The 72089-nt window shown below is 37.2% G+C and overlaps 2 protein-coding genes and 1 pseudogene across 5 annotated transcripts; 2 read left to right on the top strand and 1 right to left on the bottom strand.

Annotated features, from left to right (window-relative positions):
- Positions 1–28671: 28671 nt before the first annotated feature.
- LOC136203901 (protein FAR1-RELATED SEQUENCE 11-like) lies at positions 28672–31189 on the bottom strand (annotated as a pseudogene).
- Positions 31190–53180: 21991 nt separating this feature from the next.
- LOC136202114 (uncharacterized) lies at positions 53181–55742 on the top strand. Of its 4 annotated transcripts, none has more exons than XM_065992594.1 (6): positions 53181–53309; positions 53593–53731; positions 54584–54736; positions 54867–55042; positions 55182–55296; positions 55508–55742. In XM_065992594.1, the coding sequence occupies exons 2-5, from the start codon at positions 53597–53599 to the stop codon at positions 55273–55275; spliced, it is 558 nt and encodes a 185-aa protein (XP_065848666.1). In that variant the 5' UTR covers positions 53181–53309; positions 53593–53596; the 3' UTR covers positions 55276–55296; positions 55508–55742. The 4 variants fall into 4 exon arrangements, with proteins under 4 accessions (XP_065848666.1, XP_065848665.1, XP_065848664.1 ...); XM_065992593.1 differs by having other exon boundaries at positions 53200–53309; positions 53486–53731; XM_065992592.1 differs by having other exon boundaries at positions 53208–53353; positions 53486–53731.
- Positions 55743–57055: 1313 nt separating this feature from the next.
- On the top strand, positions 57056–57936 carry LOC136203212 (uncharacterized). The gene has a single exon (XM_065994309.1). The coding sequence runs from the start codon at positions 57150–57152 to the stop codon at positions 57774–57776; it is 627 nt and encodes a 208-aa protein (XP_065850381.1). The 5' UTR covers positions 57056–57149; the 3' UTR covers positions 57777–57936.
- Positions 57937–72089: the final 14153 nt, after the last annotated feature.

The raw sequence follows: 72089 nt of genomic DNA, 5'->3' as shown, positions 1-72089 counted from the left end.
ATTTTGATCTTGCCCCAATTTCTTAAATCAGAATAAAAGGAAAAAGAAACCAATAAATTGAGTTAGTATATGTTTTTAGATGGCTTCTTCTTGTTACTACTAATGTTAGTCAAGTTGAAAGCAAATATATAAAAAAGAGTGAGTCATTTTTGTTTATGATTATAATGTATCATCGAGGCTGATCAGATATGGTTATAGATATAGTCTATGTGTATTGTACTAAATAATTAAATTAGATTAAAAAGAAAAAAAAGACAGTGAAAGGATATTATTGTGCTTTATTTTAAGTTTATAGATGGAATTTCGAGTTTCATATAAAGTATCTTTCAATTGTTAAATCTTGATGAGGTTTGCGTTTTATCTTTGATTTTAAGAATAATTAGTTTGGGGTTTAAACCTGTAACTGGAAAATTTGGTAATTGCTACATGGGAATGGGGCGGAGGATACCTTGTGTGATTAATCTATATATATCAAATTAGGGTTTTTTAGTTTTGGGGAGATAAGGGTTTGGAATTAGGATGCAGTCTAAGAGCTTGATCATGTGGAACATTCCTTCAGTTTTCGACATGATCTCCACCATCTTTCATAAATGTGTTAATCTATGGTTGTTGCTTAGAAAGTTGTTATTTTAAGGTGATCTTGTCAGTTTTTTTGTTCTCCAGCACCTTTACTTGTTAGTTTTGATTTAGAGATATGAGTTTCTGTTCTAAGATGATGTTTATGTTTGTTTCTTAATAATTAAGGAGAGGAAAAATGACTTTTTAGACTGAGAGTTCAGAAAATGGTGATTTGGAAAATTAAAAACGTAATTTCATAGAAAATGTGATTCTAAACAGTTTTATTTCTTCCTTTATTTCTTGACGGTTCCATTTTAAGGTTGTTAAAGTGCAAAATTGAATAAATTTTTATGTAAGTTTTGAAATTGATCGACCATAGTATTAATAAAGGCAAAATTGAGTTGTGTAAGTGTAATTTACTCTTCATTGCTTACAAAGTTGACCTTGTCAATTTTCCATTCTCCAACAATTTTAGGTGTTTCTAATGGAGAAATTCTACTATAATACGGATCTATCAGACTTTATTTATAGAAGCACGATAATTGTGCACTTTCTTTCCTTACACCAATCATTTTCCAATGATATAGTATGATTCTATTTTTTCATTGGTTGTGTCCATTGCACCCGGTCCATCGTAGAAGTTCTCATTTCTGGTATAAGATGTTGAATGTTTTCTTAATAATTTAGAAGAGAGCATGTGACATGTCAAAGCCTGAAAATCCCTGTACCAAAAAACGCAAGAATCTATTAGCTCGGGGTAATGTGTGTGACGATCAGAATCGCGCTTTGCCCTCCAAAAATGATGCAAGTTGCACACCTAAGAAGCAATCAATCTCCAATTAAAGTGCATTTAAATCACAGGTGTCCTATAAACTACTTGAAATATAATACAGATGTTCTTCAAATTAAGCACAAGTTTATTTTGGGCTTTTCATTGAGTCCATCATATTTCCCTTATTTTGGTAAGTTTATATATATATATATATATATATGTTATTGCTTATTTTTTGGTGCTGATTTATAATGAGAAGTTAATATTTATGTATTAAAAAAAAAGTTTAATGTCCTATATGGTCATTCCATTTTTTTCTTGACTAAAGTTGTATTTTGATGCAAATAAAGTTAATTTAGATACCATCTTGACATTGCTTAATTTAAAGAAAAAAAATATAGTTGTTTTCTCCAATTAAAAATATAATATAATTATAATTATTTTGGGCTAGTTTCTACTTTTCTGAGGTTAATATCCTCATATCTTTTCTAAGTATGAGTGATTATGTTGTTCTAGCAATAATAATACGTTATGGATTCTAAATAAGATGGAATAACGATACAAATTATATATTCTGAATGTAAATTAATTATTTTTTTTCTCCTCAGTCAGGAGTAGAGGGTCTACAGACTCTCGGATCCCTTGTACCTCCACTCCTATCTAATATCTAAAATGAGATTTTTCTTTTGTCACATTTAAGTATCTAGTATCTAAAATGAGTGTTTTCTTTTATCACATTTAAGGGATTCTTTTGTTAATTTTAGCAGAAAACTCAATGTTATTATTTCTTTTTTTTTTTTTGGTGTAAATGGAAGTATTTTTTTTTTTTTTGTTGAACTATCACTACAACAAAAACTGCCTATAGAGGCAGTTTTTTTCGCTTGTATGGGTGGTGTTAACCGCCCCTACAAGGTCTAGGGGCTGTTTTACAAACCGTTCCAAATCTGTCGTCAAAGGGGATCGGAGCTACGAATTGGCGACGAAAATCATCATCGACGGGGTAGAGTAAAAATTAGCGACGAATTTATAGAGGCGGTTTAAACCGCCCCTATATCTAATTTTAGAATCTCTCTTTTAATTTTAGGGGCGGTTAAAACCGCCCCTACATAAATGCCCCTATATAATTTATGCATTATTTAGTATATATATTACTTTTTATATTCCAATTTCCTACCTACAATGATTATTTATTAATTAATCAAATTTAAATGTGCAAATCAATTCAAAAAGAACATATAATATAAAAAAAATCAACTTTCGATATATTACTAAATTTAATACATAATTCAATACATGATTCTAAAATTAAAAAAAAAAAGAAACTAAATTTAATGGAGTATGTCATTTCAATATCACTACCTCGATATTGCAACACTAATGTCATTTCAATATCAAAATAAAAACATAACACTAGATTCCCTCTTGTTTCTAAGTTGTCGATGCCCCATCTTTCCTCATTGGAAACCTCAACACTAATGGCATTGCCTCTGAGTGCCAATGCTACAACATAACAACCTCTAGCAGCCAATATTATGCTTCCTTTTGAATACTTGAAGCAAAATGCACTTGATGTATTATAGACATCATTCTAAGTACTGCCGTTGGTCTATGATCGCAAGTCATGTAAGCACACAAAAGAAAATCACAAGCAATACACTTGTCACGTATAGATACAAGCGATACACATATCAAGACTCAAAACTTAAAACTTATCCTCGGGACTCAAAACTTATCGCAATCCAAAGGCTATTAAGCAAGCTGCAGCTACAGCCAAAAAGATCATATGTTCTATAATTGACAAGTTGCGGCAGAGGAAATGAGTAAAAGAAGTCCAATGTGAAACACCATGCATATAAAGATTTCCCAGTCAATATGAGCTTTGAGGAGCAGCAGCATAAGCCGCAACTAAATTTAAATACAAGGATAAACTACGGTCCTTTTCTTCTGACTCTCCTTTAGGATTAAAGGACAATATCCTGATAATTCCGTTAATTAGATTCCATTCCAACACAATTTCCATCACCTGATTAATTAAGTTAGAGGCTACATACCATTGACATCCACCAACACTAAATACTTCACTATAATGACGTTTATTGTCCAATGTTGAAGACTTGTCAACCTTCCGAGTAAAGGCTCCATTTGAAGGATTCTTTAGAAAGCTCATTACCTTTGACTTTATTTTTAATAACATGAACCTCCGCACTAAAAACGCAGCAATCATCAACCACATATCCATTGGTTTGATCATTGAATTCGGCAAGGGGAAGCAGTTAATCAAAACCATGTTTAGTCCTTAAAACATAGAAATGCTTAGTTTTCCCATCTTCATAACATTAATTAAGTAATTAATTAAATAAATAAAGCCAAGATAAAAAGAAGGTAACCATTAAGATTACATTTAATTAAAACCAACCTTGGATTGTTACTTATCTCGAATATGGTCGTAAACGAAAAAACTGAAAAGCACGTTGACATGGCAGCCAGTGGAAATTGCTTTTGCATCTGATGATGCCAAATAAAGAGAAATGTGTCCTTCCCCATTTGCTTTCAAATTTCCATTAGGATGCAGAACCAGTTTCCTAACAGAAGGTTGAAAAATCTCAGTAAATAACTCACGAGAACGATTGATATGTAACAACAAAGGATTATTGGTTTATTTGATATGAGTATAGTTGGGAAAACAAATTTCTATAAACAGAAAACAAATTTACTACTCAGATTAAAATGTGTAGAGGATAGATATGATTTCAGTACGTGTTTTGATCATTCTTGCAGCAGTAGTTGATTTCTTTGATTCCATTTACTATTACTACTTTTTGTCAACACATTATGAGAGACTTTGTGTTTGTTCCTGGGGATTTAATTCCGTTTATTGGATGGTTGGATGTCAAAAGAGTGGTGAAGATAATGAAGCGAGTAACAGATGGGATTCAATAGTAGAGAGTTGGATAGAAGAGCATAAGCTGAAGAAAAATGAAAAGGGTATATATTAAATATTCATTTGAACTATTTGAAAAGGGTATATATTAAATATTTTAATAGTGTTTTACATACAAAATCTTTCAAATTTAACAATTTGACATTGTGGTGGGATGAAATTAAAATACTAACCATATATCCAAATTAGTTTTTGTGTAATAAAAATATAGGCCCGTTTAGTAAAAAGGATTTTGAGGTAAAACTGAGGTTTGAGCCAGTTTAAAGATTGTGATATTTGATGAAAAAAGATTTGAAAGAACTTATTGGGTTTAAAAAAAACTAATTTTGAAAACAATCATTCTATAAGCTTTTTCAATTAGCTTATTGGTGCATCTTTTTTGGATGACATTTTTATCCCTAATTACTACTCTTTAACTCCAACTAAATACTTTACCATATCCTTATTTATCATTTACAGAAACAGGTGTTAGCAATCGGCTAATTTTACCAAATAAGTTTACACAATCTGCTAGTCAAATCCGCTAGTCAAATCAGCTAACCAAAACGGTAATCAACTAATAGCTAATGTAATCCACTATCAGCTAACAGTTTTTTGTCAAACGGGGATATAGTACTGAGTTTTGCTCTATTAATTTGCAATATAAATACTGGTTTCTTTGGGTAAATTTCATCAATGGTGTACAACATTTGCCTCATTTAACACTTTGGTGTACAACCTTCATTTTGTCACACTAATATATACGACCTTACAGATGACCTTCCACTATGGTGTACAGCAGGTAAAAATGACCGGTCAATGCTTGGTCAACCTGTCATGTCAACTTTTTTTATCCAACTAATTTAAAAAAGTGGGATCACTATTTATAAAATTACTAAAACATCCTTAAATGATTTCCCTCCTATAACCATTAAAGTGCATTCTCTCCCCTCTCTCCTTCCTTTCATATCTAATCCCAAACTATTTTCTCTCCCATTAAAATACACTTCTCTCCTCAATTTTTCTTCTCTTCTATGGTTGCTGTAACAATTTTTTTTTAATAAATTCTAATCTACAGGTATGAAAGCTGTTTCTTTCTACCAATCCCGCCAAAGAAACCTTTCTCCATAGTTTCCTACTGCTCTAAACTAATTTTTAATTTTTTTCTTTAAATTGTTTTTTTATTGAATGCCTCAAAAGCTGCAACCAAGAAAAAGAACCTAACAACAAGATCAATTTTCAATTGATCAGAATTATAAAAGAAAACCTCTAGAAAAAACTACAACCAAGAAAAAAAGACCAAACAGTCAAGCTTAAGCTTTGTAACTCTTTCTTCAAATACCACCAAAAATTTCACCGTTGCCGGAAACCATTATTCACCAATCCTATCGCATATTATCTTCGCATTGTCATCATGTTTTAATAGGTGATTTACTTACACTAGCTTAATTTATTAATTTGCTAATTATCCAGGTGTTACAAGCAGGCACAGGGTGATTTACTAACCATCTTCCCAATTCCACAAAAATCCCAAATTCAATTTGTGTTCAGTCCTCAGTTTCAATGGTTTCTCTTCCTCCAATTCTTCACTCATTTTCTCACTGTAAACTAAACCCACATTCAAAAGCCTTTTAAATTGAATCATGTAATCATCAGACAACCTATCATTTAACACATGTTCAACTTGCATTATAAAAATTGGTAATAATTATTAAATTATCCATTTTGTTTTAGTTTCAGATCTTGTTATAATTTTGCGTTTGAAGTTGTGCCATTGACAATTTTCATAGCTGCTGTGAGGAGGAGGCATGAAGAATCTGTTGCGTTTTTAGGCACCTTTGTTGTAAGGAGTACGCATGAAGAATCTGTTGCTGTAAGAAGGACCATCATCCACCATGGGCCAATAAAATGAGCATTAGAAAATTAAAAGGAGAGAGAGAGTTAGAGAGAGAGGTTGGAGGAGGAAGAAAGTAGGATTTTTTAATTAGCGGAAAAGAAAAGGGTATAAAAGTAATTGTACATGTGGTTGGTCAATTTTTGACTTTTTAACCGGTCAAACCCCTAATGTGACGCGTTGACCGGTCATTTTTACCTGTTGTACACCATCGTGTAAGGTCACCAGTAAGGTCGTATATATTAGTGTGATAAAATGAAGGTTGTACACCAAAGTGTGAAATGGGGCAAAAGTTGTACACCATTGATGAAATTTACCCTGGTTTCTTTTCGTAAATAATAATTTTTTAGATAATACTGTTTGTAATTCATGACATGTCCATTGAAAAACTGTTCTTTACTAGTGGAAACTATCTTAATTTTTTTTCGAACTTTTAAAACACATGTAATTATTTGTAAATATGACAAATTATCATTTTTTTTAAATTGTCTTAAAATATAGGATAGGATGCAAAATACCTTTAACGTTCACCATCAGAAGTAAATTTATCTCTAGCGTTTAAAATTGTGCAATTTTATCCCTAAAATTAATAGTTAAAAGAAATTTTACCCCTAACATTAGCAAGTTGTGTCAATTTTAGATATTATTCATCAAAACGTCTTCTTGGTTAGGAATTTTATCATTTACATTTTACATATGAGTATAGCAGATCATAACATATGATTAAACATGAAATATATTTAAAATATATATTGTCTATTGTACGATTTGAATAAAAAAATTCAAAATATTTCACCGAATTTATAAATATTATTTTCCAATTCTATTATTAAATCACAGACAAGATGAATTTTTTAAATGAACTGATATAAAATTTGTACATATGAAGGAACAAAATATTTATATTTTATAATAATGTTTGAAATTGAGCCAACTTGCCAACATTGTGGGTAAAATTGATTTTGGCTACCAATGTTCAAGGTAAAATTGCACAATTTTAAACGTGAAGAATAAAATTGCTTCTAAGTGTAAATGCTAGGGTATTTTTACACCTTATTTCTAAAATATATGTAATATAAAGGATCAAATACATGATTATTATAATTAAGTACAAAATTACAACTAAGTCATATCACCAAACTTAATTCTTAATATTTCATTATTCTTTATATATTATAATTTTACACCATAATTTAAAAAATCTAGACTCCAATTCATAAATCATAAACCCTAAAAAATATATTCTAGACTTCTAATTTATAAATTTTAATCCTTAAAATATATTAAAAGTACTGATTTTACTAGTTTCATATAATCCAAAATTATAATTTGACATAGTTGTAAATAGTTTTAAAAAATGAATTTCTAATTTTCCCTAACATAAACCACATAAATTATTTATTGATTTTTATATGGGTTAAATGTATAGGGTTTGATAGATGTGAAACATAGCTCGCTAAATTAAATAAAATTTTGGTTTTATTTTATAGGCACCGCAAAGTGGGAACATAAAATATATACAACCACAAATTTCAATCATGAAAATGTTTTTTTTAACAGAATGAAACTTTATTACGAATCTGATGCTAAGGTTTTACAAGCAAATGAGGGCGGGGAATCAAACCATACCCCCCGATCAGACAGGGACACATCAGCTTGGGCGAACATATGAGCTAATTGATTAGCTGATCTATGAACAAAAACAGCGGAACTATTAACTAAATCCTACAACATCATTTGACAGTCACCAACAAGCAAGTCAAGGCTCGAATTGCATCTAATTTCTCTCCCTAAGGCATACACTAGAATTTGTGAATCTGATTCCAGAATGACATTTTCCCATCCATTTCTTTTAATCCATCTTAAAGCCTCATAGAAAGAGAGTACCTCAATCACGAGTGGATCCAGAGCACAGTGGAGGATACCATTGGCAGTTGCTACGAACCTACCAGTCGAGTCTCGAAGCACAAAGCCGAACCCACCCATTCCAATTCCCTGGAAAGCTCCATCCACGTTAACCTTCAATGTACCTACAGGTGGAGGAACCCATCCAGGACGGGAACGGGGACTGCTGTTTCTGTCACTATGCAATGCCTGATTCGCAACCCGTTATTGCTGCAAGAAGGCCTCTACTCTATGATATGTAATTCCCGTAGGCACAGACACCCTATTCCAAACCATCTCATTACGATTTAGCCAGATGCCCCAACTGACCACAACCAGAATTTCGACATCAGGCCTGTTGAACCTCCTCCGAATTGAAACCCAGAAGTCTGTTGAAGTCAAACACCTTCCACTACAATCACCTGTTATGGAGTAATTCCAAACAAGATGACTTGTTGGACATCCAATCAGTGCGTGAAAGTTGATTCCTTAGCAAGTGAGCACATCAGCTAAGACGCATTCACCGGAACATGTCTATGAATTAGAGTGGCTTTCGTTGGCAAACTCTCAGATAACGCCCTCCAAAGAAATATCTTAATCTTTGGCGGAATTCGAAGGCGCCACAAATCAGACCAATCAAAACCTGCACATGCAGTATTATTAGTAACGACAAAAGCCACATCCCATAATCGACAATAAGCCGCTTTAACCGAGAATCTACCCCCGACTATCCCAGTGCCAGCTCCACGAATCAGCCACCTCACGGGTACTGATGCGCACGGCGCCTAGTGTAGAGCTTTTCCAATAACGACTAAATGTGTATTGCGGTGAATGTGCTATGAATATGGATATGATCTTTTAAATGTTCTAACTCCACTAGACACTACGACTACTTAGGGGCAAGTGTACCCCGTGGTATCAAGTAATAATCCGGTTAAGACCGGGTATCGAATCCACGGGATTTATAATTACAAGTATTAGACGACTCGGTTTCGTATGTTATTTAAGCGGTGATTACTTTGGGGTAAAGTAAGACACAACTACACACTATCCCTAACTATTGGCGACACAGATTTATGTAGCTAAAACCCTATGAAGTAGGATGAATAACGATAAGTTATAACCACGATAAATAACGACTCTAAATGTATATGGATAATAATTTACTCTTGTAAAGACGACTAAGTGTAGTAGGACCGACCCGTGAAGCACTTAGACTACGTGATTCCTAGTCAAGGCGTGTCTAATGCGGGGGAATTAGAAACTAGGACCCGTAAGTTCCGTGGCTTGTCAATTCCTACGGTTTCCGATTTGTCACTTCCGGTAAGGCAACACCTATATAACTCCCTAAGGATAGCCCGAATGGCGGCGGAAATCGCGTTCTCCTACACAATAATCAATTACAAATATCAAAACAAGTAATAAACATTAACACGTAAAGGGAAATAGAGATTATGAATCATAAATTATAAATATGGAAAGTGAATAGATGAAATACAACCAAGCCTAGTACATAGGAAGAGTACAAGCTAATTAGCGGGTAAAAAGGGAGAATTCGCCCTTGGAACTATTTAACCGGACTAACCGGACTCAAAGCCGTCTCCTATGTCGTGGAGGTGGAACTCTCGAGCTTGGTGATGAATGGTGGAGCAGGACTTCGATGGAATGCCGGAGCAACCGAACAAGCTCTCGAGGTGGAGAGTTTAGCTACAAAAACTGAATCTATACTACAACAATAATCAAAACAAGTATAGTTTGCTCTCTAGTGTATAATTGGGTGTGTCTCAATGGAGTTCAAGAGCTTTCTATTTATAAACATCAAGCAAGGGCAATGTTGTAACTTCACAAAGCACAAGTATGGAGCAACATTATTTGGTGCAGAAATCCCATGATACGCCCCGCGTAAGGTGGTCTACGCCCCGCGTAAATGCCCATTCCGTCAGAAATCTCCTGCATGTGGACCAATTCCATGTCTTGTTGTCTCAAGCACGCCCTACGTAGCTAAAGTACGCCCCGCGTGTTTGAGTCTCTGAAGTTTTATTGCTTGAATTGGAGCTTTTACGCCGTGCGTAGCTGAAGTACGCCCCGCGTAAAAGAGTCTCTGAGCTTTTATCATTGAAGAATTTGCCTGGTACGCCTCACTTGTAGGATAATACGCCCCGTGTACGAAGAGTTGACTCAAGGAGACATTGCAGTCTGACTTTCAAGATTAGGCCAATTATTTCCGACATATGTCATACGCCCCGCGTATGCTGAGTCAATTCCTCATGGCGTCTGCGGATAAGGCAATTATTGCTGACACCATGTTTCATGCCCCGCGTAAAGGCTGATACGCCCCGCGTATTTGAGTAGATTTTTGCTCATTGCTCGTACCTGAAATACTAATCTTGCGAGCCGAGTTAGTTTGACGCTTTTATTTCCTAAACTAATCAAAAACATGGAAAATTAATTGAAAGTACGGAATTTATTTTTATTTCTTTATTTTATCAAAACACTTTATTTTTGTAATTAAACTTATTTATTTTATCCAAAATCAACCCGTAAATCACGCTAAAAGATATGGGTAAAATACCCCTATCAAACCTCCTCGGACGTTAAAGTTTTACTTGTCCTCAAGTAAAAGAAATCGAAAGACAAGGGATTGAGAAAATTAAGAAACAAACCGAAGGTTGGTTTTGCCAAGTGCGTGATTTCAAAGTTATGATTTTATGCAAAGGTTTCGGTAAGTACCTACGCAAACAATTGAGTACGAAACTGGTTTGAAACCTCCATGATCAAGATTAATAGGTAATATTAACGGGGATTGATTATCTTTTGAGAACCCGATAGTACCTCACCAAGGGATTTCGCTCTTACGCTCAATTTTAGGTGGGTCGGTGTTTTAGCACTCTTCTTTGCACTTACTCGAGATCATGTTGAATTTGCATTTTCATCTGGGTTTTTCCTCCTAAAATATGGTTAGGCAACATTAAAAATGAACCCGGAGGGGGGTTGTAATATGGGTGGCTTCTTTAGTGGTTAGTTTAAAGAAACTCGAGTTCAAAAATACCATTTTGTGTTTGCACCGTGTTTTTGTTTATTTCAGCCTTGGCGAATTTTACAAAACATACTTCAAAATTGCTCGGGTGGGGCTTGAGAATGCCTTTTTATTTTTATCGTATCCTTTGTTTTGATAGAGGCACAAAAACAATATTTTGAAGGCTTATGGTGCTCGTTTGTTAAGGCCGTGACTTTTTTCGAGTGATTTGGGTACGAATTGATTTTGTCGGTATTCGAACAAGAGGAAAAAGGGTTAAATGTTAAAAGGGTATTAACAAAAAAGTTGGTTAATAGGCTCGAAGGGGTTTCCTAATGTTTGATGAAAACGAGAAAAATAAATTAAGAAAAATTAGCCTAAGTGGGTTCGGTTTATCATCTATTGCCTTTTTACCAAAAATAAGTGTACTTAACCCGGTATTGGATGCAAATTCTATGAGTCGAGTGAAGTCAAAGCTCTCGAAAAATTGTGAAAGAATTGGAGTTCTCGTACGAACTCCTTTAGGCTCAAAAATACCTCACAAAGATTCGGGTTTAAATTGTGTACTATCAAGTCTTCGCTAATATCCCATTTTTATTGCCTTTTCAAAGTTCATTATGGAGATAACATTTGGGTTAAGACTCAATGCCTTAGTTTAGTACTAACCTAAGCTTTGCACAAATTCCCTAATTTCAAAACCAAGACTAAAATTCCTTAATTAGCTCATCCCCTTGTGTCGACTTCTTTTATTTTTGATGACAAATAACGGAACTTTAATTAATTTCCGAAGGAGGGATAGCGTGTCGGGATAAATTTAAAAGAGTCAATAAAGTAGTTTAATTATTTTGTTGGTTATTTATTATTATTATTATTATTATTGTTTTTGTTAGTGCAAAACAAACTGAAAGTGCGGGGTTGCACGGCCCTCCGCGTTATTTAAAATGACGCTTGTTCCAAGGGCGTCGTAAAAAGAAATCAAAACAAAAATAAAAATAAAGGTAAGGAAGGAAAAGAAGACCCTTAGTGGTCAGGGGCCCTACGCGAGGCGTACCCAGGGGGCGTCCCGCGTAGGGTGGCGTTTTTATCTCTTTTTTGAGTCAGAGACTCAAATACGCGGGGCGCAGGAACATGACGCCCCGCGTGTTTGAGTCTCTGAACTTTTTTAAGTAGGAAAATACAGGGGACGCGGGGCATACCGTGGGGTACGCCCTGCGTGGTGTTATTTTAAACAACAAAAACAAACACAACGAAAGCACAAAACACAACCGGGACTTAACGATATATATTAGAATGAAAACATCGTACACTAAAAACATAGAAAATAACACAGAAAATAACAAAAACAACATCAAAAGGAACTACATAAAGAAAACATAAAAAAAAAAAAAAACGGAAACTATGGTTGTGATGGAGGCGGATTGCCATGGATGTTAAAGTAGGAGGCGAAAGAGTTGGTGAGGGCATCGAATCGAGCATCGAGATGAACCCGATCCTCCCGTTGTTGTGCTTCAATGGAGTCGAAGCGGGTGTTGAGGGTGGCGAATTGGGAGTCATAATGAACCCGGTCCCGGCGTTGGTTATCCTCCAAGATATCCAACCGAGCATAAAGAGCGTTGAAGTCGTGGAGGGGTGGAGGACTGAAATTGAGACCCATGCTTGAATCCGAGTCCCTTTATGCATTGGAATGAGCCGCCCCCGAAGTCTCGCCCGGGCCGGAAGTTGGACGCTTTAAGGATTTAAAGGCGTTTTTGTCATACGACCGAGGCACAAGGCGCGGGAGGCGCTCAATGGCGTCGAAGCCGAGAGTGGAGAGGGCGAAGATGGTGATGAGGTGGCCGAACCCGAGCTTGGCTCATTTCCGGATGGGTGTGGCGCGGAGGTGGACGGCCACGTGGTAGGCGAGGTCATAGGTGAGCCCTTTGGCACAACAGTAGAGGGCCAACAGTTCATGTTTGTTGACCTTGGTAGACTCGGATTTCCCCGTGAAGTAGAAGGAGATGAAGCGGTGAAGGAGCTGGAGAATAAGGTCACGAATACAAGCCGGGTGGAGGTTGGATACGTGATAGTCATCGGACCCGGTAATGGAGGCCCAAAATTCAGGAGCGGAGACACCGTCGGGCCAATGGGCGACGCTAGGCTCCACTTGGTGAGTGAAGTGGTTGCGAAGCCATTGGGTGTCAATGGTGAAGGGACGGTTTTGGAGGCGGAAATTGAAAAGCGAGGCTCCGGGTACATTATTGGAGGTGAGGGTGGTGAAGAATTTAATGACCAAGGAGGGGTACACATGGTATTCTGTACTGTAAATTTCGTACCACCCGAGGGCACGGAGACGAGCTTCGAAAGGCGTGCCGAGATCATGTTGATCGAGCACGCTACGTGGGATGTACGAAAGTTCTTGGACCGTGGCCGCACAAAGTTCTTCATACCGGGTGGCCTCCTCCTCGGTGAGAAGGTGAAAAGGAGCCCGGTATAGGCGGGTGAGAGGGGGTGTGCTTTCCCGCTCGGGTGGTTGTTGTGATTGGTTTTAGGTGCGGCCGGTGCGGGCACGAGTGGCTCGTGGGGGACGCATATCGACGGTGTTCTTTCTCCTAACCATGGTGGAATGTGAGATAGAAAGAGTAGAAGATGAGTGTTGTGAAGAGTTGGGGTAATGAGTGAGGAAGAAAAAGGAGGAAAGGAAGGGTGTATATATAGGAGGGAAGTGGGGATCCAAGCAAAACTCGGATCCCCAGGAGGGATACGCGCGGCGTGAAGCGGCCACGCCACGCGTATCCCACCTCTTGAGCGTAAATTACGCAATAGGGGCACGATACGCGGGGCGTACATGAGGGTACGCCACACATAGTGCACCTCCTGCCCTTTTGGATGGAAGAAGAAGGCAGGTACGCGGGGCGTACAGGGGAGTACGCCGCGCGTAAAGACGAACTTGGAACAATCTTTTTCGGTTTTTTAGATGTATTTTGAATTTTTTTGGAGTTTTGATTTATGATGTTATTAATGAGGTGTTAATGTTTTTATGGTTTTTATATTTAATTAATGTTTTTGTGTGTTTTAATTTTGAAATTAAGAGGGTAGTTAATGCACAATTTATTATGGAGGGAGGTTAAGGATTTGAATTTGAAAAGGTAGAAGTTGATTGGAGAGGAGAAGAGGTGGAGTGGAGAAATGGGAAAGATTTTTGGGGAAGAGAAATGATGGGAAGTTATAAAGAAAAAGCTGCCATGGGGAGTTGTAATTCACAACTCCCCGAGGATACGCGCGGCGTACCCTAGGGTACGCCCCGCGTGTTCCCCACGTGGCGCTTATTCAGGAGCTTCGAAAAAGATAAAGGGTACGCGGGGCGTGGTTGGAGGGACGCCCCGCGTACCATGTCTGTTTATTTAAGAATTAGGATTAGACACGCAGATACGTGGGACGTATAGGTGCGTACGCCCCGCGTATCACAAAATTTTTGGATTAAAGAGGGATTTGTTTTTCTTTTGGTTTTATAAAAATAATAGAAACTAAGCTAAATATAAAATTGAAAGTAAAAATTAAAACACAAGCGAAAATAAAATGTAAAACAATAACTCAAAAACGGAAAAATTAAAGAGAAGATAAAAGAACAAAAATTTATAATACATATAAACAAAAAGGTTCGAGTAATTCAAACCGATACTACGTTTATAGTCGAAGTAGCTCGACTTTCTCACGCTGCGGATTAGGGCAAGATGTCCGGGTTGGAACTTGACGGGTCCGAACTTCTATTGTTAAGGAGCGTTATCACCTGTCCGGATTCCCTATTCTTACCCTGCGGGTTCTGTTCGGTGTTCTCCGGGAGGGTTCCTAGTGGCCTTTCTTGTTGTTGACGGTTTAGGTGGGCTACTTGGCGGCTAAGATCCCTGCAAAACACTTCGCTATCGGAAAGATGGGTTAATATGTCCTTCAACAAAGACGTGACCGATTGGTCGTGTACATTGTTGAAAGGTGGAGCGTTCCGATTATCGGGCACGGCTTGTGATTGCCCGAGCCCGTTTTCCCGAAATTCTTGCTCAAAGTCGAATGGGGGCCTCAACACATTATTATTATTGCCATATGACAAGTTCGGGTGTTGGTACCGAGGCCTCCATCCGTCGTTATTATTATTGTGGTGGTGATAGGAGTTCGGATTAGGATTATACCTTGGATTTCCTCCTACGTAACTTACACTCTCGATGTCGCAGGCGAAAGGGCTACCGGCTTGGCAGTTGAGTCCGTCGTGGTCTCCACCACAGTGATTGCACATCAGGACCTGTGCACTTTTGTTGAGGCTTAGCTGGGCAATTAATGAGTCAAGTTTCTTATGCATCTCTGCCATGGAGCTTTTAGGGGCCTCTTTCTCCACAGCAAACATTTGGTGTCGCGACGGGCCGGCAAGCCGATCCTCTTGCCATTGCACGCTTTTCCTCGCGAGCTCATGAATGAGCTCATAGGCCTCACTAGCTGACTTCCGAAATAGATCCCCACCTGCAGCGGAATCAACAGTCGCACGGTTAGTGGGGGTTAACCCGTAGTAAAAAGTGCTTACCAAGTCGTGCTTCGGGATGTCATGGTGGGGGCAGTTTCGGAGCAACTTCCGGAACCTAGCCCAAGCTGCATAAAGGGCCTCGCATTCCAACTGCCTGAAGGACGTGATATCGGTCCGTAACTTGACTGTTTTGGATGGCGGAAAATAGTAGGAAAGGAACTCCTTTTCGAGCTCTTCCCATGACGTGATGGATCCCGCCTCCAATGAATGTAGCCATTCCAACGCCTGTCCTGTTAATGAAAAAGGAAACAATTTTAGTCTCACAGCCTCAATGGGGACACCATTTTGCCGAGAGGTGTCGACACACATAAGAAATTTATCCAAATGTTCGTTGGGGTTCTCATGGAGTTCCTCTCCAAATTGACCACATTGTTGTATCAGTTGGATCATGTCGGTTTTGATCTCGTATGTGTTGGCCGGGATCGTGGGAGCGACAATGCCATTACGATTTTGGGGACGATGCGGAGTAAGGATCTCCATCATCGAACGCGTATCATTGCCCCCGCGGATGTTGTTCACGTGCGGCCTTTGGTTTCCGTTGGGTTGGTTGACCTCGGCGTTGGGGTTTGCCATTCTTTCTCTACGTAACCTACAAAGAGTACGTTCAATTTCGAGATCAATAGGTACGAGAGAATCGCTTTTAGATCGGGTGTGCATAAAGTAAAACAATTATAAAAGAATTATCAACAAGAAAGAATAATGTTAGTAAAAGTATATATAAACAATTTATACAAAAAGAATGCTTAAACTAACAATGAAACGTTTTTGTCTAATATTGTAGGAGATTATAAATCCCCGGCAACGGCGCCAAAAACTTGATGCGCGCGGCGCCTAGTGTAGAGCTTTTCCAATAACGACTAAATGTGCATTGCGGTGAATGTGCTATGAATATGGATATGATCTTTTAAATGTTCTAACTCCACTAGACACCACGACTACTTAGGGGCAAGTGTACCCCGTCGTATCAAGTAATAATCCGGTTAAGACCGGGTATCGAATCCACGGGATTTATAATTACAAGTATTAGACGACTCGGTTTCGTATGTTATTTAAGCGGTGATTACTTTGGGGTAAAGTAAGACACAACTACACACTATCCCTAACTATTGGCGACACAGATTTATGTAGCTAAAACCCTATGAAGTAGGATGAATAACGATAAGTTATAACCACGATAAATAACGACTCTAAATGTATACGGATAATAATTTACTCTTATAAAGACGACTAAGTGTAGTAGGACCGACCCGTGAAACACTTAGACTACGTGATTCCTAGTCAAGGCGTGTCTAATGCGGGGGAATTAGAAACTAGGGCCCGTAAGTTCCATGGCTTGTCAATTCCTACGGTTTCCGGTTTGTCACTTCCGGTAAGGCAACACCTATATAACTCCCTAAGGATAGCCCGAATGGCGGCGGAAATCGCGTTCTCCTACACAATAATCAATTACAAATATCAAAACAAGTAATAAACATTAACACGTAAAGGGAAATAGAGATTATGAATCATAAATTATAAATATGGAAAGTGAATAGATGAAATACAACCAAGCCTAGTACATAGGAAGAGTACAAGCTAATTAGCGGGTAAAAAGGGAGAATCCGCCCTTGGAACTAGCTAACCGGACTCAAAGCCGTCTCCTAGGTCGTGGAGGTGGAACTCTCGAGCTTGGTGACGAATGGTGGAGCGGGACTTCGATGGAATGCCGGAGCAACCGAACAAGCTCTCGAGGTGGAGAGTTTAGCTACAAAAACTGAATCTATACTACAACAATAATCAAAACAAGTATAGTTTGCTCTCTAGTGTATAATTGGGTGTGTCTCAATGGAGTTCAAGAGCTTCCTATTTATAAACATCAAGCAAGGGCAATGTTGTAACTTCACAAAGCACAAGTATGGAGCAACATTATTTGGTGCAGAAATCCCATGATACGCCCCACGTAAGGTGGTCTACGCCCCGCGTAAATGCCCATTCCGTCAGAAATCTCCTGCATGTGGACCAATTCCATGTCTTGTTGTCTCAAGCACGCCCTGCGTAGCTAAAGTACGCCCCGCGTGTTTGAGTCTCTGAAGTTTTATTGCTTGAATTGGAGGTTTTACGCCGTGCGTAGCTGAAGTACGCCCCGCGTAAAAGAGTCTCTGAGCTTTTATCATTGAAGAATTTGCCTCGTACGCCTCGCGTGTAGGATAATACGCCCCGCGTACGAAGAGTTGACTCAAGGAGACATTGCAATCTGACTTTCAGGATTAGGCCAATTATTTCCGACATGTGTCATACGCCCCACGTAGGGTGGCATACGCCCCGCGTATGCTGAGTCAATTCCACATGGCGTCTGCGGATAAGGCAATTATTGCTGGCACCATGTTTCACGCCCCGCGTAAAGGCTGATACGCCCCGCGTATTTGAGTAGATTTTTGCTCCTTGCTCGTACCTGAAATACAAATCTTGCGAGCCGAGTTAGCTTGAGGTTTTTATTTCCTAAACTAATCAAAAACATGGAAAATTAACTGAAAGTACGGAATTTATTTTTATTTCTTTATTTTATCAAAACACTTTATTTTTGTAATTAAACTTATTTATTTTATCCAAAATCAACCCGTAAATCACGCTAAAAGATAGGGGTAAAATACCCCTATCAGGTACCCATAGGAATTTTACAGATCAAGTTGATGTCCATGTCAATGAAAAGTCTCCTAAGAGTATCCATATCCCAGCAGCCCCTGCTTGGTTCCCGCAAGCAGCGCACTTTATCACAGCTCCAATCATTAAGGCGTGGGCTTTCTGTATAAGGGAATGTATCATCCGGTAACCAGGGATCGTCCTAGATATTAACAGCATCCCCTGAACCAACCACTCTCCTAGCTCCCAAAACAATCAGCTGGTGAGAAGACAGAATACTCCTCCATATGAAGCTTGGATTATGAGCTAGATTAGCATTCAAAAAGTCTGAATTAGGATAGTATCTTGATTTATAAACTCTGGCTACTAGGGAGCCCGGCTCAGTGAGCAAACGCCACCCTTGTTTTGCTAACAAGGCCACATTAAACTTATGTAAATCCCGGAAGCCCAACCCTCTTGTTGATTTTGGCTTGCATAATTTATCCCATGATTTCCAGTGAAGTCCATTTCTGTCACTCTCAAAGGACCCCCCCCCCCACCAAAAGGAGTTCATCATCTTTTCCAGTTCCGAGCACAACCTTTTAAAAAGCAAAAAAAAAAGACTCATGGCATAAAAGGGAAGTGAGTGAATAGTGGATTTAATGAGCACCTCTTTACCTGCTTTTGACAAGCATTTCGACTTCCAGCTATGCAGCTGTGTCCTCACCCGATCCACAATGTACGTGAACACCTGCTTTTTATTTCTGCCAATCACAGAGGGAAGACTAAGTATTTTCCTGGTACCGATAACTGGGAGATATTAAACAAAGAACTCATTGTCGTACATAGGAGCGAATCACAATTCTTACTGAAAGAAATCAAGGACTTGGAGATTTTAACATGTTGACTCGAGGCTCTCTTATATTGTAGCAAGCATTGTTTCACCACATTGCCTTCCTCGATCGAGGCTTGAAAAAATAGATAGCAGCCGTCTGCAAAGAATAGGTGGGAGATAGGGGGCGGTTCTTGCAATCTTATAGCCATGGATCAGCCCCTGAGACTCTAAAGCAGATAGGGAAGCTGAAAGTCCCTCAGCATAAATGAGGAAGAGATAAGGCGAGAGAGGGTCCCCTGCCTAAGGCCTCTACTGAGAAAAATAAGGCCAATCATATGATCATCATTCGTAATATGATAGGAAGTTTTGGTGACACACTTCATAATTAGCGCAATCCATCTTTCTGCAAAACCCATCTTACGCATCATAACTCTCAGAAACTCCTATTCCACCCTATCATAAGCCTTTGCCATATCCAGTTTTAAGGACACAAACCCTTTTGCTCCTTTGTTTTTCCTGTTCAGATAGTGATTGACCTCAAAGGCTAGCATAGCATTGTCCGAAATCAAACGTCCAAGAATGAAAGCACTCTGAGTAGGTGATATGAGAAGACTGAGGACAATTTTCAGCCGGTCGGTTAGCAATAGCTTTCGATAATATTTTGTAAATTACATTGCAAAGATCTATAGGTCTGAAATCCGAGACAACCTCGGGCTGATGCTTCTTCGGGATAAGCACTAGATTAGTACTATGAATTTCTTCAGGGAAAGATCCTTTATTGAGCCACCAGATACAAGTGGACAACACATCAAGTCCAACAAGGTCCCAGTAATGTTGGTAAAAGATGGGATTAAAACCATTAGGCCCCAGGCTTTTGTTCAGGTGCATTGAGAAGACTACACGCTTGATTTCTTCAGCCGTGAAAGGCTTCAAGAGCTCCTCATTAATGTCAGATGTTATTGAGGCTTGAACATTATGAAGGATATAAGTTGGGTCACAATTCGAGGAAGAGAAAAGATTATTATAGTAATCTGATAGAACCGGTCCCAAGCCGCAGTTCCATTCTACCCATGATCCTGAATCATCTTTTAGTCGAATAATTGCGTTTTTCTTCTTCCGATTAGTTGCCGCGATATGAAAGAATTTGGTATTTAAGTCTCCGGCCTACAACCAGTCCTTTTTACTCCTCTATTTCCAATAAGTCTCCTGACGGAGCAATGTCGATTTAAGTCTGTTCCTGGCAGCCGCAAACACCAGTAACGACTGCTGATCAGTGCGACATTTCAACCTTCGCAGCTCCCTCTGACCACAACGTCGCTTCCCATGCATCCTTCACTATACTCGAGCAGCCAGCACTACCAACCCAATAAATTTCAAACCTGAACTGACGGGCTTGAGGTTGAACAAGTGTTGGCCGAGGAGTGAGGAAAAGCGTTGAATGATCACTACACGGTATATCACAAAAAATCACAAAAAATAGTAAACTGATAACCCAACATCCGCACCTCAGATAAATCACAAAAAATAGTAGCATCATAAAAACCGCGAATGAGGGAAGCTGGATGACAATTGCCCCCCCCCCCCCCCCTTTCTCTAAATGAGCTAGTAAATCATTAAAGTCCCCAATGACTAGCCACGGGAAAATAGAAGAATGCTTTAGGGATTTAAGTAACTGACATGAGTCTGCCCGATGCGAACGCTCGGGGAAGCCATAGAAACCGGTTAATCGATACTCCAGCAAATCAAAAATAGTAACGCGAACATCAATAAAGTTCAAAGAGTAATTGAGCAAGTTAATAGACCCCGGGGTTTTCCACCACATAGCTAAACCCCCACCAGCATTAATTGCATCCGCACAAAATAAGTCATCATAACAAAGTTTTTTTTTATTGCTTCAATTTTTAAACAATTACACTTGACTTCCATTAAGAAAATAAAGTCTGGTTTTAGCCTACCTACTAGCTCAACCAGCTGACGAACTGTACGGGCGTTTCCCAAACCTCGACAGTTCCAGGATAAGACGCTCATTGACCCGAGCGGGTCTGAATGTCAGAACCCGATGAATGAATAGTTGACACTTCGGCCTGCCTCTCTGAAGCCCAGTCCATTTGTCCTGCTTTCACTGATTCGATCGCTGATCCTGTCTGATCAACCATCGGTCGCTTAGGATCACTAATCTCCATTCCCTCTACTCCGCTAACCAGTTCTGCTTCTCTTGGAGGTGTGGCATTCTTTGTTCCGGGCTCCTCACATGACACCATCGAGGGTTGAGGCTTTCCTATAATTTTTTGTAACTGAAAATTCGCTTTTGCAAACGAGCCATCGAGTGACACCTTAGAAGGTCACATGTTAGGCCCAGTAGGCACTAGAGGGCTGCTGAGGAGGAATCGGGATTGTGGTTGACTTTGGACTCTTCTGTTCGGGGCTCTAAGCCACGTACCATACATCTTCTTAACCTTTGATGGCACCTCCGACTCAAGCAAACCCGGGCAAAAACAATCAGCATGCCCAATGCATCCACAGTAAAAGCAAAAGGTCGGCAATCGCTCATATTTGAACTGTATCCAGAAGAATTCTCAACCAGCTTTGCTCAACTTCATTTTGAGTAGTTGCAGAATATTCATCAGGACTCGTATCCATGACGGGGGCCGGATGTTCTCAATTATATCTTCTTCCTGTACCACGAGACCAACCGCATTCTCTGACTCAAGGGTGATGTTCGCGCATCTATCGGTGATGTCCTCCATATTCTGATTAGTAAGTCGCTGATAGTAACAAGGTAAGGGAATGAGGCAAAAAGGGAATGGTAGCAGGATGAGGAATCCAGAGAGCTGATGACGACATGATCAAAGAGCGACGAGATTAGGTCAAAGGCGGCGCAAGCTCGACAAAAGCGAGAGATTCTTAGATTCTTCCAAAAAAAACTTTCGACAAACATCAATCATGAAAAGGTTTTATTTCACAAGGTAACAAATATTTTGTTTGATTATTATATTAAAAATAACTAATAAAACTGACATATTTACCGAATAATACTGGATAATTTATAATAATTTTAAATTATCATAAAAGGAATAAATTGTTTGATAAACACTTAAAATTAATACATTAAGTACCTATTTATTTTTTCATAAAAAAAGTACCTATTGATTTTTATCTTATTTAATAACATCATTTAAAAATTTTTAAAATCACTTATATATAAGTTAAATTATTTAATTTAAAATTTTAAGCTGGATATTATCAATAATAATATTTTTAAATTTTTTATATAAATATTTTTGTATAACCTAAATATATTTATATACAATTTTTCATTATTATTTTTAAAGTTTTTTATATATATAAACTAAAAGAATACTCTTTTAATTCAATACGTACATCATTTAACAAGTTTAACATTAATAATATACATCACTTAAAAATTAATACTTATTTTTTCAATACTTGATTTTCAATTTTATCGAAAAACACCATTCACATTTTCAAAATTTTCATATGTAGTATTTGAATAGTTTCGTTATTTGAATAGTGTAAATTAATGAACTTCAAGAATTGCAGAAAACAAACTAATTTGCGACTCGAAAATTTTCATTGCAGTAGTGAAGTTTGAATAACATTCATTTATTATTTTCAAACAATCAATGATAATTTTGGAGTTTGTATCAAATGAAATATTTACTCGTGAACGATTCTTTTTTGTATATGTCAGTTCTATATGATCACAACATATAGCGTTACAAAGTAATTTATGTAAAAAAATTATTTCGAATCTATTTGATTTCAGCTGCGTACCTATATTATATTTAGTCGTGATTCAAGCAAATCGTTCTTCTAACATATGTCAGTTTTACAATCGGAACATATATCGCTATAAACTAATTTGGCCAAATTTTTTTATTTCGAATCTATATTTGACTTCGGCTACGGCTATATACTTATATATTTAGTCGTGATTTCAGTTCTTCTTCTGACATATGTGAATTTTACTATCCGAACATATACTTCTACAAACTAATTTAGGCAAAATATTTGATTATGGCTTAAGACCTATTATAATATTATTTTTGGTTGTTTGTTAAAGAGATAAGATTGATATCTGTCATGAAAAACATTCAGTTAGCTAATAATTACAAAGGCTCTATGTGCCAGATTTCTTATTAGCCATTTTGTAAGAGTTTTCATATCTGCCAGATTTGTTATACTCAGACTTTGAATGACCAACTTTTGTTGCCTTATAAAAAGAGTTGACTGGTTTCTTATTTCCAAAAACAAATCCATTTCTCAAATTTAAAACTGTGTCCCCAACAAATTTCCAATAACACAACCAAAGATTAATCAGACACTTTGTTTTCCAATTTGCTTTTACTGCCTATAAATTGGCCTGGAAACTCAGACTCAGAGGGTTAGAGCCCATCTAGGCTACTGAGAAAAAATTGTTGCTATATACTTTTCAAATATTGGTAAGAAATAAGGTTTATACATTTTTACAACCAAGTTTTCTGCCATAAAATGTTGTTCTTAAGTGATGTTGAATGAATTTATTTGCAGGGTTTGCGAGATGATTACCTTGGAGGAAATGAAGGCGTTTCATAGGATGGATAGAGAGCTTTATAGCTTCTTGGTGCTGAATCTACAGAGAGATCCGGTGGAATCAATGCAGGTATTAGCATTATGGTTGTGGTTGGAAAGGGTAGGTTTCCGCAGAGTTGTCGTGAAAATCTTATCCTTACCATTGACTCTCATAAACCAAATCTCCGACGAGGCAATCCTATGTCTCCGGTGCATTAACATTGAAGAATTCATGTACCAGCACATGGACATCCCTTTGATTCAGAGTTTGATGGATACACCAATCTCTCTTCAGTTTTTCATTGATAATAGAGGGCATGCAATTCATGGCGTCGCGAAAGTTACTCGCGACGTGTGTATTCGAGCATTTGCTGATATATTGCAACAAGCCCTACATAACCAGGCATCACCTAACTATGAAAACGCGAGACAGAATCATGAGAATGTTGTAATGTCCGTTAATAGAGATGGTGGTGCTCTTCTTCCTCCAGAAGATAGAACCATGTTTGTTACCTTCTCTAAAGGGTATCCCGTGAGTGAACGGGAACTAAGAGAGTTCTTTACAAGGAGTTTTGGAGAAAATTGCATTGAGTCTTTTCATATGCAGGAAGTGCAGATGCGTGAGCAAGCATTATTTGCGAGGATTGTGTTTAAATCCGTAGCTATTATTCAAATGATTCTTAGTGGGAAGGATAAGGTCAAGTTCAACATCAATGGGAAGCATGTTTGGGCTAGAAAATTTGTGTCAAAACGTCCAAACTTGGCTACTCCTCCCAACTTGGCTACTCCTCCAAACTTCGTCCCAATGCCCAATTTCCCAGCATCCTTATTTTGATCTTGCCCCAATTTCTTAGATCAGAATAAAAGGAAAAAGAAACCAATAAATTGAGTTAGTATATGTTTTTAGATGGCTTCTTCTTGTTACTACTAATGTTAGTCAAGTTGAAAGCAAATAAATATATAAGAAAGACTGTCGTTTTTGTCTATGATTACAATGTATGGAGGCTGATCTGATATGGTTATAGATATAGTCTATATGTATTGTACTAAATGATTAAATTAGATTAGAAGGAAAAAAGACAATGAAAGGGTATTATTCTGCTTTTATTTTAAGTTTATCGATGTAAGTTTCATATCAAGTATCTTTCAACTGTTAAATCTTGATAGGATTTGCAGTTTATCTTTGATTTTAAGTATAATTAGTTTGAGGTTTATCAATTCTTGAATGATTCCTTGTCTGATTAATTTATATCAAATTAGGGTTTTTCAGTTTTTGGGGGAAAAGAGGGTTTGGAAATGGGATGCAGTCTAAAAGAGGAAGACGAGATATGTTTACTAATACCAATGAATAATTCATATGGCTTCAGAGTGCTCTCTATCTGCTGTTGCGACAAAACACGAAAGACAATCAGCAACCGTATTACCTTCTTTAAAGATGTGAGAAACCCTGACCATGTTTTCCTCCATAATCTTTAGATGATCAAGCCAATCTTTCAAAATCTCCCAAGAGAATCACATTCCACCCACAACGAGAACCAATTATGATCTGCCGCGCTTTAATAGCATAAGCAGCTGCTCTCAGCTGACCCAACGGAAAAGCAAAGCAAGCCTTAGGGCAACAGCACCTTCGCCGAACAAAGAAAGACTTGGGATAGAGGCTACGGACCCGTTTGTTTTACATACTGTTTGTTGTTGCTGTTTGTTGTTTGCTGTTGCTACTTGCTGTCACGGTTTGCTGTTTGCTGTTAGAAAAAACTGCTTTTCCAAAAAGCAGAGATTCTCTGCTTTTGTAAAAGGCTGCTTTTCATGTGTAAAAGGCAAACAGGAGCTCACTAACCAAACACCTAGGGGGTGTTTGTTTACCTACTTTTCACCTCCTGTTTGCCTTTTCATTTTAAAAGGTAGAGTTTTAGGTGTTTGGTTAGGCTTCTCCTGTTTGCCTTTTACAGTTGAAAATCAGCATTAAGTGTTTTTTAGATGTAAAAGGCAAACAGGAGCTCACTAACCAAACACTTAAAACTCTTACTTTTGAAGTGAAAAGACAAACATGAGCACGAAAAGGAACAACCAAACACCACCTACATCAGTGTTTATTTTGATTGAAGAGTTTGACAAACATCAAATTCCTTCACCCCTTTCCAAATTATTCAGTGTATTAGAGATTGAAGGGATTTCTCCCTTAAAAATCAGATTATTCCTCAAGTTCCATAAGACCCAAATAGCAATTCAAAAAACCTTATATTTGAGTGATGAACATCATGTTACTAGCACTCTCCACAGAGGCAGTACGGTCCAGCCAAACCTGGAAAACATTTTTGGAATAATACAATACCAACTGCATCTATCTTCCTTATCTCTCCATTTAACCAATACAAATGCATATTCCTCATCTCTCCATTTAAGCACAAAAAATTAGATTTCTTTATCTAAGTATATCCACAAACTTTGACTGCTTTTTTTCGGGATAAGATGCAAAAATACCTCTAACATTTACCACCAAGATAGGAGCAATTTTACTAACGTCTAAAATGGTGCAATTTTACTCCTAACATTGGCAGATAAGAGCAATTTTACCCCTAACGTTATTAAATTGTGTTAATTTGAGAAATAATTTATCAAACTGTCTCGATCATTAATCTTGTCATCTAATCACCTGTGAGCCATTTTATCACTCACTAACAGATCATAAACATGGATTCGGATCCTCTCCAGTATTGTTGAAACATGAGAGGATCTATTACTGTGATATCAGCCTTTTAATAAATTTTAATGGTTGGGATTTAAAATAATTAATTAATCTTACATTTTTAAATTAAAAATCAATTTACAGCTTTCAGTTATTTTCAGCCCCTTCTGAAACAATTTTTATCCTTGGAGAATCAATGGAGAACAATGAACGGTGAATGGTATATGTTACACAATAAATGACAATAATCAATCCATATTCTTTTATTATCTGCAAATCGAATTATTAAATGGTGGTTATTATAATCCAATTTTTTTTTTACATACTGAAGCTTCTAGAATTACAATTCCCCAAAATTGCAGATGGCAATGGTTGTTAATACAGTGTTTGGAAGGAAAGGGAAGAAGAACATATTTTCTGTGTGATTCACTACCGGTGAATTTTGTCATATGTTCCTACATATTCATTAAAGAGAAAAATAGGAGAAATAACAAAAGAGAATGATGGTGAAACTGAGGAGAGAGAAGGGGGAAAATCAGTACAAAATTACACAAAAATAATGTTTTTTTAATCCTAGCCATTGGTACTAAATGAAGGGCATGGATTAAAGAACAGGATATCTTCTGTTTTGATACAACTGTAGACAATCTGAATTTCATAAACATAAGATTAGACGTGAAAAAAAAATTTAAAAATTGAAAAATATATTGTCTTTTGTACGAGTTGGACAAAAAAATTATTCAAAATATTTTATCAGATTTATAAATATTAATCTCAAATTTTATTATTAAATCAAAGAAAATATGAAATATATTTTTTAAAAACAAATTGATATGTAATTGGTGCATAATAAGGAATAAAATATTTGTGTTTCATAATAATGTCTGATATTGACCCAACTTGATAACATTACGGGTAAAATTGCTCTTCAATCACTACAAGAAAAAGGGTATTAGTAAGCAAAAATTAATAAGGGTATTAAATACCCTTTTTAAAAGTATATTATCTATCAATCAAATAAGAGTAAATCCTATAATTATGTTATTGATAAACAAAAAAAAAAAAGTTTATGTTAATTTTTACTAAAACTTCCTCTTATTAATTTATTATAAATTAAAAAAAATTATTTTTATTTTCATAGGAAATTAAAAAACCGCTTGCTAATTGTAATACAAAAAAACAAACGCTTATTAAATTCTAATGGTAAGAAGTAAACCCCTTAACAAAAGAAATTTCATTTGCCGCCCATATTTCCCCCCTCAATTTTCGTTGCCCCCCCAAAACGCCTCTCTCTCTTTTTCTTTCGAGAAACCCAAAATTTCTTCCCTCTCCCACTAAAATGCATCGATTGTATGCAAAAACCTCCCTATTGAATTGTAGGATCCATTTACCTCTGTAGAAACCCTTTCAATTTATCTTTGCAGAAACCCTAGAAGAAGAAATTCTTGTCCTATATTGAATGCCCAATTCCTTCCGCGACTGGTTGGGTGGCCGAATACACTAACTTGATAGGCGTTGTCAAGCTTTCAGCTCCAAATTCGAAATTGTAACTGGTTCAACAGTTAATTTTCACTCACGAATCTAGCTCCTCTTCTCACACACTTCTTAAGTTATTTCGCTTTGACTCGGCTTTTTAGAAAGTGGTAAGCATCAGTTATGTCGCTTTAACATTGATCTTTGCTCGCTTGGTCACCTCAGTTAATATTCAGTTGTCCCTCGGTTGCTTTTGTTGCCTCGGTTATTTTTGGTTGGTGAGAAATTTTAAACCTCCAACAGTAAACCACTTGTCCACTGTGCATAACCAACATTTTTTATTTTCCTGAAATCCAAAAATATATAACATTTATAAATATTATTATTATTAATAAAGTTTCATTTTTAAGCGTTGGATAATCGTTTATCCATTTATATTTCAGCTTTTGAATTTGTTTGTCATAATTCATTATTTAGAAATCAACTATATTATAAACGTTTAATTATAATATAAATCATAACCAAAAGTTAATATTAACTTTAACGGTTCGGCTAACCTATGCCATAAGGCATAGGATAAGCCATAATTAATACATCTCTTTTTCAAAAGAGGTTTAGTTTTCTAGGTAATCATATACCATTAATAAAACATACCATTAATAAAAAAAAAACATAATTAATATTTTCACATAAAAATAATAAAATATAATTAATATTTTCACATAAAAATAATATCAAAACCCTAAATCCTTTAACTAAATTAGTACCAATATCTAACTAACTCACTCATTAGAACTGTAAAAAAAACTCATGCATTAGAAAAAAAAATATAGTTCTTGTGGTCCACTTGGACATTGCTATTCATCATCTAATACAAAAGTTTATATCAAATTACAAGCATCAATACCCAAATTCATCTAAAACTTCAAAGTGTAAACAGGATTCAAATCCTTATTTTCTTGACTTGACTTCCTCTTTTTTCCAATATTTGAAGAAACAACATTTGGATCAGAATTTTCCTTATCCCGGCAAGTAGTAATGTTGTGTCCAGTTCTCTTGCAAAACTTACAAGTTTTAACTTGTTTAGGTGCCAACTCATTGCTACTTTTATCCCGTTTATTCTTGGGACGTCCTTTGGGCATAGAAGATGGAGGACACCTAACAGTATCTTCCACACCAACTGATAATATTTCAATTTCGGACATTGCTCCTCCAAGAAGTGAAGAACTTCCAATTTCATGATATTCATCGCGATACCAATGTAATGGCAAATATGTTAATGGAATTTGGAAACAATCTTTGTGGAGGAATAATGTTAACACATGACGACAAATAATTCCCCAAAACTCAAAATTTCTACAACTACATTCTGCCACAATTCCATCCCACAAAACTTTATGCTCCTGTGAATGTGGATAGTCATAATATTGTACTATAAACACTCTTTGACTTTCAGCACATACCTTGTATTGAGTTTCCATTTCAAACTCTCCTTGAAACTTTTTAAAAGCAAAGTTTGTGAAAACTCCATACACTTGTTCCTCCAAAGGCGACAAAGTTCTAAGAGAAGACCCCATGTATGTGTCCAACATCACATTATGTGATTGATTTTGTCTGATGGCTTCTATAGCAAGGTCAACCTAGTATTTACCATGAAAAAAAAGTACATCAGATTCTAGTATTAATATATACATAGTAGCACATAGAAATAAATAAATAAAAGTTTAGAATATTAAGCAAGTAAGGAAGGAAACTTACCTGTTTAACGAGTTGAGTTAAGCATAAGCGAGAAGAAGTGAAACGCTTCACAAAACTATTAATACTCTCTGATCTTCCTGTAGTTCGCATACCACCAAAAAAATAGCCACGGAGATAACATGGCACCCAAAATTTTCTAATTTCATATAAGCCCATCATATGTTTGTTTTCTTGTAAATTAAACTTTGAGATCACAAGAGGCCATTCATACTCAAAATCTTCAATATTATCAACTTTGTATAGCCTGTAAAATTCAGCACACCAAGCCATATATTTGATTCTAAGAATTAAAGTAAACCAACCACTAAATTTGGTAGTTATGTGCCATATACAAAAGGCATGTTTCACAAGTGGCATTTCAATTGCAATAGCCTTTGTCATCCATGGATCTTGATCAGTGATAATCGTCTTTGGTGATTTCTTCATAAGTGCAACAAAAGGCTGTCAACATAATTATTTACATGTCATATATCACCTTTATATTTTCATGTATCAAAAAAAAATTTGTAAACAAGATATACGTAGGAAGAGAAACAAGAGAAATTTTTTAATTAAAAAAATTAAAATATTTACCTTCATTAGCCATCGAAATGTAGCCACTGTTTCATTACGAAGGAGAGCACAACCAAACAATATGGTCCTTCCATGATTATCGATACCAACAAAAATACCGAAAGGCATGCTATAGTAATTCACCTTGTAAGTGGTGTCGAAGGCAACAGCATCCCCATACTTTTGATACCAATTAAAACAATGAGAAGGTGCCCAAAAAAATGCTCTATCCTATTATGTTCATCGACTGTATACTCATATTGAAACTTTGAGTCCTCATTCTTTGCAAGCTTACAATACTCAAGAAGATCCACAACATCATTATCTCCAAGAGTTTTGCGTATCTTTTGAAAAAAGTTATATATGTCTTTTTGAAGAAATGGAAGATCCCCATGATGTAAATTTTTTTCAAGCTCCATTACCCTCATTATTTGCCTAACAGAGAGGCCAGCTTCTTTATACAAAAGAATCTGTTGCTCAGCTTCTTTAGATATAGTGCGATATGACGGAAGAAAGCGAACTTGGTCATGCAGTAGCAATCTATGATTGTGTTGTGTGACAAACTGAGTAACATGCCATTGTTCAAGAAAAATCTCAAAAGGTTTCTTCAATATAATGCGCATTAGTGCCTTGCATCCACACCTTGAAGACTCTCTATTTCATTGATCGTTTAATGGGTTAACAGATTTTTTGTCTGGAAATCCTTCACGATGACAAAAGAAGTCTCTTCTAATCATAATCCCATCTCTTTTTGTAAACCTACCTTTCCGAATTGAAAAACCATTAGTTTTGGCGTAATTTTCATAAAAAGCATAAGCCTCTTGTTCACTCTCAAAGCACTGCCCAACAAATGGTTCAAATAAGTTCTTCACACTACTCTGACTTTCATAATTTGTAACTACATCTTCTGTCGGAAGCTCATTGAGGTCAAAACTTAACCTATAATAAAAAAAAATAGTAATTTTACTAATAAAAATAATATATACTCATCAAAGTATAGGCATGAGAAAATTATAAAAATAGTTCATAAAAAAATATAAAAATAACTAAATATGTTACGTACCTTTTACTAATATTACTGGAAGAAACAAATGGTTCAGATAAAATGTCCAAGTCTATATCCATCTAATGCTAATTGTAAAGTGGGAATTAGAGTAATTTTGGATAAACAATTTATAAACTGATGAAAAGAGGAGAAGAAGAAACATGAGTTAAGAAGTCGAAGGGTTAAAACTCAATATTTATAACCAAAAAAATCAATGATGCAAAAACAGGTTCACCACCAAAAAGGATTAAAACTCAATATTAAAACTCAATTTTGGAGGTTCATCGCCAAAAACAAAAACAGGTTGAGTAATAATTACTATCTTTTTCAAAGCAAATAATTAATATATCCGGTATCTCACTTTTTCCTTTTCAATGCCATAATTATTAATATCTTTAGATAAACATGTGCCTTATGGCACAGGTTAGATTAAGCGTAACTTTAATACATGATATTACATCATAATTCATAAAAAAAAAAATTGAAAAGATCATAATTCACAAGTATAGATTATTGGCACTTCCAAATATAATTTGCAACAAATAAATCAACATTGAGATATTAATCCAATTGGTTGACACTTGAACTTTAATTAATAAATCATAACTCAAATTCAAGCAAATTCAATTTTATTCAACATACGAGGAATATATCTTGAATAAAATTCATAATAGGTTAAATTTATACTTTAATTATATTAAGTCACATTTTGAATATAATTCGGTATTTTTACCGAATTATACCCAAATATGACAAATTACCTTTGATAGCATTATTTTTCCCTAATAAATTATTTCTAAGATAATACCGTATATTTTGAATAATTTATGAATTGTTCAAATTTCGAGTAAAATTTATTAAAAACCTAAGAAAATATTCCGGACAAAATGGGTATCTACAAAGCAACTTATAAAGTTAATTTGGAGTAAACAGTGACTCTGATAAAAAAAAAAAAAAAAAAAAAACAACTATAAGTAACATCTAATAAAATTATACTTTTAGCATAAACAAAAGAATTAGGAAATGCGGTGAAAACAAATTGTCCGTTCTTTTTTTATTAATAATAATAATAATACGATTCCATTTATTTGAATAAAAAAAAAGAAATTACACGGAAATACAAAATTTATTTATACAAACTGACAATTCTCTGTTGAAGAGACTTTAAGAAATTATGAATACTACTTATAAAGTTATACACTTTATTTTTACCAACTTGGCCTCAGGCCTTTACTCTAGAACGGCTCTTGCATCTAGTAATTTGATTGCACCCTCTTTTGTATTTATTTGCTTGTCGGTTCTTTTCATAATATCCATTGTTTCTTGGTCCGCAATAGGGTCTTCCAACTATTGCTTCATATTTTATGGTCTTCTTCCTTTCTTCACTAAATCTAAATAATATTCATTTCTCCTATCATCATCCTTTTTCTCTAATAAGCTTCATCCAACAGTACTACTCATGTTTTCGACATTATCAATGAAAACGGTCACATTTCTTGATTTTGTTGTCATTACCATGTATGTGCCTATTAGTAGAACTGTGCGCACGAGAAAAATGACGTCATTTTTAAGAATAAAGACATCGAACGCCCTACAAATGTTTCAAAGTTGGTTAACAAAATTGAATAAAGTTCAGGGTAATTTATATAGATTTCAAGAATTAATTGCTTTATTACATATAATTCATACCTATCAACAAAATTGTAAATTTGTCAAAAATTTAAAATCTAAACTATGTATTCATAAACCGACACATCCTTGTACATTTTTTTTAAATTAAACAATGAATTTGGTAATCGTAAATTGACAAAAGAATAAATAGTTATATGAGAATATGATATTTTAAAATTAAGGAAATGTACTCTACTAATAAACAAAAAAAAAGATGTTTAAATGTAATAAAAAATTGATTTCCCGTGTAATTTCCTCTAAAATTCACAATAATTCTAAAAAAACAAATAAAGTTCATTTGGGCCCTAAACTATATAGTCAAAACTAATTAGCCCTTATTCTCCTTAAATTATCAAATGGGTCCCTAACCTTTACAAAATTATTTCGAAGTAAATTTGAGAATGAATTTTAATCTCAATCAATTAAACAATTCCAATATATATTTAAGGGCAAAAAAGAAAAACGGTAGAGCCAATAGTGGAAAGTAGGAAATTCATCCTGATGCAATACATAGGAATCAAATTAGATATTTTGTAGGTAAAATATGAGAAATGAATGACATTATAAAAAATTTAGGCTTTCATTGTGTTTGAGGATAATGCTTGAGGATTTTAAAAACTTTAATTATGGTAATTTAAGTAAATTATATTGGTTATCCATCTAATTTGGCGAGAAACTTAAATTTATTTAGAGTTATTACTGGAAGATGTGATGATGAGTATAAGAATGATATATATGGTTTTTCTTATTGTAAGGATTTGATTATAGAAGTATGAGGTAGTATTGACATATTTAGATTTTACGAAAATAAATAAGTTCAAGTGATATTCATAGGGGAAATATGTTATATTTATAAAGGTTATATTTGATTAATGATGATGACTTGGAGTTCATAATATTAATCATGATTGGACTGAAAAATTATAAAAGTATTATTATGATGAAATATGATTATATGTTGGTGATGTCTATTGATTCAAATGATTTGAAAGATGTGAGAATAATAGAATATCATACATATTAGTGGTTCAAAAGTGATTTTCTTTCCTAATAGAAATCTATAGAACTTAGAGATGGGTAAAATATATTTAATATATATGCAATAGATGAAATCAATTGTGATTTAAATTTATTAAAGTGAGATTTGGTTTAGTGCTAGGAAGATATGAATATAAAGTGTATCATATTATATAAAATTGAACAAATGATATTTGAAGTTTCAGTGTAGATTTATTAGTGATGGAATTAACTAGGTTGAAGTTTAGAGTTACTATATATAAATGATTGTTACATAGATGTCGATATTGATAAATGATGAAGTTAATGGAATGAAATATTAGAATTTGTGATCTCATGATGAGTATGACGGATCTTGATAATTTGAAATAACTTCGTGATCTGGAAAAGGTTGCGTGATCTTTACCCTATTTCTATCATAAGAGAATCAATCTCCTACCCTGGCTAAGTAGCAGTCTCATAGCCTTTTGATGGAGGTTAGATCTAAAATTGCTTAATCCATGTAAGGTTCGACAAACTAAGTGGAAAGACTTTCGTTCCGCGTCTAGAATCGAATCAAAGAAGAAAAGACCACGATAAGTCATACCACATCTTGTTAACGTGAACTCTCATTAAAAACTAAGTGCTTGACATAGATGGATAACCCACAGGTAAAGGGGCAGTGTACTTCTAAAGGTTACCTTACTCTCATTTTACACGGACTGAATAGAGTAAACCCTTAACTCTTACCTTACTCTCATAACTTGTAGATAATTAATGAATGAATTTGGGTATTATGGATATAGTTTAGAGGCATATTTCATGCTTTGAGTGTGAAATTGAAATTTAGGGTAAATTTTAAAAGAAGTTAAATTTTAGGAGGACTAAAAGGGATATTTTACCTTATTGGGAACATAAATCTCACATTTCAAGAGTTGTATATGCATTCTTCATCGATATTCCTTCTTCTTTATTTATCAAACCTACACAGCTAAATTATTCTTTGATTGCCAGAGTTTGATCGGTCCAATCGAGACGATTGTTTTACAGTAGGTTTTAGACACCCTAATACATATTCTGGTTTAATGTGTTTTTTTCTCAATTATTGCTAATGTAAGTAACTATCAACTACCATTTTGAGTTTCTATATATGTATATGTACATATAACTCCATATTTTCCATAAAATTAATTTTTTGGGGGGGTTTTTTACATGCATTTTATTAATTTGGGTTTTTATGATTTAGTTTTTAATATGAGTTTAAAGTTAAGTGCAAGTATTTATATGTGTGTTTGCATGAAAATTTCAGCCTATAATATTTTGGGTTTTGTGTTGATTAACTTTAATATATTTGATTAATAGTTGTGTAAGATTTGATATTTTTGAAGAATAGAATTAAAGAAAAATATATTGAAAATATATATATATATATATATTAAGTGTTTTCTATAAATTTATTTTCAAAGTAAATTTTCGTTTTAATTAAAGATGGTTAAAATAGTAACTTTGATGAACTTGTGCTTTATTGAAATAAAGTTTATATATGCCGATTTATGTGTTTATTTTTAAGAAATTGAAGTTAGTATTGATAAGTATATTTTTAAATTATTTATTGGTGATTTTAGTTTAATAATGATTTATGATTTAATATTTAATATTTTGGAATTGATTGAGTAAAGGTATTGAGAAAACTTATGTTGTTGTGTATGTGATTTGGTTAATAAAAAAATGATTTTGACGAGTTGTGATATTTTGAAAGGCAGATTAAATGATTTTGTCCATCTAGGATTGCCCAAGTAGTAGTTAAAAGGTTATACCTAAGGGTGGTATGGCCAGAGTGCATGGTTGGTAGTCCTAACGTTAGGCAAGGAAAGAGATATCTCAATTATTGATTTTGTTACTATTACAATAAATTACACGAGTGGAATTCGAAGATGGAAACAAGTTTTGTATTAAGTATTTTGATATAGTTTACAACTTCTTCGGCAGGAGATGATGTACAGAGCAAAGCCGTGTTAAGTGGCTTAAAGAGGGGGATAGGAATACTAGTTTTTTCCAAAGGTCTGCTAAAGTTAGAAAGACTTGGGCCGGCATTCATCATTTAAGAATCGACGATGGGGGTCCCACTTCTGACACGGTAAAATTAGTTGATCATGTTATTGAGTATTTCTCTAATCTATTTCGTAGTTCTAGTGAGCATATTGATCTTTCTCCAATTAATGAGGTAATTCCTAACTTAGTAACTTCCTTGGAGAATGAGGAATTAATTTCTAAACCTTCCATTGAAGCTATTAAAGATACGGTTTTTTCCATGGATCTTGACAGTGTCCCTGGTCCTGATGGTTTTGGGGGAACTTTTTACCGTTTCTTTTGGGATATTGTAGGGGAGGATGTTTGCAATATGGTTCAGGCTTTCTTTGATCATGGTTGCATCCTGCCTGGCTTAAACTCTAGTATTATGACTCTAATTCCTAAAGTTGATGAAGCTGACAGAATAGAGAATTTTCGTCCAATTGTAATGAGTAACTTTGGTTTCAAAATCATCTCAAAAATTCTTGCAGATCGACTTGCAGTTATTGCAGCAAGGATTGTCTCTCACAACCAGTATGGTTTCCTTAAAGGTAGAAGCATTCACCAGTGCATTGCCTTAGCTTCTGAGGGAGTTAATATGCTTGACAGAAAACATTTTGGTGGTCACATGGCCTTAAAAATTGATATTCGTAAGGATTTTGATACTTTAGATTGGAACTTGCTCTTGGCTGTATTGGACTCTTTTGGGTTTTCTCTCACTTTCACAGATTGGATCCTACACATTCTGACATCTTCTCGTATTTCTGTGATGATTAACGGTTCTCCAAAGGGTTACTTTTTTTGTTCTAGAGGGGTTAGACAAGGGGACCCCCTCTCTCCTCTTCTGTTTGACATTGCTGAGGACTTTTTCTCTCATTGGCTTGCTAAGATGGTGAGGGAGGGTACTTATTCTCTTATGTATTATTCCGGTGGAAATTCTTTTCCCTCTCACCTTTTTTTTGCTGATGACATGCTCATTTTTGGAGTGGCATCCTTGAGCAATTTGCATGCTCTCAAGAATTTCTTCCTGTTATATGGCCAGATCTCCGGTCAGCAGGTTAGTTGGGACAAATCTGCTGTCCTTTTTAGTTCTCAGGTGAGTCCCCTGAGGAGGGTTCGTCTTACTCACTATCTTGGCATCCGTCTGGAGTCTCTCCCCTTCAATTACTTAGGAGTCCCTCTATTTAAAGGAGATCCAAGAGCTTGTTATCTCAGCAGCCTTGCAGACAAATTTCTCTCTCAATTTAGCAAGTGGAAAGGTAGCTCTCTCTCCTTTGCAGGGCATTTAACTCTAATTAAATCTGCTATTACTGGTTCTCTGGTTCACTCATTCTTGATCTATAAGTGGCCAGTGGGTTTGTTGAATAAGCTCAATAGAAGTGTTAGGAATTTCCTTTGGACGGGTTGTGTTGACCAGAGGAAGTCAATCACGGTTCCCTGGCAAACTTGTTCCAAAAGTTTGGAGGATGGAGGCTTGGGCATTAAGGACTTTAGGATCTTTAACCAGGCTCTCTTGGGTAAGATGTGTTGGGAATTAATTCAAGGCACCAGTCTTGCTATTTCTCTGATGAAATCTAGATTTCTGGTTGTCTATGGTTTGCCTAAAGCTTCCATTGCTCCGTCCTCGATTTGGTCTTCTTGTAAGTTTGTTTATTCATCCATTTGGGACCAGACCTTTTGGTGGATTGGCCAGTCTTCAAAACTCAATTTCTAGACAGATAGGTGGATCATTCCATCGGTGTCGGACAAATTGGTTGTTGATCATCAGGATAAGCATTCACGCTTTAATTCTGTTGATGATTTTTTGGTTAATTTGGAGTGGCTTGATGATAGGGGCGTTTCGTCCCTATCTTTTAGCGTGATTTACGGATTAATTTTAAGAGAAATAAATAAGTTTAATTACAAAAATAGAGTGTTTTAATAAAATAACGAAATAAAAATAAATTTCGTACTTTCGGTTCATTTTCCTTATTTTTGATTAATTTAGAAAATAAAACGTCAAGCTAACTCGGCTCTCGAGAATTGTATTTCAGGTACGGGCAAGGAGCAAAAATCCTTTGATATACGCGGGGCGTATCACCCTTCACGCGGGGCGTGGAACACTTGGTCAGAAATAATTGTTCAATCCATAGGCACCACATGGGATCTAGTCACCAATACGCGGGGCGTATCAACAACCACGCGAGGCGTGGGACATGTGTCAGAAATGATAAGCCTAATCCTGAAGGTCAGACTGCATGGTCTCCTAGAGTCAACTCTTCTACACGGGGCGTCCCACCTTACACGCGGGGCGTGTAAGGACATTCTTCGACCTAAAAGACTCAGAGACTTATTTACGCGAGGCGTGCTTCAGCTACGCGAGGCGTGCTTCAGCTACGCGAGGCGTGCTTCAGCTACGCGGTGCGTAAAAGACCCAATTCAAGCAATAAAATCTCAAAAACTCAAACACGCGAGGCGCACCCCAGTCTACGCGAGGCGTGGTTGAGACAACAAGATCTGGATTTGGTCCACATGCAGGAGATTTCTGACGGAATGGGCAATTAAGCGGGGCATACTCCACCATACGCGAGGCGTATCATGGGAAATCTGCAGAAAATCATGTTCCTCCATGCTTGTATCTTATGAAATTACAATTCTACCCTAGCTTGATGTCTATAAATAAGAGTGACTAGCACTCATTTAGAAACCTTACATCTTAGACTTTGTATACACCTTTTGATATACAATTCTCAATATAGTTCTTGTTAGATAGTTTGAGATTTTAATTTACATAGCAATTCTCTTCCACCTTGAGAGCTTGTTCGTTGATTCCGGAATTCCGTCAAAGTTCCGTTCCATCTCCGTTCACCAAGCTCGAAATCTCCACCTCCAAGTCCTAAGAGACGGCCTTGAGTCCGGTTAGCTAGTTCCGAGGGTGGATTCTTCCCTTTTCACTTGCTAATTAGCTTGTACTCTTCCTATGTACTAGGCTTGGTTGTATTTCATATTTACATTCTCCATATTTATAATTTATGATTCATAATCTCTTTTTCTATATTTGTGTTGATGTCTGCTACTTGTTTTGATACTCGTAATTGATTATTGTGTAGGAGAACGCGACTTCCGATGCCATTCGGGCTATCTTTAGGGATTCATATAGGTATTGCCTTACCGGAAGTGACGCTCTGGAAACCGTAGGAATTGACAAACCACGGAACTTACGGGCCCTAATTTCTAGTCCCAAGCATTAGACACGCCTTGACTAGGAACCACGTAGTCTAAGTACTTCACGGGTCGATCACACTACACGTAGTCGTCATCGCAAGAGTAAATCATTAACCGTTTATATATTGAGAGTCATTGTTTGTCATATTTATAACTTATCGCTTTCCATATCATTTCGTAGAGTTTTGCTATATAAATTTGTCTCACCTGTAGTTAGGAGTAGTTTGTAGTTGTTCCCCGAATCAACTCAAAGTATTCACCGCTTAGATAACATATAAAACCGGGTCGTTTAATACGTGTAGTTATAAATCCCGTGGATTCGATACCCGGTCTTAAGCGGATTATTACTTGATACGATGGGGTACACTTGCCCCTAAGTAGTGGCGTCTAGTAGAGATAGAGCATTTATAAAGATCACATCCATAGTCGTAACGCACTTATCATAATACACATTTCGCCATCGTTAAAGAAGCTCTACCCTAGCCGTACGCCCCATCAAGTTATTGGCGCCGTTGCTGGGGACTTATAATTTCTTGCAATATTAGACAAAAACATTTTATTGTTAGTCTAAGCATTATTGTTAGTCTAAGCCGGAGTGATACTCTCGTTCCTATTGATCTTGAAATTGAACGTACTCTTTGTAGGATTCGGAGAGAGAAAATGGAAAACCTCAACAATGAAGCTAACCAGCCCGAGGTCAACCAAAGGCCGCCGGTGCAACCCGAGAACAACAACCGTAATGGTGGAGGCAATGACATGCGCTGAATGATGGAGATTCTTGCTCCGCACCGTCCTCAAAATCGCAACGGAATCGTTGCCCCCACCATCCCGGCCAACACATATGAAATCAAGACTAGCATGATCCAACTCATCCAACAACTTGGCCAGTTCAGAGGAGAACCTCATGAAAACCCTAATGAACATTTAGATAAATTTCTTATGTGTGCCGAAACTTCTCGGTAAAACGGTGTACCGGTTGAGGCCGCCCGACTAAAGTTGTTTCCTTTCTCTTTGACAGGACAAGCGTTGGAATGGTTGCACTCATTGGAGGCGGGTTCGATTACGTCATGGGTGGAACTTGAGAATGAGTTCCTTTCTTACTACTTCCCGCCTTCCAAAATGGTTAAGTTGAGGAACGACATCACTACCTTTCGGCAGCTCGAACACGAAGCCCTTCATGCGGCTTGGGAAAGATTCCGAAAGTTTCTTTGAAGCTGCCCGCACCATGATATCCCCAAGCACGATTTGGTAAGCACTTTTTATCACGGATTAACACCTACTAATCGTGCCACCGTGGATTCCGCAGCAGGTGGGGACCTGTTTAGGAAGTCGGCCAGTGAAGCATATGAGCTCATCCACGATCTCTTAAGGAAAAGCGTACAGTGGCAAGAAGATCGGCTTGCTGGACCTTCGCGACATCAAACGTTCGCCGTGGAGAAAGAGACTCCGAAAAGTTCCATGGCGGAAATGAATAAAAAACTTGACGCTTTGATAGCCCAGTTGAGCCTTAACAAAGTTGCACAGGTCCTGATGTGCAATCATTGTGGTGGAGATCATGACGGACTTAATTGCCAAGCCGGCAGCCCTTTCGCCAGCAACAACGAAAATGTAAGTTATATAGGAGGCAATGGCAATCAAAGGTACAATCCTAACCCGAACTCCTACTCACACCACCACAATAATAATAACAGCGGATGGAGGCCTCGATACCAACACCCTAACTTGTCGTATGGCAATAATAATAATGTGTTGAGGCCCCCATCCGACTTTGATCAAGAATATCGGGAAAACGGGCTAGGGCAATCACAAACCATGCCCGGTAATCGGAACACTCCACCTCCCGATAATGTGCATGGCCAGTCAGTAACGTCCTTGTTAAAGGATATCTTAACCCGTTTGGCCGACAGTGAGGTGTTTTGCAGGGACCTTAGCCGCCAGGTAGCTCACTTGAATCGTCAGCAACAGGAGAGGCCATTAGGAACCCTCCCGGCAAACACCGAGCAAAACCCGCAGGGCAAAAATAGAAAGTCCGGACAGGCGATAACGCTCCTAAACAGTAGAAGTTCGGACCCGTCGAGTTCCAACTCGGACAACCTGCAATAAGCCACCGCAACAGAAAGTCGAGCTACTCCGACTCTAAACGTAGCATCGGTTTGAATTTCTCAAACCTCTTGTCTATATGTATCATAATGTTTACTTATTTTTATTTTTATTTTTCTCTCTTTTCTGTATTTTTATTTCTCTCTTTTTATTTAATTTTATTTTTATCTCCCTTTCCGCCTCATAAATCAAAAGAAAAACAAATCCCATTTTTAATCCAAAAATTTTTAATCACGCGGGACGTACAACCCAGTACGCCCCGCGCATCTGCGTGTCTGACCCATTTTCACAATAAAAGACACGTTACGTGGGGCGTCCTTCCTACCACGCCCCGCGTAACCTTCGGCAATTAACCCCCTCTCGAATAAACGCCACGTATTGGACACGCGGGACGTGCCCTAGGGCACGCCTCGCGTATCCTTGGGGAATTGCGAATTGCAACTCCCCATGGCAGCCTTTCCCTCTCCCACCTTTCCCATCACTCTCTCCTCTTCCCCAAAAATCTTTCCCACTTCTCCACTCCACCTCCTCTCTCCTCCAATCACCCTTCACCTTTTCAAATTCAAAAATTCTCTCTTCATTATTTTTGGAACCACCCTCTTAATTGTTCATTAAAATAAATAAAAACATTAAATAAGCAATTAAAACCCATAAAAATTCAAAAAAATCCTTAAAATCGAAAATATGTTCGTTCCACGCGGGGCGTACCTCCATTTATGCCCCGCATCCTCGCCCCTCTCCCTTCAATTTCGGGCCAGGAGGTGCGATACGCGAGGCGTGCTTCCCCGCATGCCCCGCGTACCGTGCCATTTTCATGTCAAATAATGGGCAGGAGGTGGGATACGCGTGGCGTGGCCTCTTCACGCCCCGCGTACCCCTCTGGGAATCCGAGTTTTACTTGGATTCCCCACTCCTCCCCTATAAATACTCCCCTTTTTCCTTTCTTCTTCCTCACAACTCATTCTAACTTCTCACACACTTTCTACACACTCTCTCAATCCCTCACTAAACACCATGGCAAGACGAAAACATGTTGCCACATGCGCCCCCCACGGTCCACTCGGGCCTGTACCTCTCGTGCCCAACTACGCCAATCACCACCACCCCCCGAATGAGAGGAAACACCGCCACTCACCCGCCAATACCGGGCTCCTTTCCATCTTCTCACTGAAGAGGAGGCCCAATCTTACCAAACACTCGCCGCTGCCCACGTAATGGAACTCCCGTACATCGACCGTAGTGTTCTTAATCACTACGATGTTGGAGGTGCCTTCGAGGACCGTCGTCGTGCTTTAAATTGGCTCAATCACTATCGGGCACGCCACCATGTCTATTCTTCATTGGTTGTGGAGTTCTACACCACCCTCGAATCTAATAATGTTCCCGGAGCCTCCCTCTTCAACTTCCGCCTTCACAACCAACCTTTCTCCATTGACACACAATGGCTCCGCAACCATTTCACACATCAAGCGGGGGAGGGCATCACACATTGGCCCAAGGATGTCTCCCCTCGTGATTTTTGGACCTCCGTCACCGGGTCCGACGATTACGATATCTCCAACCTCAGCCCAGCATGCATCCGCGACCCAATCCTCCAACTTCTCCACTGTTTGATCTCATTCTACTTCTCGGGGAACTCCAAGTCCACCAAGGTCAATAAGCACGAGCTTTTGGCCCTTTACTGTTGTGCAAACAGCCTCATATACGACCTTTCCTACCTCGTGGCCGTCCAACTCCACCACATGCCTACCCGCAAACGTGGAAAAATCGGGTTGGGCCATCTTATCACCATCTTCGCACCTCCGCTCTTGGCGAAGCTGCTCTTGACCGCCTCCCCAGCTTGGAGTCGCGGCCCTTGGAGAAAAATGCCTTCAAATCTCTCAAGCGCCCTACCTCCGGCCCGGGTGAGAGTTCGGGGGCAGCCCAACCCCAAGACGACGAGGACGAGGACTCGGACATGGGCCTCAACTTTAGTCCACCCCCCAACCACGACTTCAACGCCATCCACGCCCGGCTGGATATTTTGGAGGACAACCAACGTCAGGATCGGGCCCATTTCGACTCGCGCTTCGACGCCCTTGATGCTCGCTTCGACGCCTCCAGGGCTCAAAGGCAAGCGGATAGGGCCAGCTTCGACGCCTTCGCCAACACCTTCTTCGCACATTTCAACATCCATGGCAATCCTCCTCCGCCTCAACCTTAGTTTCCCTTTCGTTATGTTTTCCTTTGTTTTGTGTTTTCTTTTCGTGTTTATTTTAGTTTGTTTTGTTTTATGTGTTCCTTTTGTTATTTTTGTTATCTTTTCGTGTTTCTATTGTATTTTCCTTTTTATTTTAATATATTTTCTTTTTTATTTCGTTTATTTCCCCTTTTTCGTGTTCATTTTTCTCCATTCATGCACCAATTAATAACCTTCACGCATGGCGTACCCCATTTTACGCCCCGCGTGCCCAGCCATTTTTCTTGTATAACTAGCCCAGAAACTCAAACACGCGGGGCGCCCCTCTTACTGCGCCCCGCGTATCTGAGTCTCTGGCCAGAATTGGCTAAAAATGCACCTCCTATGCGGGGCGCCCCCCTAGGCACGCCTCGCATAGGACCTAACCTTCAGGGTCCATTTTTAATTCCATCTTTATTTTTGTTTTTATTTTTCTTTTCTTTTACGACGTCCTTGGAATAGACGTCATTTTAATAACGCGGAGGGCCGTGCAACCCCGCACTTACCGTTTGTTTTGCACTAACAAAAACAAAAATAAAAATCAAATAATCAACAAAATAATTAAACTAATTTATTAATTCTTAAAATTTTTCCGACACACTATCTACTTCGGAAATCAATTAAAAGTTCCGTTATTTGTCCTTAAATGAAAAGACATTGACACAAAGGATTGGTTTTAGTGAGAAATTTTAGTCTTAATTCTGAAGTTCTAGGATTTATGCGAAACCTAGGTTCGTACCAAACAAAATCATTGAGTCCTAACCCAAAGGTTATCTCTATAATGAAATTTAAAAATGCAATAAAAACGGAATAGTTGAAATTTTGACGAGAACTTGAACGTACACAATTTAACCCGAAATTTTGTGAGATATTTTTGAGCCTAAAAGAGTTCGTACGAGAACTCTATTTCTTTCACAATTTTTCGAGAGCTTTGACTTCACTCGACTCATAGAGTTTGCACCTAATACCGGGTTAAGTACACTTATTTTAGTTAAAATGGCAATAGATGATAAAACGAACCCACTTAGTCTAATTCTTTTTCTAAATTATTTTTCTCGTTTTCATTAACCTCTAGGAAACCCCCTCGAGCCTATTAACTGACTTGTTCTTGTTAATACCCTTTTAACAATTAACCCTTTTTCCTCTTGTTTAAATACCAACAAAATCAAATCGCACCCGAAATAAGCCAAGGCCTTGATAAGTAAGCACTATAAGCTTTCGAAATCGTTTTTGTGCCGCTCCCAAAACAAAAAGAAAAAGAAAAACACAATAAAGAGCAAAGGCATTCTCAAGCTCAACCCGAGCAATTTCGAGCTATATTTTATGAACTTACTAAGGCCAAAATAAAAGCACGGTGCGATCATCAAAATGGTGTTTAAACTCGAGTTTCCAAAATTAACCACTAAAAAGCCACCCACATTACAACCCCCCTCCGGGTTCATTTTTAATATTGCCTAGACCATAACATAGGAGGAAAAACCCGGATGAAAATGCAAACTCAAAGTGACTTCGAGTAAGTGCAAAGAAGAGTGCAAAAACACCGACCCACCAAAATTTGAACGTAAGAGTGAAATCTCTTGGTGAGGTACTATCGGGTTTTCAAAAGATAATCAACCCCCATTAATATTTCCTATTAAATTTGATCATGGAGGTTTCAAACAAGTTTTGGTCACTCATTTGTTTGCGTAGGTACTTGCCGAAAACTTTACATAAAACTTTAGCTTCGGAATCATGCACTTGGTAAAAGCAACCGACGGTTTGTTTCTTTATAATCTCAATCTCTTGTCTTTCGATTTCTTTTACTTGAGGATAAGTAAAACTTTAAAGTCCGATGAGGTTTGATAGGGGCGTTTTGTTCCTATCTTTTAGCGTGATTTACGGATTAATTTTAAGAGAAATAAATAAGTTTAATTGCAAAAATAGAGTGTTTTAATAAAATAACGAAATAAAAATAAATTCCATACTTTCGGTTAATTTTCCTTATTTTTTATTAATTTAGAAAATAAAACGTCAAGCTAACTCAGCTCTCGAGAATTGTATTTCAGGTACGAGCAAGGAGCAAAAATCCTTTGACATACGCGGGGTGTATCACCCTTCACGCGGGGCGTGGAACACTTGGTCAGAAATAATTGTTCAATCTACAGGCACCACGTGGGATCTAGTCACCAATACGCGGGGCGTATCAACAACCACGCGAGGCGTGGGACATGTGTCAGAAATGATAAGCCTAATCCTGAAGGTCAGACTGCATGGTCTCCTAGAGTCAACTCTTCTACGCGGGGCGTCCCACCTTACACGCGGGGCGTGTAAGGAAATTCTTCGACCTAAAAGACTCAGAGACTTATTTACGTGAGGCGTCCATCAGCTACGCGGTGCGTAAAAGACCCAATTCAAGCAATAAAATCTCAGAAACTCAAACACGCGAGGCGCACCCCAGTCTACGCGAGGCGTGGTTGAGACAACAAGATCTGGATTTGGTCCACATGCAGGAGATTTCTGATGGAATGGGCAATTACGCGGGGCGTACTCCACCATACGCGAGGCGTATCATGGGAAATCTGCAGAAAATCATGTTCCTCCATGCTTGTATCTTATGAAATTACAATTCTACCCTAGCTTGATGTCTATAAATAAGAGTGACTAGCACTCATTTAGAAACCTTACATCTTAGACTTTGTATACACCTTTTGATATACAATTCTCAATATAGTTCTTGTTAGATAGTTTGAGATTTTAATTTACATAGCAATTCTCTTCCACCTTGAGAGCTTGTTCGATGATTCCGGAATTCCGTCAAAGTTCCGTTCCATCTCCGTTCACCAAGCTCGAAAGCTCCACCTCCAAGTCCTAAGAGACGGCCTTGAGTCCGGTTAGCTAGTTCCGAGGGTGGATTCTTCCCTTTTCACTTGCTAATTAGCTTGTACTCTTCCTATGTACTAGGCTTGGTTGTATTTCATATTTACATTCTCCATATTTATAATTTATGATTCATAATCTCTTTTTCTATATTTGTGTTGATGTCTGCTACTTGTTTTGATACTCGTAATTGATTATTGTGTAGGAGAACGCGACTTCCGATGCCATTCGGGCTATCTTTAGGGATTCATATAGGTGTTGCCTTACCGGAAGTGACGCTCTGGAAATCGTAGGAATTGACAAACCACGGAACTTACGGGCCCTAATTTCTAGTCCCAAGCATTAGACACGCCTTGACTAGGAACCACGTAGTCTAAGTACTTCACGGGTCGATCACACTACACGTAGTCGTCATCGCAAGAGTAAATCATTAACCGTTTATATATTGAGAGTCATTGTTTGTCATATTTATAACTTATCGCTTTTCATATCATTTCGTAGAGTTTTGCTATATAAATTTGTCTCACCCGTAGTTAGGAGTAGTTTGTAGTTGTTCCCCGAATCAACTCAAAGTATTCACCGCTTAGATAACATATAAAACCGAGTCGTTTAATACTTGTAGTTATAAATCCCGTGGATTCGATACCCGGTCTTAACCGGATTATTACTTGATACGACGGGGTACACTTACCCCTAAGTAGTGGCGTCTAGTAGAGATAGAGCATTTATAAAGATCACATCCATAGTCGTAACGCACTTATCATAATACACATTTCGTCGTCGTTAAAGAAGCTCTACCCTAGCCGTACGCCCCATCACTTGACTTAGGCACTCTTCCTTTGGTTGTTCAAGACAGTATTCGATCTATGCACAGGGGTAGAGATGATCTTGATTTCTGCGCTTGGCAACCCTCTACGAAGGGTATTTTCTCTGCCAAAGAGTACTATTCGATTATCAGTCCTAGTTCCTCTTCGGTGGACTGGTATAAATTTGTTTGGAATGCTCACACTCCCCTTTCTCGTTCCTTCACTTTCTGGAGAGTTTTGCATGGCCGGGTTCCGACTCACGACCTCCTGCAGCATCTTGGATTCTCCTTTGCCTCTCGTTGTGTTCTATGTGGTAGGGATGCTTAGTCTATTAACCACCTATTCATTAGCTGTTCTTTTGCAGATTCTCTTTGGAGGGCCCTTGAGTTTCACTTTGACTACTCTTTGCCTCGTTATTCACAATTCATCCACTTGCATTCATTTTGGCTCACAGGTGTCGATGATTTGGCATGTTGTCGATGTCACTTGCATCTAGTTAATCTGGCGTTGCAGGAATGAAGCAATCTTTAAGGAAGTTTCTCTTTCTATTTAGCACTCGAAAATCACCCTCTTTCGAATGATTCGAGAGTCCTTTGCCACTTCTAAAGGTTTTTACTCTTCACGGAGAGATGATGTTATCTTATTCTGTCTTCTGGCTTCTCCTAGGCCGCCTCCGGCTCCCAACATTATTCTGTTCCATTGGCTTAAACCTCCTCCGGGCTGGAGTAAAGTCAATATGGACGGCTCTACTTTTGGCACTCCAGGCGAGGCAGGAGCGGGATGTACTTTTCGCAACTATCGTGGATTTCCCAAATGCTGTTTTTCCTTTTCTACCCCTCCTTCTTTTGCTTATATGGCTGAATTGAGAGCCGCTATTTTTGCAATTGAACTTGCTTGGGAGAAAAATTGGCATCAGCTTTGGGTTGAGTCAGACTCAATGTACGTTGTTAATCTGCTTAGACATCGTTCCATGGATGTTCCTTGGAGTATTCGTCAAGAATGGTTGCATTGTCTCAGCATTTGCTCTAGGATGAATATTCTTTTTTCACACATCTTTAGGGAAGGAAATAGAGTTGCTGATGCACTGGCAAAGTTTGGAGTCTCTTCCTCAGTGATCAATTGGTGGCCTTCAGCTCCTGCTTTTTGCCACAGGTTTATCAATGATGACATTTGTAGTATTTCTCACTTGCGTTTTTCTTGACTTTCCTAAACTTTTCTCCTCCCCCTTCTTTTTGTTTGTTCTCCTTCCTCTTCTCTTGTTCAAACACTCATTTTTCATTTATTAATATATTGCGGGTTTGTCAGTTCTTGGGCCACGGGTGCCCACCCTGCCCAAGTTTTGTCTCGTCCCAATTTCTATAAAAAAAATAGTTATCTACGTTTTTGGAAATCATGATAATTTTGAGAAAATAATATTTAAGCACAAGCTTATAATATTTATTATACTATTTTGGAAAAAGTAACATTTTTAGTATTTTAATTGATAAATGGTTCATTTTTTAAAATGTTAATTTTATATGTCGTTTTGGAAAAATAACGTTATATATATAGTTAATTTGAGTATAATTAATTTATATAGTTGATATTTACTTACTGAGATTTTTGTCTCACACTTTTTAAATGTTTTAACGTTTTAGGTGAGAGAGATCAATGTATAGGAGAAGTTACTGGTCGATAAACAAGATTGAAGTGTCAAGTCGTTGATTTCTTCTTTAGTTAGAACCTTTGCCTTTCATTTAGAGATTTGATTGTATTGGGTAATATTTTGAGACGTGAATGTAGTAGAAATATGGATTTATTTTAGAATATATCTAAGAGGGATGCTTGAAAAGTGTGAAATTTATGGTATTTGGATAATTTAGAGACTTATAGGTATTGATTGTGATCTCTCTATATCATATCTGATGTCGATTAAGGTCATTTAGGGCCGTCTATGACAATTTCCCGAGCTCCATCTTCATCTCTGTCTCATTATTATTCTCCTTCATACATCCAACTATATCCAGTCCCAATGATTCTTCGATTTTCAAAGTTTGAACGGTGTAATCGAGCTAATTGTTTTACAATATGTTCTAGACACCCTAATGCACATTCTTGACGGTGTAATTTTGATTTGGAGCACTCTAATATAGGTCCGAGCTAGGCAGATTATGGGCAAGAAATTGAATCCTTATTGTGTTCTTTTTTTCAAAGGTAAGTAACTATCAACTATCCTTTTGAGTTTTTATGTATATATATATATAACTGTATATTTTCCAGAAATTAAATTTGTGTTGGGTTTATGCATTTTATTAATTGGGGTTTTTATGATTTAGTTTTTAATATGGGTTTAAAACTTATCATGTATTTATATGTGTATTTGCATGTAAATTTCAGCCTAGAATATACATATATATACATACTTTGGATTTTGTTTTGATGAACTTGAAGGAAAATAGACAAGTCTATGCGCAACGGAATAATAAAATTTTATCTATTTTATCTATTTCCTTTTTTCAAGATCTGTTAATTGTTATTTCATACAAAGAGGGATAGAATGAAATACCTTCTCTGACGAACTATCTACAGTTGCAAACAAAGTGCTCACAACTGCTTAGATTATGATTATGACGAATTTTAGTGACTTGAAATAACTTTAAGATCTTAAAGACTATTGAGGTAGAAAATTAAGATAGATTGTAAACAAACATGTCTACCACTACATCATTAATTCAATTATGATTATTATTAACTATTTAAAAATATATAATAATTTTATAAATTAAATAAGTAAGATATTATTAAGTATTAATTATTTTTATTTTATATTTAGATAAATATTGTAAAAAAAAATTATCTCCTCAATATTAATAAATTTTAATTAACTGAACTCTAAGGACTCAAAGAGGAGAACAAAATCGAATTGCGGATCGCTTGGCGGCAGCTGGGCACGAGGGGATGTTAGGTGTTTCCACCTTTTCTGATCCTCCTATCTATCTTTCTTCTCTCCTTTTAGAGGACAGAGTTGGGGTTAGCTTTCCTAGGCTGATCCCAGGTTAGCTTTTGTCTCAGTGTTGGTTTGTTTTCTTTACTGTTTCTACCAAAAAAAAAAATTAATTAACTTTTATCAAAAAAATGAATAAATAAATAAATTTTCATTAACATTTAAACTTTAAGGGTTAAAAAATTTAATTTTATAAGTCTACATATTTTTTAATTTTTATAAATTTATTAAATTTTAATAAATTTTTAATTTTTTCATATTAAATTTTTTTGATAGAAATTAGGACGATACATAACTAGGGCGGGGAGAGCATCCATGGTCCAAGAACTGTCAAACCCGCAATATATAAATAAAGGAAAAAAGTGAGTGTTTGAACAAGAGGAGAGGAAGGAGAACAAACAAAAAGAATGGGGATGAGAAAAGATTAGAAAAAGTCAAGAAAAACGCAAGTATGAAATACTACAAATGTCATCATTGATAAACCTGTGGCAAAAAGCAGGAGCAGAAGGCCACCAATTGATCACTGAGGAAGAGACTCCAAACTTTGTCAATGCATCAACAACTCTATTTCCTTCCTTAAAGATGTGAGAAAAGAGAATGTTCATCCTAGAGCAAATGCTGAGACAGTGCAACCATTCTTGTCGAATACTCCAAGGAACGTCCATGGAACGATGTCTAAGCAGATTAACAACGTACATTGAGTCTGACTCAACCCAAAGTTGATGCCAATTTTTCTCCCAAGCAAGTTCAATTGCAAAAATAACGGCTCTCAATTCAGCCATATAAGCAAAAGAATGAGGGGTAGAAAAAGAAAAACAACCTTTGGGAAAGCCTCGATAGTTGCGAAAAATACCTCCCGCTCCAGCCTCGCCAGAAGTGCCAAAAGCAGAGCCGTCCACATTGACTTTAACCCAGCTCGGAGGAGGTTTTTGCCAATGGACCGGAATAATGTTGGGAGCAGGAGGCGGCCTAGGAGAAGCCAGAAGACGGGATAAGATAACAGCATCTCTCCGTGAAGAGAAAAAACCTTTAGAAGTGGCAAAGGACTCTCGAATCATTCGAAAGAGAGTGATCTTCGAGTGCTGAATAGAAGGAGGAACATCCTTAAAGATTGCTTTATTCTGGTAATACCAGATTAACCAGATGCAAGTGACAGCGGCAACACGCCAGATCGTCGACACATGTGAGCCAAACTGAATGCTACGAAGATTGCTGAAGAAGTGAATGAATTGGAAATGTCGAGGCAAAGAGCAGTCAAAATGAATCTCAATGGCCCTCCAAAGAGAATCTGCAAAAGAACACCTAATGAATAAGTGGTTAATGGACTCAGCATCCCTACCACATAGAACACAACGAGAGGCAATGGAGAATCCTAGACACTGCAAGAGGTCATGCGTCGGAACCCGGCCATACAAAACTCTCCAGAAATTGAAGGAGCGAGAAGGGGGGTATGAGCATTCCAAACAAATTTATACCAGTCCACCGAGGAGGAACTAGGACTGATAACCGAATAGTACTCTTTGGCAGAGAAAATACCCTTCATAGAGGGCTGCCAAGTGTAGAAATCAATATCATCTCTACCCATGTGAATAAATCGAATACTGTCTTGAACAACCGAAGGTAGAGTACCTAAGTCAAGCCACTCCGAATTTACCAAAGAGTCATCAACAGAATTATAGCGCGAACGTTTTTCCTGATGATCGAGACCCAATTTGTCCGCCACCGATGGAATGATCCACTATCTGTCCAGAAATTGAGCGTTGAAGACTGGCCAATCCACCAAAAGTTCTGGTCCTAAATGGATGAATAAACAAACTTACAAGAAGACCGAATCGAGGACGGAGCAATGGAAGCTTTAGGCAAACTAGAGACAGCCAGAAATCTAGATTTCATCAGAGAAATAGCTAGACTGGTGCCTTGAATTAATTCCCAACACATCTTGCCCAAGAGAGCCTGGTTAAAGATCCTAAAGTGCTTAATGTCCAAACCTCCACCCTCCAAACTTTTGCAACAAGTTTGCCAGCGAACCGCGATTAGCTTCCTCTGATCAATACAACCCGTCCAAAGGAAGTTTCTAACACTTCTATTGAGTTTATTCAACAATCCCACTGGCCACTTATAGATCAAGAATGAGTGCACCAGAGAACTAGTAATAGCAAACTTAATTAGAGTTAAACGCCATGCAAATGCGAGTAATATCATAATTTTAAAGAATTATTATTATTAATGTAACTTTTATTAATATTCTACTATGTTATAATGTAAAATGTGAATAAAAATATAATTTTCACATAATTTTTTAAACACCGGTTAAGTCTCGGTTGAACCTTTAATGTTTGGCCATATGTGTCTTCCTGTTCTTTGACCGATCTGATTTTGACAACCATTGATAGTTATAAATAGTTAGGCTAATAATGATTAAAATATAACTTATCCAATAAATCATTCACCATTATTATTATTATTATTAATTATCTAAACATCAGTAAATTTGTCTTGTAAAATTAATTTTTTAAAAATTATCTATAATTATATAAAGTAATAATTTCAATTGTTTCAAACTAAACAGATCATTATTTTTAATATGGTTTGGTGTTTATAAACTAAAAATCTATGATTTATTTTTCAGAATTTATAGTTTATGAATTGAGGGTTTTTTTTTTAGAAATATAAAATAATGATATATTTAAAATTAAATTGAATTTAATGATTTAGTTGTAATTTTATATTAAATAGAATTTTAATATAAAAAGCCGTAAATTGTAGGGTAAATTATACAATGATCATAATTAACAAATTATTTATAACTGTGTCAGACTCTTAAATAAATTTATTTAAATGTCAAACAAATTTATTTAAATGTCATATTTGGTGGGTTTTTTAAAACTGTTTTTATTTCCTGCAACTGAATAACTGAAAATTTGACAAAAATAAAAATAAAATTATGATATTCTAATATTTTAAATTTTAAAATCATATAATGATAAAATACATAAAAGCGATTTTCATAATTGTAAATAGTTTTTAAAATATGAATTTCTGTGTAATTTTCCCTAAATGGTAATATTGTGTAAACAATGATAGGCATTCATTTGGGCCATTTACAGCCCAATGGAGGTCCACCTAGCTCACTATGGCAACATATGTCAAATCTGTAATTAACTGAAACGTAGAGGGTTAGTTTAGGCAAATTTAATTTCAGATTAAACAAGTCAAATCAACCGTTCCCCCTCTCCCTCTCCCTCTCCAGCTCCTCTCTCTCGGCGGAAGGAAGTAGAAACACCCAATCCGTATATGTACGTATCTTCTCGTTCTCGATCATATTCAAGTACTCGAATGGGTATTCCACTCTTTAGCTTCCTAATTCAACAATTTTCTTTGTTGCGGATAATTGAATTTCTTTTTATTAACAGTATAATTATGAGCACTTCGTTCAATCCAAAGCTTACAGTAAAGTTTTGTTGTTATGAAGGAAACACCATATCGGAGGCTGAAAGCAATTGAGATTATAAATTAATTGAACGCATGTGGTCAGTGGAAGCTATTTTATGTTGATGTTTTGCCATTTTACATTGCTAGAAAGATGGAGCCTGCTGTTTCTACTGGTGAGGAGCCCCCTTCGTGGGAAGACCTTTACAATATCAATTTGATGCCATCTGAGTTGTTTTTTAAGTTCAGAAAGGAAATTGAAGGCCTTCGTGTTGGTGTTAATTTAGAGGTATCTTTCTTTATCTTTATGTTCTTCAATTGTTTTACTAACTATGAATTTACTGAGTGTTGGATTACTATGGAAAATATCTAGGGATTCATAGTTTTCTCTGTAATTCATTTATTCTCAATAGGGTGTTGGATTTTCCATTGTCCAGTGAGATAATGTTATTAAAAAATTGTCATCTCTTGTATTTGTAAACAATGGAATATCATTAGACCTTGTAGAAGATATTTCTTTTTTAGTAATGCGGTCAGAATGTGAATTTGTTGTCTCAGCTGTAGAGCTAGGTTGGTCATTCTAGTATATATAGTTGGCTTGTTGGATAGTTCACATTGAATTGAAGCTACCATGTATATAGAATTTGAACTAAGAGAATATAGGTATTATCAGAATCAGGATGTATAACATAGTTTTCGACTTTCAAGAAGCTGTTACAATACATGGAGGCTAAGCCTCTAAGGTTTACTCACCTGTTAAGGATATGCAAGTGTACTGGGTTGGAAAAGAAGTAGCAGGAAGTTATAAATGTTTCCCTTTGTTCCTTACCGATAAAAAGCGTGATCTATGAACCATGAAGCATCAATTCCGGAAAGGCCAATGAAAAACAAATATCCTTATGCATATTTTTAAGAGAGCAAGGAGAGAGAGAGAAAGAGAGGAAGATGGAGGAATTATTTGTTATTTTATTTTGTCTAACTTTCTCTGGCTTCTTAGCAGTTGAAATTTTGGTTTCGTTTATGTTAGCCGACCCCGAATCATTTCGGGACTAAGGCTTTGTTGTTGTTATGTATATATATTCATAATAAATCACATCTATTGTCTCATATTATGATTTTGGGGCTCTCCATTTTGTTTCAGTTTTATAATGCTCCAACTAATGACTTCCAAACCAAACTTGTTCTGAAACCTCTATCCCCCGAGAGGCACTGGAAGTTCATATATGAGCCGATACATCAGGATGTTCGCATTCTTTCTAAGAAGATTCCCTTAACTAAATTTCTGAATCTGCAGGTCTGTTCTCATTCTTTTGTCTCAATGGTAACTTCACAATAGTTTTGAATGTGTTAGATGAACTGGAGTTAACTTATTGGACCTAGATGTACACAACTTTTTGATTGTTCCTCTATCCGTTGAAATACAGGTTGGTTTAGGCCATAATTTTCAGTTGCATGCTACTGGATGGAAATGGAAGCTTACAACTTGTTTCGGGGGCGATGGTATCTCTCGCATACGGAACAAGACATCACTTGGATTGTTCCCTGGCATAGATTTCCGGTTTTGTTGGAGAGCGGACTATGTTCTTCCTGAACTAACTGGGCAAGTTCTTGGACCTTGAATACATTCAATTTTAAAGGAAGTAGGAGCTAAATTTGAATAATTGTCATATGAAGTAGTTGTTATTTGCCTATCACTTAGATTTATACAAGCTTTATCATTGGAAGTTTGGAATGCACAGGGCTTTGGGTACCGAAGAGCCACTGTTCAACATGAGCACAGGAAGTTTGCAAGCGTCTCTGGACAGAGTGGAGACCATTGTAACACATACATAGTGATTCAAGCAAGATCAAATGGTAGTTCCTATCTCTGTCAATTATACTAACTGTTTGAATCCTTTACAGACCACAAATTGCATTCGTCTCTCGCACTGCTTATCTTCATTCTTCTCGTTCTTTTTGTATATGTTCATTGACATTGATTATTCAAAATTTGTTGAGGTTTCATTTTAGATGACAGACTTCACTTTTCTGAGTGTGATATTTCATCAAACTTTATGTGCAACAGGAATTAGCAAGAAAAAGCTAGGACCTTGAACATGCTTTAGAATCAGACAATTATCGTATGGGGGCGTAAGAGTTAAATAGTATGAGGGAAAGTATTCTTTTTGTTTTTTCCTGTTTCTTTCCTCATCCCTTGTGGGATTATAAGTGGACTTGTAAATCCAGCTTGGATTCTCATAATCATTCTCTAAATATTACACTCTTCCCTGGTTTCATGAATATAAAGAAGGATTTTTCTACTTGATTGTTTGCTTTATGAGATTGAATGAGGAAGATATATATATATATATCTCAAAACGTGCGTGTATCTAGATAAGTATACATATCTCAAATTGTGATTGTCATTTAATATATTATGTTTAAAAGGAATGAAAATCTTGTAGATATGAAATTGAATGATGAAGATATGTGTGCTAGTGCAATAGCTTTTCATTTCACTACATATATGTAAATTTTCTTTAACTAGTTGAAATCCCATCAAACCCTCAAAAGATCTCTTCGTTTTTATTTCTCTAGCAAAAAGAAAAAAAAAAGGCAATGAATCCATGTGAAAAGATTTCCAGAGTGCAAATTTCACAAGGATTTCAAATGGGAGGAGCAGTAACATGTATTCTAGTTATGGATTGAAAAAAAGAATCATTGAAGGCACTGATGAAGATGAACTCAGTATTGAGAGGAAAAAGATTAAAAAAAAGAGTTGCTGCTGCTAAGACTCGAGAAAAGCAAGTATCAGGGGGTGCACAATCCTTAATTAAAAAAAAAAACAAAAAAAAAAAAACAACAGAAACACCATTTTGACAAAAGACCAGTTAATTTCATATCAGTTCAAAAATAATCTATTAAATATTTAATAAAATACAAACGCACTAGAATTTTGTATTGAATTTCTGTAATCACCACCACCAAAAATTTGAGGAGATCAATTTTTAAATCAGTCGTAGACCTGTCCACGGTCCGGGTACCTGTCCGGCCCGTCCAGGTCCATGTCTCTTGGACTGGGCTTAGACAATGATAATTGCTGTTAGGTCCAGCTCGGTCCAGCCCCGCTAAAGCCCGTCTATTTTTTGGGCGGGTTTAGAATTAATAAAAATAGCACAGGTCGGTCCAGTCCAGTCCACCTATTAATATTAATTAATAAATTTTATAGACTTATAGATTTATATATTAAATATTTATTTTTAAGTATTAAAATTTATTTTTTATAATTAAAAAATTATGTATGTATGTTTAGATGGGTTTACATGGGCTGAACTTGGGATTTGATTTTTAAGCCCGAGCCCAGTCCGGCCCGAGCCCGCTTAAATTACTAATGGGCTGGGCTAAGCTTGGGCTGAGGACTTTTATAGAAAAGCTCGCCTGGCCCGGTCTGGCCCAGCCCATACCCAGGTCTATTATATGTTCTTGTGCTGATTTTTCTTTTTCTTTTTTTAAATAGATAAGTGCTAGATTTTCAAATTTTGAAAGGCATAAAAGTAAGTGAACTAATTCAAAGTTCTAAACTTTAATGATGCTATTCAATCAATGTATTAACATTCCCCTTTCTCTTCATCAGAGCCGTTGCATCCAACGGCCAAATTCCACCTGCTATAAAAATCCAAACTTTTCTCTAATCTGATCATCAAATTCAATCAAATCAAACATCAAAAATGGCATCAACAAAGCTAAGAAGCTCATGTTCATTCCCAAATCTTCTTCTTTCATGCTTAAATTTCACACTCTTTATCCTCTCTTCAGCCTCTCTTGCTCCTATAATTCTCCTCAAAACACCACCAACTTCACTGGCTTTAGCATTCCTCATTGTCTCTTCCATCTCTCTTCTATCCTCTTTCACTGGCTGCTATTCTCAGCTCACTCACTTCTGCTTCATAACCCACATTTCACTTGTCTTTGCCTCTTTGATTGGACAAGTTCTCAGCATTTTGACCTTATTTACAAGAGAAAAGGCAAGCCTTTCTATGTTCAAATCCCCAAGAGACCCAAAAGAGGCAAAGCTGTTGGTGAGATTAGAATGTGGGATTTTGATGGCTATGCTGATGATGCAGGTTTTGGGGCTTGCTTTGAGCTGTATTTTGCACAATTGTTGGGTTAGAGATTATGAAGGAGTTGAAGTTGAGAAAGAGAAAAGAGCAAAGAAGAGGAGTAAAAGGATTGCAAGAGTACAAGAGGAATCCATGGCTAATGTAAAGGTAATAGCAGAGAATAAAGCTATGGAGTTTGATGAGAAGATGAAGAGCAAGTATGGAAAGTGGGTTAAAACTGATTTTGAAGGATGATTTTCTTACATATTAAAGAGATTTGTCCTGAATTTCCTTTAGTTTCAGTCATCAGATGATGAACTGGTATTTATTTTCTGTTACTTGTTTATTTTTGGCTCACCATTGAGGTGGCCATTGTGTTAAATATGAGAGAAATGCAAGTTAATTATTGAAATTAGGAATGCCATATGAGATGATCATCCTAAACAATTACAATTTATATATTCTCCAACTTGTCTCAAAATGGACAACGATAATTTACTAGCGTCAAATGTGAACCTTATCATATATCTATAATATTCTAACTCATCCCAGCCGTTTAACACTAAAATCTACATAATATTATACGACATATAAGAAACACACGTGACTTTACATGAAGCAATGACGATAGCACAGATGCTAGCAGGACCTTCAAATTAGATCGCTTTGGAGTAAATAACAACCAGCGCACATAGATGCGGGGCATCTTCTTCAAGGGTTAGAGTCTGGGCAAAGGAAGTCGAGTGAGAAACGAAGCACTAACGAGCACGCGAAGAAAAGAAACAAAACTGCCCCACACGCTGTGTGGAGTGGGACCTGATTCTAGAGGAAGTTGCAACGAAAACTGGGAAGAACGAATTCGCTCGCCGAAGGCAGAAGGCCAGCTTGACTCACACCTAGTGTGGGGGTGATTCCTGAACAAACAAGCCTTGAGACAATGCCGTTAATTTTCTATCATTTTTCAGAAATTACTGTTTTGCCACTCATGTATTTATTGTCTTACCATTTAGGGTTAACAACCTAAATGCCATTTGAGTATTCTCTTTCCATTCTACCTCTATCACTCTCTATTATGTTATAACCCTAGCTAGGGTTTTTGGTCTTTTACATTTTATTTGGGAGGGCTGTATAAGCCTTTTCTTTACAAGGATGATTAACTTTTAATCAATCAAAATTATTATCTTCTTCTTCCTTGAAGCTTCTTAAGGTTTCTAACCTTCAACAAAGGGGAATTTCTATTTCCGACGGATTTAGTCTGTAAAACCCGAGATTAACTCATTTCAGTTTAGCTAGAAAAGAACCATCTTTATTGATTTAAGATTAAAATCAACTCATCCAAAACCGATATGCATCACACGTGGACTAACAAGATGTCTATCGAAATCACCTTGGCCTGAGGAAGGATCTACAAATAAGACTACATCTGGTTAGTGAAGAGAGTAGGAAGAAACAGAGGAATCTAAGGGAATGAAAGAATGGGATTGCTTATCTAGAGAAGATTTTGGACCATTTCAAGGAAGTTGTTTTTGCCTCTTTCCCTTTTTAGAATGATCTTTGCGTTTGGTAGAGGGCTCATTTGCTTGATCCACCTGATCCCCCTCCAAAGTTTCAAGGGCTAAATCTTATGGTTTTTCCTCTGATTTGTGTACCTCTTCCCCTTCATCATCTACAAATTGGATATTCTTCATATATTCATAAAAATGGCCTTCCATGGTTCAGTTACCTACACCAAAGGAATTCAAATATAAGAAAAATATGGGAAGAATTGGAGAATAGACCTGATTCTCTTTGTTTGACATATTTGTATTGCTTTGTGCCCTTGTACCTAGATAACATAATGGTCTCAGCCAATGGAGGAAATTGGATATCGGATTAGCAATGGGTAAGAGAATGGGTAAAGATTAGAGATTCGATCATAAATCACATTTGATCATCCTCTTTCGCCATTTGAATTTCCTATCAGTGCTTCCAGAAGCTTCCTTCCTATTCTGTCGATGCTAAAAGTCTTCTCTAAATTAGGAGTCTCCAGTGCACGTAGTGTCGCCTAATAAGGAATCTCTATCTTTTTGAATTTCTTTCCTTATCAGACTAAGAATCAGTTTTCTCCTATTTAGAGTAGGAGTCTTCACTCTCCTATATAATGGGGTATAACTTCCTTCACTGAGCTACGATAACTCAACACGGTAATACATAGTTTTCTCTCTTTTTAAATCAAAACTTACTTGAGTGCCGATGTATTCTTCTTCGGGGTCCGATTAAGATTTGTTTCGTATGAGATATGGAAAAGGAAGACAAGAAAAAAAAAACACATTTGGTTGCTTCCACGCTTTGCTTTGGTTACGAATGTTTAAACATCTCACATTACTTAATTGGGGAGCTATATGTCTCCTTATATGTGTGAGGTATGCTCTCCATTTTAGGTACCTTTTAAGCATTAGTTTACAACTAACACATACGCAGTCAGATACTTGACGGTAGACTTTTTAATTACGTCATAAAACTTTAATTGAGAGAAACTTCATTTAAAAGGTAACTGACGAGTCTCAAACCGAAAATTTATATACACATAAAAGAAAAAATAATAAATTTGAATAGGTGACAATTAGTGGTTGTGTTCAGGGCCGGCCCTGGGCATAGGCCCGTGGTGCGGCCACCCAGGGCCCAAGGCTAAAAGGGTCCAAAAATTTTAATTTTATTGAATATATACTATTTTTTTAAGTATAAATTTAGTTATAATATCCATTAGGTCTAAAAATTGACCAAATAATATGATATTTTAGGTTTAAAATGGGTCCAAATTTTTATTTTTAGACTTTTAAATACAATTTTTTTTATCAAGGATTCATTATCTCTTATTTCGTCTGGGCTCCTAAAATATCATGACCGACACCCTAATTGTGTTACTCACACTCATTGTAATTGATAACTTGAACACTCAAAATATGTAGTCTTCAAGTTATGGATAGAAAGCTTGTTATTCTTGATTTGTTGCATCTACTCAAAAATCGAAAACTTTAATCTTTTAAACACAACATAACATGGAGACTTGAGGGAACCAATGATTGGGGTGGGTGGGTCAACGACATTACTTAAAAATAAGCAAGGAGAAGAGTTGGCTTCAAAGCACAAAGCATCCACATGTCCCTGACAGCGATATCCTAAACGTAGCCGCTGCTTTCATCACCAATTTATGTGCTTTATCCACACACCCATTTTTTTTTTTATTATTATTAATCCTAATAATTCATCAACAACTATTATAAAATCGTATGCCATATTTTTATAAATTCCTATACCCTTTATATATTTATTCTTCGTTTTGCTTACCAAATGTTTGTTATTACTGTTTCATGGTTGTTGTTGGAAAATATTTTTTATTTTTGGAAAAAACATGAAATCTCTGGTTTGTAAAAAAAACTACCTTTCAGTTATAATAGATAAACATATGATGTCTAACCAAACATCTAAAACGCTCAATTTTAAAGTGAAAAAGCTAAAAGGATGAGAAAAAATATAGGTCTTATTTGACAAATAGCCGATAGCTGTTATTACATTAGCGATTAGCTCATTACATTTTTTGTTAGTTGATTGTATAAATTTGTTTACTAAAACTTAACTGATTGTTAATAGCTGTTAGTGTAAAATACAAATAAAGACATGATAAAACATTTATTTGGAGTTAAAAGGTAGTAATTGTGGATAAAAATATCATTTAAAAGAGATGGAGCAATAAGCTAATTGAAAATGTTTCTAAAACCAGCTTTTTCAAAATTAGTTTTTTGGACCCAATAAACTCTTAGCTTTTTCAAAATTAGTTTTTTAGACACAATAAACTCTTTCAAACCTCTCCTCACCAAACACCACTATTAGAGATTTAATTAGTCAAAACATCTAAAGTAGTTCAACCCTCTAATTTTACTTCAAAATGCTATTTACGAAGCTGCAAAATCAGTGAGCTAGGCATCATGCCAAACTCGAGCTACAAAATCACATTCAATAAACAGATACCATGCATCTTCCCACGGCCTATTGCAGTACATATTAGGGTGAGCAAAATAACCGGTAACCGATTACCAAACCGATGACCGAACCGAAGTTTTAGTTAGGTTCGGTTATTTTAACATTCTAGTTCGGTTCAATTTTAATTTTGGCTTAGTTTGGTAATCGGTTATCGGTTTGGTTACTGAAAAAATATATCGGTATAACCGATAACCGAACCGAACTTATTATATAAATATAAAAAATATAATTTTATTTTTACATATATAAATAACTTATAAATTATAAAATCAAACCCCTGGAAAATATACTTTTAACTTTACATATATAAATTTTGGTTCATTAGCCTTTAATTTCTTCAATTATAACTTTTATATAAGAGCATTATTTGAAAACCAATTAAACAAAAATATATAAAAATTAAATATTATGAGTTTTCGGTTATTCGGTCGGTAACCGAACTGAACCAAAAATTTTCGTTTAAATAAATTTCGGTTACCAATCTTATTCGGTTTGGTTCAGTTATGAAAATAGCACAAACTTCGGTTTGGTTAGTAACCGAACCAAACCGATGCTCACTCCTAGTACACACAAATTGTCAATATTTAACCTTTTATTAAGCAAATTTACTTTGGTTGGCAAGCAATTAGGAGCCAGTTTCCAATGGAAGTAACGTACCTTATATGGAACCTCTGTCTTCCATAATCTATGAAGCATGGAAACTCTTCGTGATATGTGTTTCCCTATTTTCGGTAAATGTGGAAAACGGAAACTCTCGAAAACTGATACGAAACGTTTCCGTAATTATCCAGAATATGAAACACGTCTCTCAATTTTTAAATGGTTTTTTCTACCTATTTCAATCAAAATTCTGGAAATTCAAACTTTCTATTTTGCAATTCATATTCAATCTAAGATTAGGAAAATTGAAACTTCCTATTTGAGAGATAATTCCCTCATTGTGTCCTTCAATTTAAAGAACTTAGAGCAAGGGCTGTAAATGAACAGAGCCGCTCATGAGCGGCTCGGTGATCGGCTCGATAAAAGCTTGGCTCGACTCGGCTCGATTTGAAAACGAGCCGTTTGTGAACACGATTTACTGGCTCGGTTCGTAAACGAGCCAAGCTTGAGCAGACCAAAGCTCGGCTCGAAAGCTCGTGAGCAGGCTCAATTAGAACATTTATGAACAAATTTTAGTTTTGTAGAAAACTATATAGTTTTGTGTTAGTTCACAAATATCTAAACTTAATATTATTTCATTTGTTATTAGATGAGTTCGTTCACGAACATAATAAATGAGTAATAGACGAACTATTTGTAAACATCTTGTTTATTTATTCACGAACTTTGCTTGTGAGTTTGTTTATGTACACAATTAAAGAGTTATTTGCGAGCAAACTTCACAAATATAATTAACAATTTACTCACAAACAATTCATGGTTAGATAATTTTCTTAATGAACCAAGTCCAAAAAAGGATTTTGGGCTCGAAACAAGCTCGAAGCTCGGCTCAAACCCGTTGAGCAAGCCAAAGCTCGGCTCGGGCTCGGCTCGTTAATTTTATAGCAAGCTCGGCTCGGGCTCGAGCTCGTCAATTTTATAGCGAGTCAAGCTTGAACAGGCCAAAGCTCGGCTCGGCTCGGCTCGGCTCGGCTCGGCTCGGCTCGATTACAGCCCTACTTAGAGCATCTCCAAAAGACTCTTAGTGCACTCTCTAAAAGTAATATAAATAATTGACTCTTAGTGATTTAAGAGTGACTAAGACATATCATCTCCAACAATACTCCTTATATTCACTCTTTATTTATTATTTTATCATTAAAATTATTAATTGTTGTTATATTTACCAATAGTGAGAGGAGAGAGACTTCTCAATAATAAAAAATTATTAATAAAAAATGAATTAAGAGGCGCTAAGAGGTGGAGAGAGGTGTTGGTCCCTTATAATGTGAGAGATGGTTCCTAGGGGGTTAATGGAGCTATTATTAGTTTAAAAAATCATCTAAGTAAAACGAGTTCTCACAATTTCAATAGCAAGGTACAGATAGTGTATTTCAAAAATCAGAAGCAACTTTAGTTGACCGATAACTAAGATTGTTCCTGCCCTTAGTTTAGAAGGTAGCGCCTCAGAGGAGCTTCCGAACTTAGTGTTGGTCCCTTATAACGTGACAAGTTAGTTCCAAGGGGGGATAGGAACTATTTAAAATTTTGTCCGTTAAGGCTGACTTCTTTTCTTATGAAAAGGTTTACACAGCGTCACTAAGTAGATTCAAGACACAAGCTTAGTCAACTTGTGACTAAGTCTGCTTCTTTACTTGAGTCAGGCAATAGCACTTAGAGTCTATTCCTGAACTCAGCTTCTTAGTAAACTTAACTCAGCGTGAGTTCTTTACTTAGTCAGTTTTCATAGCAAGCAATATATATTAAAGGAGTTTAAGGGTTAGAAAGATATTACTCAGCAGACTTATCCTGGTTCGGCCTCTCCGCCTACGTCCAATCCCCGGAACTCGTTCCGAGCTTTTTGAATTCTCTACTGAGCTCTTTAAAGGTAGAGCACAAAACCTTTTACAAATAGAAGCTGAGTATAACAAGAGTACCTTCCTCTATACCTCTACTCACTCCTATATCTACGCTGAGTACTATAACCGAGTACTCAGCCTCTCCTTTCTATTCTTCTAGAAATGATAAAGTGTTTGTCCTAAACAACGATTGCTAAAACACTTTAGATGATTGGAAATCACTCTAGACTTTTACACAAAGATTAAGAATTGGTGTAAGGTATTTTTGCTTTGCTTTTCTCACAGAAACTCCAAGTATGAATTTGGTCAGCGTTTCGACTAATTGAAGATCTGCATCGATTGAAGCAAATGGATGGCCTTTATATAGTGACAATTGAGGCACCTGGTCATTTCGAATTTCGAAATAACCATTGGAGGGAAACGGCTTCCTGTCGTTGTCACTCTGGGTGTGCTCAGCGTCGTTGGCCAATAGGATTCACGCATCTTCTGTCTTCGTCAGTCTTCGGCAGAATGTTTCGACATTTAAGGAAAAGTCCACGAGACAGCTTTCTGCGCCTTCTGAACTTTTCCCAAAGTAGAAATACTTTGTCTAGAAGTTGAACATTGTCTGCCGCTGTCCAGACTGCTTTGTCGTCCAACTCAGCAGCTTCTACTTGAAGCTTTTGCCACGAAGGCTTCTCGATCCTTCTCTTGCTAAGTCGTCGTTTTAGTTGATATGGCTTCGTTTTGAACTCTTGGACCGAATGGTCTTGATGTGTTGACTTGGGCTTGACTTCCACTTTATGGGCCTTTGGGCTTTTTAATCTCAATGTCTTATACACAATTAAACTCAACATTGAACAAACACATTAGTGTAATAAATCAAAGCATTTAAATTTAATGTGTTAGAATGTTTTTATCATTACTTAAATAATTTTGTCAAATCAAAATCATGTGGAAAGGTGTTTCAACAAACTCCCCCATTTTGATGTTGGCAAAAATATTCAGTCGAAGAACTCAGTGTTGAGCTCCCCCATGATAGTTGACCTTATTTTATCAGATAACTCCCCCGTAAGGGTTGAGTTACTGACTTAGTTTTACTCTAAACATTTCAAGGTTTAATTGAGTAAGTCTAAGGTCAGTTTTCAGAGATAGGTCAGCTCATGGAACATATTCTATTTAACTCAGTTTTATGCGGAAGGTTTAAATATCAGAGAGCGTTGAGTATGCTTTGTTCAATGAGTTTTAGTTAAGTGGACATATAAGAAGTGGTCAACATATTTGATCAACATAGCAGTCATATTAATATAGATAGTGTAGCACAGTTGATTTAATGAAGATGCGTTTTAACAAATTATAACAATCACTTAAGTAAGCATCGCATAAGAGTAGTCAGTATGAAAGAGATGCATATAATTTGTTTTGAATTTAAAGTCAGCACAGCAGGGTTCACAAAAAAAAATATAAAGGTTCAAAAAGCTAGCTATCCTGGTCAATACAAGTTAAGCTACTTCTTTTTGCCTTTGCCCTTGTGTTGCGGCTGACTAACTGAAGCTTGCTGAGTTCTTGGGGCTTGTTCTTTCTCCCCCGTTTTGCCATCATCACGTTTGGGAATGAAGGTTTCTTCAATGGCAGCTTGAGTTAGGCGTTTAGAGAATGCCTTTAGCTTTCTTGTGCTTTCATTCATGCCATCAAAGATTGGAACGTCGTCATCCACAATAGCTCGAGGAATACCGATAGATGCAGCACTCAGCATGCTGAAAACAGGGGCTTGAGACTTGCCAACCCAGTGCATGGTTTTAGTGAGCATTGCAAAAGCTTGATGAAACATCTTTAGCAAAGATGAATCAAAATACTCACGCTGACCGTTGATTTGGCGCACATTGTTGAAAGTCACTCGAGAATACTTCAGAATCTCGTTGGTTTTGAGCTTGTCAGTTGCCATCTCTTGCCTGTTTAAGTTCAGCAAACGCACAGCCTCGCTAATTTGCTCAATGGAGCATTGAGAGGAGGTGGAAAGTTGGTGATTTTTTTTCTCTTGCTCAGAATGAAGCTGGCTGAAGAGATGATCTACTTCGACAGAAGTGGCATATGTTGAGTTCGCAGCTGACAATTGATGAATCTGCCCTTGCAGTGAGTTCATGTGGTTTACCATGGTCAGCTAGAGTTCGGCCAGCTTTGTTATAGAGTCATGCCTGGGCTGTTGAGATTGCAAGGAAGTCATGACACTCAGAAGATCCTTCAGACCTTTGATCTCAGTTAGAAGCTGAGTGACAGACGAAAGTGGAGTTGTCTCAACAGTAGTAGATTCAGCGGCATTGGTACTTGATTGATGGAGGTCCTGGATAAGAGCTTAAGCTGAGTCAACGATTCTTTGACCAGACTCAGAGGCATTCAAATAGCTTAAGGATCCATTATTTGTTGACCCAGATGTCGGAGGAGGAGTAGAACCGAATAAGGGCAGTGTTTGGTTCTGCTCAACATTAGAAGGCCCAGCATTATCAGCGGCTGGCCTGGAATTAGGATTGTCAGTAAAAACTGACTGAATCTAATTCTACTCATTAAGTGGGGGAAGTGGAGGATCAGCAGAAAGTGTTGCTTGCTCAGGGTCAGGCAGAAGCTGACTAAGTGATGGAATTTGAGGAAGTTCAGTGTCCACCTGAGCAGGTAATTCCTTAGCTTGCTCAATGTGTTGAGGAGCGGAATCTTCGAGCACTTGCTCGGCATTAGTTTGGTTAGCGGAAGCATTTAAGTCGGCATGTTCCTTTGGAGAAACAAAGGCTTGATTTTCTTGTTGCTCTGGTTGAGACACAGGTGGGTTGGAGAAGTATTTAAGATGGACCTCGGTAAGGTCAGTGATCTCATCTCTCAGTGGTGAATCACCCATGAGATCAATAACGGGTGCTCTAAAAGCTTTCTTCTTTCTCAGTCTCTTAAGCTTTGGAGGAGTAGGGTCACAGGGAATAGACTCAATAGAGTCAGTAGGTGAGGCTTCCCTTTGAACAGCAGGAGCATTTACTGTGTGCTCAGTTTCTTCTTCATCAACCAGCTCAGTGTTGATTGGTTCAAGATGCTCATCATCTGCTGGTTCCTCAGTGTCATCCTGACCACTTTCTTCTTCATCAAACTCATCATTCAGTTCCTCTTCCTCAAATTGTTCACCCAGCTCTTCCTCGACAAACTGACCACCCAATTGGTCTTGGTCTTGTTCTTCCTCAAACTGTTGCTCAGCGTCAATGCCTTGACTCTGTGCATAGTGTGAGTTAGGAGGAACGACGATATCTGTCGGAAATGCATCTATAGGTCTCAACTCAAAATTGAGCTGCTTCTTCCTCTTCCTTAATGGTTGGTCATCAACCTCTTTTTCTTCTGTCTCAGGTTCAGCTTGCCTAGGTCTTTTCGCAGCTGACCTAGATCCATCCTGACTTTGCTCAGTTTGAGGCTTGGTTCCTTTACATACAAATTTGAGCTTCTTTTGGGTAGAGGCAGCTCCTTTAGAGGTGCTTTGCACAGCTTTCCTCTTTCTTTGTGTTCTGCCTTTTTTAGTCACTACCCCCTCAGCGTTTGCCCCCTCAGCGTTCTAGACAGCTTCCCCTTTTCCTTTCTTTGGCAGAATAGGTAGATCATATGCCAAACCGAATAGGGCAGCAGCTGTAATCTCGATTCCCCGAACTTGGATTTCCGCAATCATGTCCACCTTGTGATCCTGGAGGATTCGAGTGATGAAGGAGCCCGGCCTAAAGGTTCCTGTACTTCGTAGAAACCCACCGATTATGAAGACATGCATGTTTATCGGTGTGTAGGTCAGCATGTGCCATATAAAACACTGCTCGAAATTGGTTGCTGAGTTGGTGAAGTTGATTTTAAGGTAGAGGAAATTTTTCAATATGTAATGGGCCATATTTTGATGCTGACCCATGGAAGTGCTCGAAATTTCACCTACATGACCCTCAGGTTTACAGAAGGTCTGAACGTAGTCGGTTTTCTCATGGTCACCTGATTTACGAAGTATAGCTCCTTTGTTTTTCAATTTGAACAGTGAGGCAAGGTACACAGGGTTGATGAAAATGTCCTTTCCTCAAACTTTGGAGACCAGGTAGTTCCTGTTATCATCGGCAGCTTTTAGGTTGGCATAGAATTCTCTTACCAGCTCAGGGTAAGTAGCATCACGAACTGAGAACAGCTCGGTCCAACCGTTGTTCTTGATCCACTCACAAAAGGGCTGCTCGGCGTCCATGAATCCTTTTGAGAACCACCGCGAGTGGTCAATCTTCCACCCTTTCACACTCTCGAAGACCTAAGTGTAGGTGCGTTCTGTTACTTTCTTCCCCTTGTCCTTTTGCTGTTGTTTCCCTTTGGAAGAGGTGGCTTGGACAGCTTGAGCTTTCTTGCTCGGTGTAGTAACTCCAGCGTGATCACGCTGAGTAGGAGAAGTGGGATTGTCATCGGAGCGGTTATGGGAGAGACCGGCACCGGAGATGTTTAGAGAAATTTTAGTCATTTTCTCAGAGAAGTTTTTAGAAGGTTTGGGAACTTTTCGAGAGAGGGTATGAATGCCAAAGATTTCTAAGCGTAAAGAAATAGAAGTGGGAATTCATCCACTATTTATAGAGATGTTGAGTTAATCCAAGGCGTTGGGTTGTCCGTTTTACCTCGAGATTCTCAATCGATAAAGATTCTGGCATTTATGACACATACGGCGCATGTATTTTCTAATTATAGCCTATGCGTCATCCTAGGTGGCTATTTACTTCGCATGCTTTGCATTAAAGTTTCCAATGGATCTTTACTCAATGTTAGGGATCTCAAACGTTTAAGATTCTGAGTTAGACAGTTGTTACGCAAAGGAATAATTCTTATGCTTAGTTGCTCAGCTTAAGATAAACACTCAGCATGTAATTTTACTCAGCATGTGATAGTTGTAATTCATTTAGCATAAGTCATTCAGCATGGTAATTCACTCAGCATGCATACTATACTTGAAATTTATTGAAGAGGATTAAACATACTGATGGCTTCTCTAAGTATGTTGAATTGCTCACGATCCAGTGGCTTTGTGAAGATATCAGCAAGCTGCTCATCCGTTGGGACATAGGTCAGCTTGATCTCACCCTTGAGTACATGGTCTCTAATGAAGTGATGTCTGATGCTGACATGCTTCATCCTGCTGTGCTGGATTAGGTTCTTTGATAGATCAATTGCACTTTGTTGTCACATTTGACTTCAATTGTTTTAGTCTGAACGCCATAATCTTCAAGCTGTTGCTTAATCCATAGGACTTGAGCAACACAGGTTCCAGCAGTAATGTACTCAGCTTCAGTGGTTGACAGGGCTACCGACGCCTGCTTTTTGCTGAACCAGGACACAAGACAGCTCCCAAGGAAGTGGCATCCTCCTGAGGTGCTTTTTCGTTCAAGCTTATCTCGTCCGTAGTCAGCGTCAGTGTATCCAATGAGTGTGAAGTCATGAGTGCTGGGATACCACAAACCTGCATTCACTGAGCCTTGCAAATATCTAAGGATTCTTTTTACAGCTATGTAGTGAGATTCCTTAGGGTTAGATTGATATCTAGCACAATAACATACCGAGAACTGAATGTCCGGCCTACTGGCAGTTAAGTAAAGTAGAGAACCAATCATACCTCGGTACAATCTGCTGTCTACTGACTTACCATTCTCATCAGCGCAGAGGACAATGCCAGTGCCCATTGGGGTAGATATTGACTTACAATTCTCAAGTTCATACTTCTTCAATATCTCCTTGGCATACTTAGTTTGACTGATGAAGATGCCATTTTTCCCTTGTTTGATTTGAAGTCCAAGGAAGAAATTGAGTTCTCCCATCATTGACATTTCAAACTCAGTTTGCATCTGCTTGCTAAATTCCTTGCACATTGACTCGTTAGTGGCACCAAAAATAATGTCATCAACATATATTTGAGCCAGCGGGGTATCTTTACCCTTTCTCTTAATGAATAAGGTTGTATCAGCTTTACCTCTGACATAATTTCTAGTCAGCAGGAAACTGGTCAGCCTCTCATACCAAGCACGTGGTGCTTGCTTGAGGCCATACAGAGCCTTTTTGAGTTTATAAACATGGTTTGGGAACTTGGGGTCCTCAAACCCAGGAGGTTGATTAACATAAACTTCCTCGCTTATAACTCCATTAAGGAATGCACTCTTAACATCCATTTGAAACAATTTAAAGTTCATATAAGATGCATATGCACATAAGATTCTTATAGCCTCTAGCCTTGCCACTGGGGCGAAGGTCTCACCGTAGTCAATACCTTCTTGTTGACTGTAGCCCTGAGCTACGAGTCTTGCCTTGTTTTTGACCACGTTCCCTTGTTCATCCAGCTTGTTGTGGAAGACCCATCTTGTTCCTATGGTCTTCTGGCTTCTTGGTTTTGGCACTAGATCCCATACTTCATTTCGTCTAAACTGATCAAGTTCTTCTTGCATTGCATTCATCCAGAATTCATCATACTCAGCTTCAGCGAAATTCTTTGGTTCCTGGATTGAGACGAATGCTACGTTGCTGAGGTATCTCCTGAGTTGATTTCTCATCATCAGGGTATTCTCAGCGGCATCAAGAATGGCACTCTCTGAGTGACCTCTTGGTATCCTAATCTCCTTTGGTAGATTGATGTCTTGCGCTGGTTGTGTTTCAACAATCTCTGCAGGTGTAGATTGGTCAGTGAAAGTAATTTGAGTTTCACTTTTACCTTTGGTCAGCCCTTGAGGAAATGACTCAGCGGCTGTTTCTTGGTCAGCGTGTGCTGAGTGTGGGTCATCCTCGGTCAGCGGCTGGTATCTACCTGCAGGGTTAGTTTCACCGAACTCAACATGTACTGACTCTTCTAAGACTTGAGTTCGTTTATTGAAAACTCTGTATGCTTTGCTGTTTGTTGAGTAGCCTAAAAAGATAGCTTCATCAGCTTTTGAGTCAAACTTAGCTAGGCTATCTTTGGTATTTAAGATAAAACATTTACAGCTAAAGGCACGAAAGTATCCAATGTTGGGCTTTCGTCCTTTCCAAAGTTCGTAGGGGGTTTTCTTTAATATAGGTCTAACTAGAGCCCTATTAAGAATATAGCATGTTGTGTTAACAGCTTCTCCCCAAAAGTACTTTGGAAGCCTATGCTCACTCAGCATTGTCCTGACTATTTCAACCAAGGTTCTGTTTTTCCTTTCAACAACCCCATTTTGTTGAGGCGTTCTAGGAGCAGAGAAATTATGGTCAATGCCGTTGGTTTCACAGAATTCAACAAACTGTTGGTTCTTGAATTCTCCACCATTATCACTTCGGATGTGGGCTAACTTAAGGTCTTTATCATTTTCAAGTTTTCTTACTAAATTTGAAAACATCTCAAAGGTTTCATCCTTGCTACTCAGCAAGATGATCCAAGTGTACCGAGAAAAGTCATCTACAATGACCAAGGAAAATCTACTTCCACCCAAGCTCAGCGGTTGGACTAGACCGAAGAGATCCAAGTGTAGTAACTCTAATGGACGCTTAGTTGAGACAATGTTTTTACTATGAAAAGATTGTTTGGTTTGTTTTCCAGCTTGGCAAGCGTGGCATAATTGATCTTTTTCAAATTTAAGTTCTGGCAGTTGATGCGCCTCACGGTAGTCGCACCGCGAGACTCACTAAGGGATAAGTGTACCCCGTCGTTATCAAGTAATAAATCTGGAAAGTCCAGGTATCGAATCCACAGGACTTATTTACCACAAGTATCGAATTACTTGGTCTCAGGTGTTATATAGGCTTTGTGGGTTTTGAATTTGTTTGTTTAAGTTAATCTACTCCTAGGTTGAATTACGCTACTCCTAGCTAAGTTATACTAGTTCTAACTAGGTTATTCTATGCCTAATTAAGTTAAACTACTCCTAATTGATCTTTCACTAATGCAATTACCCGAAGGAACATGGTATGAACGATAATAATGAAGTTAGGTTATCAGGTCTATTGATTAAAAACCTAATCTAAGTCACTTGTATTCAAGGCGATTAACCCTACTTACCCTCCTGAAGTTCCTAGTGCGTGATTCCCTTGTAAGGCCGAA

This window comes from Euphorbia lathyris, chromosome 8 (genome assembly GCF_963576675.1).
Source record: "Euphorbia lathyris chromosome 8, ddEupLath1.1, whole genome shotgun sequence".
In the NCBI taxonomy this organism is placed as follows: domain Eukaryota; kingdom Viridiplantae; phylum Streptophyta; class Magnoliopsida; order Malpighiales; family Euphorbiaceae; genus Euphorbia; species Euphorbia lathyris.
This window is presented reverse-complemented; position numbering and strand designations above follow the sequence as displayed.

What these genes read in the sequence shown, in the direction of transcription:
- LOC136202114 (XM_065992594.1), top strand. Translation starts at nt 53,597, where the DNA reads ATGGAGCCTGCTGTTTCTACTGGTGAGGAGCCCCCTTCGTGGGAAGAC. An exon ending in GTGTTGGTGTTAATTTAGAG is followed by an intron (nt 53,732 to 54,583) that starts GTATCTTTCTTT and finishes ATTTTGTTTCAG; the next exon opens with TTTTATAATGCTCCAACTAA. An exon ending in CTAAATTTCTGAATCTGCAG is followed by an intron (nt 54,737 to 54,866) that starts GTCTGTTCTCAT and finishes GTTGAAATACAG; the next exon opens with GTTGGTTTAGGCCATAATTT.
- LOC136203212 (XM_065994309.1), top strand. Translation starts at nt 57,150, where the DNA reads ATGGCATCAACAAAGCTAAGAAGCTCATGTTCATTCCCAAATCTTCTT.